A 72089-nucleotide genomic window follows, 5' to 3' on the forward strand; every position below is an offset into this window, starting at 1 on the left:
TTTTCTTGGCTCAGGGCATGAAATCTAGCCTTCTAAGGCCCCTGGCTAAGCACCTGTGGGGCTTCAATTAACTCCAGGGCCCGCAGGTTTTTCTCAACGTTTCCCTGTAGGACAAGGTGGGGAGAGAGAATAGAGTGACAGAATTTCACTCATGGAAGGGACCTTCTGGACCAACGTTTTTTGTGCCATGTGCACCCCTTTTGGGGGCCTAGGAACCCCTTCTCAACAGTAAGTACTTCCATTCATAATTAAAGGTAAGTGCTAAATTTTAGCTGGACGTTAAAGAAAATTAAGAGGTAATTATTTCCCATTCAAATTTGTGGACCCCTCAGGAGTCTGGGCACCTGGGGTTAAGAACCCCTGAACTAGAATTAAATGTTACAAGAGAGAACTGAGGAGGACTAACTTTCGGTCAGAGAACTAAGGAGCTGAAGAAGCTGTTGCCCAGACAGATAAGGGCTACGAACAGCTAAATGGTACCATGGAGAGAGCTCTGGGCCTAGAGTCAGGAAAGGGCCCCCTGGATGCTTGGTGGCTGTGTGATCCTGGACAATTCACTTAACCCTGTCTGCCCGTTTCCTCATCTCTAACACGGGGATGTTATAACTGTACCTCCCTCCCAGGGTTGCCATGAGGATCAAATGACATAATATTTGTAAAGCTCTTGTTCATTGGTTTGAATCCCGTTCAACTCTCCCCAACCCCATTTGGGGTTTTCATGGCAGAGATACTGAAATTGTTTGCCATTTCCTTCTGCAGCTCATTTTGCAGATGAGGAAACTGAGGCAAACAGAGTTTACCTCATTTTTACCCATTTACTCAGATTTACCCATTCATACAGCCAAATTTGAACTCTGGTGGTCCTGATTCTAAGCCCAGAGCTCTGTGCACTATGGCGCCACCTAGTGCTGGTAAAGTTCTTAGCTGAGTGATAACATAGATGCTTTTTATTATTAATTTTTTGTCATGTCCTGTGGCTTCTTCCATTTTCTACCATAATAAGTAGGCTGTCCCCGATCTCTCAGGGACATCTGCCCAAGCAGCCCCTTCCTCATGTCAGCGAGAGTTAAAGTTAAATACTGTTAAGAATCTCTCTCTCTGTGGTTATGTTGAGTATTTCTTTTGCCCTGGTAAAGGTTCATTGATTTTGGAAGAGTCTGGCACTATCTCTTTTGCAGATGTGGAAAGTGAGATAGAAGGGTAGATGTGATTTGAGAGGGGCCCGCTCACTATGTCAGCAAGGCTGGGGTACAGATCAGCCCTCAGGACTCCTCTTGCTCTGTGTTCTCTGTAATGTGCCCCACCTTTGCTCCTCGGGCTTTCTATGCAAGGGTCTCTGAGAGTGACCCTCTCTAGCCCACAAGTAGGCTAGGATTGAAAACTGAAAAGGGTCTAAGAACAGGATGTCAGATAATCTGAAGGACTTTACAAATTAACCCCTACCAGGCCTTCCAGAAAGGGAAGCTGAGGGTCAGAGAAAGGAAAGACTTCCCCAAAACTCCATAGCCAGTAAATGTCAGAGCCAGAACCCAAGCTCTGTGCTCCTGCCCCTCCCTCGACACAACACAGAATACACAGACTTGGCCGGCCGGGCCACATTCACAGTCTTCAGAACTTTATTGTGGTTTGCCAGCTTGTTCTCACTTGGCCATGGGCTTTTTTCTCTGGTGCTGCTTGGTGAGCGAGGTGTCCATCTCTCCAGCTGGACAGGGCATCGCGGGGTGGCCAGAATTGGCCTGGCGGGCAGGGGCAGGGGCACAGGGCAGGCAAGCAGGGCTGTAGGAAGCAGCAGCTGAGGTGGGCCTGGCAAACAGCCCTCTGGTGCTGACTCAGAAAAGCTGGACAGAGGGGGCGAGGTGACAGGAGGGGAGCCTGCTCAGGGGGTCATGTTCCACCACTTAAAGGAGAAGGGCTTCCTGCGGACGTTGGTGCCACAGTGCACCTCTCCTGAGAGGATGTGATAGGTGAAATAGTCATCAATGAAAGCGCACTTCAGGCCCAGGGGCTCCAGCAGGGCCCGGACCTTGGCCTCCAGGCAGCATTGTCCATTGATGATGGGCCCGAAAGGCTTGGGGATCCCCACGTGCTTCCCCAGCACGAGCATGTTCACCTGGGAGGAGGAAAGAAAAACCAACAGTCAATCAGCCCCTCATAGCCCCAGCCCCATGTGGTAAAGGGAAGGCTGGGTTTGGACACCAAGGACCTGGATTCCTGGGATCATGGACAGACATTCTTGGGTTTAGACCTGGAAGGGAACTCAGGTTCTCCAAGGCCAATCCCACTCCACCCCCATCTGACAGAGGAAGAAACTGAGGCCCAGAGAGGGGCAGTGACTTCCCATCCTCATACAGGTACTAAAGGGAAGAGGCAGAACTCAAACCAGGTCTTCTGATGTTGAACCCAGAGCTATCCCTCTTGTCCTTCAGTTCTTTTTTTTTTTTAGTGAGGCGATTAGGGTTAAGTGACTTGCCCAGGGTCACATAGCTAGTAAGTGTTAAGTGTCTGAGGCCGGATTTGAACTCAGGTACTCCCTACTCCAGGGCCAGTGCTCTATCTACTGCGCCACCTAGCTGCCCCTGCCCTTCAGTTCTGATGCTGCCTTAGGCACAACTTTCCCCTCTCCAGACTTCAGGTTTATGCTCTGTAAAATGGCAAAGTTGGGCTCCCTCACTTACCACACAAAATCCTCTAATGAGCAGGATCCTACCAGCTGACTCCCCTGCACCCAGACTGTTTTACTCCCAGCTAACCCTGAATGGCAGAGCTGGAAGAGGCCTTAAGGGCTGGTACATCTTGGAAACTAATCTGACTTTCTCATTTTACCAACATGGCAATCAAGACCCACATAATTGTTAAGTGTTGGAGGCAGGATTTGAACCCAAGACTCTTAGATCCATGTTCCATGTTCTTTCTTTCTTTCTTCCTTTCTTCCTTTCTTCCTTTCTTCCTTTCTTCCTTTCTTCCTTTCTTCCTTTCTTCCTTTCTTCCTTTCTTCCTTTCTTCCTTTCTTCCTTCCTTTCTTTCTTTCTTCCTTTCTTTCTTCCTTTCTTTCTTCCTTTCTTTCTTTCTTCCTTTCTTTCTTCCTTTCTTTCTTCCTTCCTTCCTTCCTTCCTTCCTTCCTTCCTTCCTTCCTTCCTTCCTTCCTTCCTTTCATAGGGCAATGAGGGTTGAGTGACTTGCCCAGGGTCACACAGGTAAGTGTCAAATGTCTGACATCAGATCTGAACTCAGGTCCTCCTGAATCCATGGCTGGCACTTTATCCACTGTGCCACCTAGCTGGCCCATCCATGCTCTTTCTTGCAAGCCCTCTAAAGGCCATCACGTTAAGTCAGGATGAATCTTGGAGAAGAGCCCTAGGTCTCCTATACTCTCTCCTAGCTTCCTCCACCCTGAGACCCCCCTCCACACCCCCCCCCTCCTCACCCTGAGAATGAGCCCCATGCCTGTAAGGACAGACATCCCGCCATCTTGGCCCCTTGGAGGCCGCTTTTGGTTCTCCAGGATCCTGAGCCACACACCCCTCAGCTGCGGACTTCTTACCATGTCTGGGAACAAAGCTTTGGCTTTCAGCTCATTTGCATAGGACAACATCTTGAGGCGGAAGAGCTGAGGGATGTCAATGATGTCCTGCTCAGTCAGGCCCAGCTCCTGCTTCAGGAGCTCCCGGTTCCAGTCAATGTAGCTCTAGGGGAGGGAGAGATGTTGGGAGGTGACTCCTTTATGTAAACCCAGCCTCACATCTCTTAAGTCACTAGTCACTGGAAAGGGTTCCAAAACACTAAGCTCACTCAGGTTGTGGTTAATCCAAGGTGAGAAAGTCCCAGGTTAGGAAAGCAAAACAGATCCCCTGCTCTGAATCTTAGATGCCCTCTGTGAACAGCTATGGCCAAAATAATGGAGAACAGACCCATAGGCCCTTACTGGGCCCACCTTCCAAGGTAGAGGCTCTTAACCAGGGGGTCCAGGAACTTGGAACTCATGAAAAGCACTTCTCAAACTTACCACACAAAAGATATGTCAGCTATTATAATTTAATTTATTTTTAAATTGAGGCAATTGGGGTTAAGTGACTTGCCAGCTTATTTCTGTCCCAAGATTGAGGAAAATTAGCTTGAATTCCTAATGTAGTGCTACTTATAAATTAGAGGCTACGGCACCAGTTTGGGGCATTAAGCTTTTATTTTTTTATTTTTTTTATTTTTTGCGGGGCAATGGGGGTTAAGTGACTTGCCCAGGGTCACACAGCTAGTAAGTGTTAAGTGTCTGAGGCCGGATTAGAACACTCGGGGACTCCTGACTCCAGGGCCAGTGCTTTATCCACTGAGCCCCTAGCTGCCCCAGAACAGTTCTAAGGAAGGGGTTCAAGTCACTGAGTTCTTGAACTTTTATGTGAAGGGACTTTAGAGGTTTATTAGGGCCAGCCCCTCATTTCACATAGGAGGAAACTGGAGCCCCAGAAGAGATCTACTACAAACTGAGGGCAAATAAATAGCAGAGCTAGGATTAAAACATGGCTGGTCATTCTCCAAGAGAAGCCACATAGCATTGTGGATAGGAAGCAGGACTGGGAATCAGGAAGTCCCTAGGTTCTGATCCCAATTCTGACACCTCAAATAAGTCTGAGCCTCAAGCAACTCTCTAAGATGGAAAGTTATCAATTGCAATCTGCATTGGTAGAAGGAGTTCCCACACTGAAGGAAAAAAAAAAATCAGAGGTCACTGATGTATACTGGCCCGAAATCAAGGTTTGTTTTTTTTTTTAATTCCCCATGTCTGAGCCATCACTAGGGTGAGGTGACTGAGGCTCTGTTCCAGGGTGCCAAATTTAGAGGGCACTAATGTCTCTGTATAGACCTTAATGCCTAGTTAGCAAGAATAATGAGTTAGAATAGGAAACAAAGTAGTGTGCGTGTTGGGGTGAGCTTTTTTTCTTCACTACCCTATTCACCAGACCTCACCTAATAGCCTCTATTTCTCTTCTTGTCCCATGGTATAGTCTGTTGCTACATGCCTTGGAGGTTGTGATGTTTGCCCTGGGTGCAAATATTCCTAATTATATCTCTGTCTTAGGCTCTGCTCCTTCACTAGGGGACTGTCAGGCTGAGTATATACTAAAGGAAATGCCAATTATGGTGATCCAAGCTGAATTGAGTTAGTAGGCTCTCCTATTCTCCCTTTTCCTTGCTATCCTTCTCTAATCTAACCCCTCCTCTCAATAACTAGTTTAAGTTAAAATTGTTATCTGGAGATCACTGGCTAAAAGAATAACTTCATTGACAAAATCTCTTGGTGGCCATGGTCACTAATAAAAGGATTTTAGGTAAAGAAGGTCAGATTGGAAGCCCAGACTCTTCCCTTCTGCACGACTTTTAGCATCAGCAGAGATCATCAAATCACATATCAGAATGTTGTGGATTTTTTATTTTGTAGGTATGGAAATTCCCTTCACCAATATAGGTTTACCACTCATTTATAACTTAGTGCTTTACATTTACAAAGTGCTTTACAAATATTGTCCTCACAACAACCCTGGCAGGAAGGTGCTATCATTATCCCCTTTTTACAGATGATGAAACTGAGGCAGACAGAGGTTAAGTGACATGCCCAGGGTCACAGAACTAATAAGTGTTGGAGGCAAGATTTGAACTTGGGTCTTCCTAACTCCAGGTCCAGCATTCTAGCCATTGTACCACCTAGCTGCTGTGATCACAAGAGTGCAGATTTATAGCTGGAAGGAATCATAGAAATCAGTCTCTGAGTGGCGATTCTCAATCTTTTTGGTGTCAGGACCCCTTACACTCTTACAAATTATTGAGGACCTCCCCCCAAGGAGCTTTTGTTTATGAGGGTTATATCAATTGATATTTGCCATATTAGACATTATTTTTTAGAGTGTTAGTATTTTTATTTAAAAAATTTTTTTTTTAGTGAGGCAATTAGGATTAAGTGACTTGCCCAGGGTCACACAGCTAGGAAGTGTTAAGTGTCTGAGGCTGTTTATAAAAAGAGGATCAAACTCTTGGACAGCCTGGAAGGGTCTGAGAGATGGTCAGGGGACCTTGGATCATACTTTGAGAACCCCTGTCTTTTAGAAAGTTGACTGAGGCTCCCAGAAGTTAATGACTTGCCTATGGTCACATAACTAGTCAATGTCTGAAAGGGGATTCCAATGGAGGTCATCCTGACTCATAGATTCAGACTCATAGAATGTCACCTAACCCAACCATCCCATTTCACAGGTGAAGAAACTGAAGCCAGAAATAGTGTGTCCCACTGAGGTACCATAAAGAGTAGGTTACAGAGACAGGATTTGAATCCTGTGGTGTTGGTTTTTTTTTTTTTTTTCTGAGATCTCACACCACCTCCCCCAGGGTCCCAGCTCCCCATACCTCAGCATACTGATTGTGCTCTCTCAAGGTTTTGTCAGATAGAATGTCTTTGATTGTCTTATTTCCTTTTTCTGTAGTGAAGATAAAAGGGAAAAATGAGAAGGGTTTGCAGCAGGTAAGCAATGCTTGAACTGAATTACTTCTGAAATAATTAAGGGATTCCTAGAGTTAGAGGGGAAGAGGCAGAGCCTTCAAGGCATGAGTGGGGGATGAACTCTTGAGTTACAGGGAAATGGAGCAAGTAGGAAAGTGTGGCTGAGAAATAGAATACAGGGAGGGGAGTAAAGGCAGAAAGATGGCATGTAGCAGTGATACCAAGGAAAATCTGCCAGGAGAAGGGAATCTGGATGCTCATTCTGAAGGTCTGAGGAACAGGGAGGGCTTGGAGCAGGGGTACATAACTTAGCTTCAAGACCCTGGTTTGGGGAGAGTAGCCATGGGTAGTTGTGCCATGTGGCTGTGTGGGCCAACAGAAGACAGTTGTCCAGGAACATGTTGGTATATGTTTAACAATCAGCTCTCCAAAATAATAATAATAATAATAATAATAATAATAATAATAATAATAATAATAATAATAATAATAATAAAATAACAACAATAAGAAGAATGTCCAGGACACACTTTTGAGCTTAGTTTGCTTTAAGAACATTTTCTCCATAACTTTTCTTAAGTCTAGACAATCAACAAAACAGCAAATCAAACCCTGATTTGCAGAGTTTGCCAATTTCTGGAGTATAAAGCTTAGGCTTAAAATTTAACAATAGGCTCTCCAGAAGCAATATGAGTTAGTTCCAGCATACCCCTGAAGTGCACCCTTCAGCACAATTGCCCCGTGCTACTTATAACTTTGATTATCATTATCTGTGTTTGTGTCTTTTTTTTTTTTTTTTTTTTTTTAGTGAGGCAATTGGGGTTAAGTGACTTGCCCAGGGTCACACAGCTAGTAAGTGTTAAGTGTCTGAGGCCGGATCTGAACTCAGGTACTCCTGACTCCAGGGCCGGTGCTCTATCCACTGTGCCATCTAGCTGCCCCTGTGTTTGTGTCTTAATCCCCTACTACTAGAGTGGGAACTCCATGAGGGCAGGCATCACTTGTTATCTGAACTTTGTGTCTTCTCAGCACTGAGTTCAGTGAATATATATTAGGGACTTAATAAATGTGCTTTTTTGGGGGGGGAGAGGGCAACTAAGTGGTGCAGTGGATAGTGTGCTGGGCCCAGAGTCAGGAAAACCTTGATTTCAAATCTGGCCTCAGACACTTACTAGCTGTGTGACCCTGGGTAAGTCACTTAACCCTGTTTTCCTCAGTTTCCTTATCTGTAAAATGAGCTGGAGAAAGAAATGGTAAACTTCTTCAGTATCTTAGCCAAGAAAATCCCAAATGGGATTGCAAAGAATCTATTGAACAACACTAACAACAACAAATGTTTTTAATTGAACTATGGGATCTTGGACAAGGTCTTTCCCCTATGTCTACATCAATTTCTTCATCAGTAAAATAAAGGGGTTGGGCTAGATAATCTCTAAGTTTCTTTCCAGCTCTGACATTCTGTGTTCTAAGCTGTCTTAGGTGTTCTAGGTTGATGTTCTAGGTTCAAGGTTCTCTCCCAGTTCTAACACTCTGTATCAGTCTGTGACAGTCCAATTTCAACTCTGAGGTCTGCCATTTTTCTCCTAGACTAAATCTCCAAAGAGATTTCACTTTTGAGAGAAGATCCAAGGCCATGTGTCACCTAATACACGATGCATCTTACACCAGAACCAGTCACTGAGTCACAGAGTGTGTAGTGACTGCCAGGGTCTCCTTGGGGGAAAAGTAGCTCCAGGAACCAAGTTCAAGGTTGGGGATGAGGAACACTGGACCAGAAACTCACTCTGAACCCCTTCGAGCATCTTGGCATCTCCATGTCCCTCCTTCTGTTTCTCCTCAAATAGCTTGTAGCAGGCTCTGGGGCTGGCCAGGAGAAGTCTGAATCCCTGGAAAAAGGAAGGAGACACTCAGGTCAAGAGATGATTCTTCCCAATTGATGCTCCACCTTAACTCCAGCCCAAAGGGATCTTCTAGTGATCCTCTAGTGACCAATCCCCACTCCATTTTATAGATGAGAAGACTGAGTCCCTGAGAAATTCAATGATTTACTCATACGGTACTCATACAGTAAGTGGTAGAGTCCATTCCAGCACTTATTCTCCTAAACCATATTGCTTCTCATCCAGGAACAAAATTGTACCATGGCTCAAGGAAACTGAGGCAGAGTCTTGGGGGAACAGCTCAGAAGGTGGAGGCCAGGGATTGAGTGTGTGTGGGGGGACTCTGAAAATAAGATGCTTCACTTTTCTCTAGAGTTTGCAGGTTGATGAATCACTACTGGGGGGTGGGGCAGAAAGAGATAGTTTGAGTATCTTTATCCATATATATTTTGCAGGGCAATGAGGGTTAAGTGACTTGCCCAGTGTCGCACAGCTAGTGTCAAGTGTCTGAGGCTAGATTTGAACTCAGGTCCTCCTGAGTCCAAGGCCAATGCTTTATCCACTGAGCCACCTAGCTGCCCCCTCTTTATCCCTATATTACAGATCAGGGTCACATAGCCAGTCAGGGTCAGAGAATCAGGGCCCACATCTCTTAACTCCAATGCCAGAAAATTCTGAGGCTCCTGGCAGGTCCCCTTCCTCTATGTACCCCTCTCCCCCCTCCCTGCCCCCAGGGCTGTACCTTCCCATCTTGGGCTGGGACAAAGCTGAGGAATTCATCTATGTGCCCGACAGACAGCCAATCAGAGAGGAGTTTCACAGGTGCCTGGACCTTTTGGGCAAAGAGGAAGTCCTGGAGCACCTTGAGCATCTCTCTGCTCTGGTCCCTGGAAACCACAGAAGTCAGTGAGGGTCTAAGAGAAAGTGCAGGTAAGTCAGTGGGATGAGCACCATTTTGGAAAGGGGAAAAGCTAAGGACCAGAGAGGTACCTGTTATTGGTTACTCAGAACAATGGAAACAGGATTCCAGAGGTCATCTGGTCCAACCCTCTGCCTGATCTCGGGAAATGAAAGAAGCAGCCAGCTCCTTCTTGACTACCTCCAGTGACAGGAGACTCACAGGAGAGAATTCAGAGTGAATGGGAGCTGAAAAGGGTCTTAAAACACAGGAGGTCAGAGCTGGGAGGGCCCTTAGAAGACAGGATGTCAGAGCTGGGAGGGCCCTTAGAACACGGGATGTCAGAGATGAGAGGGCCCTTAGAATATAGAATGTCAGAACTAGTAGAGGACATTAGAACCCAGAATGTCAGAGTCAGTGGGGGAAGCCTTAGAACAGAATTTTAAACTTTGAATGGCCCTTCCATTGTAGAATGACAGTTTGATGGACTATTAGAACAGAGAATTTTAGAGCTGAAAAGATTCTAGGGATCAAATGTTAAGCTGGAAAGAATGTGTTTCTGTGTCTGTCTGTATGGGAGAAGGGTAGGGGGATGGCATTAAACTGCTAATTCACACTCTAGCCACAACCCTTTCCCCATCCCTGTGCCCTCACCTGGGGTAGGGGCTGTTGCCAATGAGGATCCTTCCCAGAGGGTACTTTTTTCCTCCAACTATGACGGGTGGGCTGACCTCCAGGTTCCCAAAGGAGTCTAAGCCAGTGACCAAATCTTCATCTGCCTCTCTCGTTACATAGCCAAAATCTGGGCCCTGAGAGGTGAGGGGGTAGGTGGGAAGGAATGAAGTAACCCAGGACTCACTTGTTTCACCACTAGGTCACATTGTTGACTGACACTGAACATCCAGTTACCTAAGAACACCAGATCATTTTCATAGAAACTATTTTTTAAAAATTTAAATTTTTTTATTTTAAAATTTTCAATTAAAGTAAAAAAAAAAAACTTTTAAAAGTTGCATCACTACCATCCTTCCCTCTCATTCAGCAAGGAGACCCTGGGAGCTGTTCATCCTATTGATCACCCACATTCCAAACTCTTTCACTCATTTACTTTTTTTTTTTTTTTTGGCATGGGGCAATGAGGGTTAAGTGACTTGGCAAGGGTCACACAGCCAGTAAGTGTCAAGTGTCTGAGGCCGGATTTGAACTCAGGTCTTCCTGAAGCCAGGGCTGGTGCTCTATCCACTGCATCACTTAGCTATCCCCTCACTCATATTTTCAGTGGCTCCCTAAGGTAGTCTAGGAAAGGTCCAGAGATTTCACTGACATAGAGAACTTCCAGAGGAGGAAGTCCCTTCTGCCAGTGCAGACCAGCACTTTCTCCAAAACTTATGGCATTTGACTAGACTATTTATATAGTGGCCTAGAGCACTGAAAGGCTAAATGATCTTCCCAGCACCACAAAGTCAGTATTATCAAAGGTAAGACTCGAATTCGGGTCTTCCTTGCTCTTTTATTTTTTTTTTTCCAGGACAAGTAGCTCTCTGATCCACTGTCTCTGCTCTAGAGAAGCTTTCTCCTCCTGTCTGGTACCCCCCACCCCCCATCCTTCTCTGAAGTCCCCCCAACTGGAATTTTCCATGCTAAAAATCTCCATTTCCTATACCACTTTGTTGATTGGTGCCTACTTGCCTATGGCTTGGGGTGGGAGACCAGTAAGGAACAGCTGAGTGAGCTCCCCCTTCTCCCTATCCAACCCTGGGCCCTCTTCTGCATCAGTGAGGGTATCCGTTGTGTGGGATAGCCCAGGCGTCCAGCCTAGACCTGGAAGAGTGTTGGAGTGATTGAAATGATGCAGGTACCACAAGAGGAGGGTACCCTCCATCTGCATCACTGATCCCCTTCCTCCTCTTGTGGGGCCTGTGGCTCAATGCCACCAAGACCAGAAACTCTATATCTTGGACCCTCTGGAGATCTAGTTATAGCCTTGTTCTTCTGGGGACAGTGTCTAGCATGGGTGGGTCCTGGTACATCCCATTGTTGGTGCTCCATAAATGTTTATTGATTGACTGATGGTGTATCCTTGTCTCCTCTTGTTCTCTCTCCCTCATTCTCTTTCTTCCCTGTGGGTCAAACGTTATATTCTTCCTCTGTCTGTGGTAAAACGCCCCAGTGACTTGGGGAAGGCTTCTTGTCTTCAGCATTTTTAGCTGGTTGGTTTCTTTTATGGCAACCTCTAAGTCACCCAGCCTTCCCCTCCTAAATAGCTGCCAAGGGTTAGGCTGTAGGATTTGTATCTTCAGAAAGGTTCTCCCTGCCAGGCCTCTGCAGAGGTTGGAGGCCCTGGTGTGCTAGAATGATCCCAGCAGGGCATGTCGGAGTGAATCACAGCTGGGCACCTTCCCTTGTGTCCCTCCAGGCCCCAGCAAATGGAGGAAGATTAATGGGACATTTCTCTTGTTACTACCAAAAAAAATGACCCACTGGAAGGTTGGGAGATCTCACCCCTGGGAGGGAACAGGCCTGTGCGCTGCTCTGGCCCACCCTGGTGGAAAGGGGCCTGGATATTCCCCCATGGGTCCTTTAAATAGACAGACACACAAGACAAATCTGCCTTCCATCTCCCCCAGGGGCATAATCAGGAGTACACAATGAGCCAGGAGGAAAAAGACACTGGGCAAAATGGAGAACTGTGGAAATTGCTTTCAGCAATACTAATAATACCAGTAATGATGATGACGATAAGAACAATAATAATAACCATCACCACCTCATCACGGTGCAGAGCGGAGACTAGCTTCTAGAAGGTTATGCCAAGGAGCTCACACTCCATAAAGTCTTTGGAGTTTATAGTATATCCCCTTCAAAGGTTGCCTTGAATTTACCTTGTATGTTTCTCATATATATACATATATATATAACACATTTTATATCACATATATGATATTTATTTTATATATTATGTGTAAAGGGAAAATTTGATGCATACACATGTGGGGTACATATTATACCATATATAGGATATGTATTACATATCATATCTTATGTATACAGGTACATGTATGTATGTGTGTATATGATATGTCATTGGATTGATTGGTTGGCTGTGCGTGTCGCCCGAGGAGGATCCTCCTCTAGCTGCTCAGCTAGTAAATGGCAGAATTTGAAAACAGGTCCCTTGATTCTAGGATTCCTGACTCCACTCTGTCAAGCTGTAGTTTGTGCAACATGGAGTGACTGTTATCTTTGTTGCAGCCCTCTGCCTACAGGGATCTGAGATCTCTGTCACCTGGGAGCCATTCTCTACTAAGGATATAATAACATCCCATTTTTGTGGCCCTTTAAGGTTGATGTGTCTGTTTCTTTAAAAAGAGGAAGGTTACACATGAATATTATGCCCATTTTATAAATAAGGACATTGAGTCTTTGTGTGTGTGTGTGTGTGTGTGTTTTTTTGGGGGTGGCAATGAGGGTTAAGTGACTTGCCCAGGGTCACACAGCTAGTAAGTATCAAGTGTCTGAGGTCGGATTTGAACTCAGGTCCTCCTGAATCCAGGACTGGTGCTGTATCCACTGTGCCACCTAGCTGCTCCAAAAACACTGCATCTTAGAGAAGCTGAGTCCCACCCAGGATCACAGCTACTAAGTTTCAGAGGTGGGATACAAGCCTAGATCTATTGACTTCATCCATCTATCAATCTACCCATTATTTTTTTATTTTTATTTTTATTTTTTAGTGAGGCAATTGGGGTTAAGTGACTTGCCCAGGGTCACACAGCTAGTAACTGTTAAGTGTCTGAGGCCGGATTTGAACTCAGGTACTCCTGACTCCAGGGCCGGTGCTCTATCCACTGCGCCACCTAGCTGCCCCAATCTACCCATTATTAATTTACCCATCTATTCATTCAACAGAGACCATAAGCTCTTTCCCCAATATGACCCTGCTTCTCTAGACAATCAAATAGGAATAGTCCCGATAGAAGAAGGTCTCTACTTCAGAACCTAATTAGCTAATCAGTAGAAGATCAGGGAGAGCCATCTTCTTGAGTTCAAATCTAGGCTTCAGACACTTACTAGATGTGTGACCCTGGGCAAGTCACTTCACCCTGTTTGCCTCAGTTTGTTCATCTGTCAAACAACCTGGAGAAGGATACAGTAAATCATTCCAGTATCTCTGTCAAGAAAACCCCAAATGGCATCATGGGGAGTCAAACACAACTGAAAAATGACTAAACAACAACAAAACATACCAGAAGAGTTTTGATAGGGAAATCTTTCAATCCTCTGTTTCGGGGTGAGTCAAAGACAACAGGAAATATTTTGTGAGGGGCTTGGATGTAGCCAAACTCCATTTCATCCTATTGGGGAGCAGAAGGATAATTGACATAAATTCAAGAGCTGCCCTTTGGTAGGAACTACAGCATCATGTATGTACCCAACCTCCTCGTCCCACAGAAAGGACAATTATTTTCAGATTTCTTGAGGTGTGGGAGTCACACTAAGCTCCCCCACTTTCTTACTGATCCCCGATTGGGCTTAGGTACAGGTACAGTCTCTAGCTAGCATCACCTGCATCCATATGTCCTCCAGGCTTTCTTCTTCAGAACAGATGGTCAGCTTGCATTTGGCCTTCTTGGCTAGAGCTTTCACAGATTCCACAAATGTCTCATTTTTATAATTCCTGGAAAGAGCAAGCAAGAAGCCATTATCCCCACATCAGTGACTTGAGTTAGACCATTCCTTCAGTGCCCCAGGCACAGGAGTCCAGGGGCCTCTGGGAGAGGAATGCTGTCTTAAAAGCAAACTCCCTCCATAGTGGAGTAGGGAAGGAAGACTGGTAATGCCTCACTCTCTGTTTGGAAACACAGACTCCCTTCTTTTTTTTTTTAGTGAGGCAATTGGGGTTAAGTGACTTGCCCAGGGTCACACAGCTAGTAAGTGTTAAGTGTCTGAGACTGGATTTGAACTCAGGTACTCCTGACTCCAAGGCCAGTGCTCTATCCAGTGTGTCACCTAGCTGCCCCTTAAATGTTCTGTTTGACTTTTTTTTTTTTTGGGTGAGGCAATTGGGGTTAAGTGACTTGCCCAGGGTCACACAGCTAGTAAGTGTTAAGTGTCTGAGGCCGGATTTGAACTCAGGTCCTCCTGATTCCAGGGCCGGTGCTCTATGCACTGCGCCACCTAGCTGCCCTGACTCCCTACAAATCAGTCAGTCCTGGTGTATCCTCAGCAAACCCAAGGCAGAGGAGGAGGAAGGAGGCAGAGGTCTGGCCCAACCTTGGGATACAGAACCTTGGAGCATGGAAAATCAGCTCTGAGAGAGACCTCAGGACACATACTGTCAGAGCTGGAAGGGACCTTAGGACAAAGGGACTTGAAAATAGATCTGAGAATATAAACTGTTAGGACTGGCAGGGGGCTTGAGACATAGACTGATGGAGCTGGAGTGGACCTTTGAACATAAGATGTTAGAGAGACCAGAGATGGAAGAGCCCTCAGAACACAAAGTATCGGGACCTTACAGTCCATTTAGTCTAATCCCCTTATGTTACAGATAAGGAGACTGAGGCTGGGAGAATGGCAAGGACCTGTTCAGGGTCACACAGAGGAAAAAAATGGCAGAGCTGGGTCTAAAACCCATATTATCTGACGCTGAGTCCTTGGTTCTTTCCAGTTAAGCTTCTAGGGGGTTCAGTGCATAGAAGGTTGGACTTGGGGTCAAATCATGCACCAGACTCTTCCTAGCTGTGTGACTCTGAGTAAACCCTTCTGTGGCTCAGTTTCCCCATCTGTAGAATAGAGATAATTATAGCATCGACTTCTCAGGGTTATCATAAAGATCAGATGAGACAATATTTGTCAATTGCTTTTCAAACCATAAATTGTTATTTAAATGGTATCATTGTTATTTCAATTATTTCCACCACATATCTCTACCTTCTCATATACACATACCATACTCCCAAGAGGAGAGAGAGCTATTGACCACACCATGAGCAGATCCCATTCAAAGAGAGAAGTTCAAAGAATCCAAGACCATATTTGCTCCCTCTCTCTATATGGGAAATTCTCAGTAGGAGAGTTGGGCATAACTTCCTATTGACCTTCAGGGATGGTATTCAGTGCTGATGAGGACCTTCAGATTTGGGGTTACAGTCCAGGCTCCCCTACCATGACTTCAGTGTCCTTTTCTATAAAATGAATGAATTGGATTGCATGGTTTCTAATATCCCTCTCCTCTGACATTGGATGTTCTAAGGTTCCAGCATAGAGAGGTGGGAAAAGAGTGCTAGGTTTGAGATCAAAGGACCCAAGTTCAAATTCTAGGTCTGCCACTTACCTCTGTGGCAAATACTTTTCTACTCTAGACATCATAATCTATGAAATAAGGGGGTTAGAACAGATGATCTCTAAGGTTCCTCACAGCTCTAAATCTGTGATTCTATGGTCCCTTCCAGCTCTGACATTCTAGGTCCTAAAGTCTTTTCCTACTCTAACATTCTATGTTCTAGCATTGATTCCAGTTCTGTCATTGTCCTTCCCAACCCCAACATTCTGTGTTCTAAGGTCCCTTTCATCTCTTACGTTCTATGTTCTAAGGGCCCTCCCAACTCAAATTTTCTATATTCTAATAGTCTGTGTTCAAAGGTCCCTTCTAATGTTTAAACTTACAATATACTAGTATCTTCTTCATCCTCCATCCTGTGTCCTTTTCTCCCTCCTTCTCTCCTTCCCTCCCTTTCCCCTCCCTGGTGGCCCAAGACTAGAGCTGTGGGCATTGATCTGTCTCTCTCTGGGTTACAAGTTATTGAAGGGGCAGGTTAATTATCATTGTGATGGTCTCTTATCTGGAACCCTGAGTGAAGGGAAGAGACGTCCTGACAGTGATCACTATAGATCTCCAAGTCTGGGGCATTCTCCCTCCCCTGATCCCCAGGGTGAGGCAGCTTCTCTCTCACCTGCACACATATACCTCTTGGGGGGCCTGAGTATTTGGAGTCATGATCCAGGGAGCCACACGGAACACTACGGTGTCCTCAAAAAGTAGAGTCTCTGGGACGGGCTGGGAGAGGAAAGAGGAAGAGACATGGATGGCTCTTTGCCACCACTACACCAGCTGTGCTGGGGGTCACTCAGAGCTTTCCTTCATCTTATGGAGAAGTATCAGGCACATCTGTAACCTCCAGTTTCATCCATCCATCCATCCATCCATCCATCCATCCATCCATCCATCCATCCATCCATCCATCCATCCATCCATCCATCCATTTAATTCCTACTTGCACAGAGCACTGGGCCAGGCACTAAAGGAGACACAAAGCTTAGATATGGATGATCACAGCTTTCTTGGAGCTCACAGTCTCAGGGAGACGAGGTATAAACACAGATAACTCCAAAGCACAATTTTGCCTGAAAATTGAGGTAGGGATGTAGAAAACAAAGTCTGAGGGAGAAGGTTGTTACAGAGGGGGTGATAAGGATGGGTAGACATTCAACAGGTGAAGAAGGTGAGCAGTGGCATTTTGTCATGGGATCAGCTTGAGCAAAGAAAGGCATGGAGGTAAGAGTATAGGACATGTTGAGGGGATACATATGTAGAATATATAAATGTAGTATATATATGTATGTATAGTATATATGTGTGTATAGTATATATATATGTGTATGTGTAGCATATATGTGTGTGTGTAGTATATATAGATATGTCTATGTGTAGCATATATAGGTGTGTGTAGTATAAAAATGTATTATATATATGTGTGTATAATACATGTGTGTCTAGTATGTATATAGTGAATATATGTGTGTGTATAGTATAAGGAATATAGATACATATACATGCACACATATACGCACATGCACATATATGCATATGTATACACACATATGTAAGACTGCAAAGTTCAGGTGGCATCTAACTTGAAGACAAAACAAAGGAATCTGAATGTGTTCAGTGGGCAATAGGGATCCATTGAAGGTTTTGATTTGGTTTTGTTTTTAGCAGAGTATTATTGACAGATTTGTGCATAAGAAAAAACTATTCTAGCAGCAGGAGAAAGCAAGAAGAGAGAAAAAAGCCAGAGTTGTGTTAGGCGTCTGAGCTGTGCCTCTTCCCGGCTATGCCCCACTGCCCCAGAAAGCCAATGTTTCAAGCCTCCAGAGCTGGGATCTCCCCAGGGGCTGCTTTCTAGGCTGTACCCGATTAGAGATGTCTGTCAGTGAGACAGTGAAGGAAACAAGCCCGGAGAAGTCAACATCAGGGAAGGCGAGTGCTTCTACATAAAAAGTGTTCTCCTGGCGACCGTCAAGCACTGCTAGCACGTGAGATGGGGTCTTTGGCCCCAGGACCATCTTATATTTGGATGGCAGTTTCTTCCCTAGGAGACAGAAAAGGACACATGAAAGGTCCATGTTCCATGTGCTCTTACAACAGCAGGAAGGCAGGATATCTGAGCTGCGAGGGTGGGTGGACATACCTCACGTGGGTCCTAGCTCCTCTCCTACACTGAGTTTGTCTGTGGGCAGCTTATAAAGGCAGAGGTAGTGGAGATTTCTGGGCTGGGGGTCTGGAGCATGCTGGGAAATGTTTAGCCACTGAGTCTCAGGGGGTAACAAGGTACTCAGGACTTTTCTAAATTCAATCTGTGTTATTGACATATTTCTCCATCACTGTCTTAAGCCTAGATAATGAACAAAATAATAAATTCAAGGGAAAAGAGAGCTCTCATGTCAGCACAAGTAGACGCGGGGTCAGAAAGTGACAGCACATGCATGCCTGTGTCTGAGCCAGTGAGGCCTGGAAATAATGATTCAATGTCAGAAAGGTAGGGATGCTGTGTTAACAACAAGATCTTCTAAGCAGACTTTCGGGTAGGTGTGACAGTGGATAGAGCTGGGCTTGCAGGCAGGAGGACCCGAGTTCAAATCCTGTCTTAGACACTTAGTAGATGTGTGACCCTGGGCAAGTTCTTTTATCTCTCTGGGCCTCAGTTTCCCCATCTGAAAAGTGAGGGAATTAGGACAATTGCTGATCTTTTTTTCCTTCTGGTAGGTCTACTGCTGTAAGTTTTGGGATTCAGTGATAACGATAGGAAGGATTAAAAATGTTTGTCCTTCCTTCCTTCCTTCCTTCCTTCCTTCCTTCCTTCCTTCCTTCCTTCCTTCCTTCCTTCCTTCCTTCCTTCCTTCCTTCCTCCCTCCCCCCTCCCTTCCCTTCCTTCCACCCATCTATCATCTATCTGTCCATCCATCTGTCTATCTATCCTATCTCTCAATTCACCCACTGATCTAGCTATCTATTTTTATATTTATCCCTCAATTCACCTATCAATACCTCTATCCATTGCTCCATCCATCTATCTACCTATCTTTCTTTTTCCCATCTAATAATAATAATAATAATAGCCACCATTTATAAGGCACTTTAAGGTTTATAAAGCACTTTACATAATGTTAACTCATTTGATCCTCATGATAACCTTCTGAGATAGGTACTAATATTTTCCTCATTTTTATAGATAAGGAAACTGAGGTACAGAGATCTCAAGTGATTTGCCCAGGTCTACACAGCTTAGTAAATGGCTGAAGCAGGATTCAAATTCAGGTTTTCTAACTCCAAGTTCCTTGCCCTACCCACTGAACCACTATTTGAGCTACCTCAAATGTCTGATTGTCAGAGGTTGTGCTATCACTATTTAGCTATCACTGGCTCTTTGGTGGGCTTTGTTCTCATCAATCAGCCCCTATGAGTCTTCTTCCTCAGTCACCCTGGGCATACACTCCAAACTAGACATGGGGCATGACTTATTTCTGAGGAGGCTGGGCCAAGACTTGGCTTAATGACAAATAACTGAAAATATCATTGGATGTTAACCAAAAGAGACACTCATGATAACCAAAGGTCATGGGGGTACTTACGGTCAGCTTGAAAAACTCTCACTTTATCCATCTCAAATTTGGAAATGTGTAGAATTAGCTCATGCCGGGCAAAGAAATCCTTTGGGGTGTGTGTGCTCAGAATCATGAGGGACATGTCCTTCAGGTCTGCAAGGAAGGAAGAAGGAAAAAAACTCAAAGATTTCTTCACTTAAAATATTATCTCATTCAATCCTCTTAACCCTGCAGGAGAGGTTGCTATTATTATTATTATTATTATTACTAATTATCCCCATTTTACAGTCGAGGAAACTGAGGCAAGTAGAATAAGTGACTTGCCCAGGGTCATACAACTAGTTAGAGCCTGAGGCCAAATTCAAACTCAGATCTTCCTAATTCCAGGCCCTGTGCTCTATCCTCTGTGCCACCTAGGAAAAGGGATGTTGATGTGGGGGCCTCTGGTGTGAGTAATTTCACTGTTAGTGTAGTGTCAAAAGCACTGGACTGGGAGCCAGAGCACCTGGGTTCTCATCCCAGTTCTCTCCTGTGCAAACTCTGACACTGAGAGAGACTCTTCACTTCTCTGATCATTAATCTTCTCATTTTAGAAATGTGAATTACATTGCCCACACTACTGACCTCTCAGGATGTTAGTAAGGTTCAGATATTCTGTATTCTAAGCTGCCCCCCACCCCAGCTTTGACATCTTGTGTTCTAAGGGCCCTCCCAGCTCTGACACTTTGTGTTCTAAGGGCCCTCCCAGCTCTGACATCCTGGGTTCTAAGGGCTCTCCTACCTCTGACATCCTGTGTTCTAAGGACCTTTCCAGTTCTGACACTTTGTGTTCTAAGGGCCCTCCCAGATCTGACATCCTGAGTTATAAGGACCCTCCCAGCTCTGACATCCTGCGTTCTAAGGACCCTACTAGCTCTGACATACTGCGTTCTAAGGGCCCTCCCAGCTCTGACATCTTGTGTTCCAAGGGTTCTCCCAGCTCTGACATCTTGTGTTCCAAGGGTTCTCCCAGCTCTGACATCCTGTGTTCTAAGGGCCCTCCCAGCTCTGACATCCTGTGATTCTGTGAAGGCTCAATGACTGTGGGAGCCCTTGGTCTAGGCATACTCTCCCTTTTAAATGATTCCTCCCTCAGGCCTGGCCCACAAACAGGGCCCTGGACCAGTTTTTACCTTTGAAGTTAGCCACGTTCTCCAGCTCAGCATCCACTGTGGACGACCTGGGGCTATCCTTGTCACAGTTCACGAGCAGGATGGCACCTTTCCCTTGGGGGCCCCATGTCCAACTTCTCTGCAGACACCAAAGGGGAGCACAACTACCTTAGTGCCAGGAAACACAGAGCCGTGTTTCTGACATTTAGAAACCATTAATAAGTACTGAAAGGGACCTGGGACCATTAGGTGGCACCATGGTGCACAGAGCACCAGGCCTAAAGTCAGGAAGACTCATCTCCCTAAGTTCAAATCCAGCCTCAGACACTTACTAGCTAAGTGACCCTGGGAAAGTCACTTCACCCTGCTTGCCCCGGTTTCCTCATCTGCAGAATGAGCTAGAGAAGGAAATGGTGAACTGCTTCAACATCTCAGCCAAGAAAACTCCAAATGGGATCACGAAGAGTCAGACACAAGTGAAATGACAGAACAACAACAATGAAAGGGTTGGCCTGACACAGTTCTAAACTAATAAAGATCGGCTGCCACTCTTTAACAAGCTGCATCTTGAGCTTCTAATGTGATGAAACTGGAGACTCTTACTGACAAACCACTAGTATTACAGTTATTCACTGCAGAAAAGATTGTTGTAGAAAGGCAGTCCAGGGGCAGCTAGGTGGTGCAGTGGATAAAGCACCAGCCCTGGATTCAGGATGACATGGGTTCAAATCCAGCCTCGGACACTTGACACTAACTAGCTGTGTGACCCTGGGCAAGTCACTTAATCCGTACTGCCCCGTCAAAAAGAAAAAAAAAAAAAAGAAAGGTAGTCAAGAACGAAGGAAATGTGTCTGAATCTACCAACATAAAGAAGAAAGAAAGGAAGGAAAAAAGAAAGAGAAATAAAGGAAGGACAGAAGAGAGAGGAACAGATGGAAGAAGGAAGGAGGGAAGGAAAGAAGGGAGAATGAAAGAGAAAGTGAGGAAGAGAGAGGGAGGAGGAGAAGAGAAGAGACAGAGAGATATGAATAATGGAGGGAGGGAGAGAGAGAGAGAGAGATTGTGATTTAGTGTAGTGAAGTTTCCAGGAATACATAGGAAGGAGAGAGCCCCTCTGATCTCTGTCCTGCTCAGACCAAACCTGGAGGGCTCTGTTCATTCTGGCCCCCACCTCTGGAGAACATTGATAAGATGGACAGTGTCCAGAGGAGAGTGACCAGGAGAATGAAGAGCTTTGAGTTCATGGCCAATGAGGATCTGTTCTAGAAATTGAGGAGGTTGGGTCTGAAGAGAGAAGACTCAAGGGGGCCCTGAGGGCTGGGTTCAAGTATTCTTTTGTTGATTGCCTAGTCTTAAGTGATAGAGAACAAACTCATTAATGATGCAGATTAAGCTTAAAAGAGTGTGCACTGTACTTTTCTTAAATCTGGGGAGCTAATTGATGAATGTTTGCTAGCACTTCCCAGGATGTCAGGAAACATTTTCTAGTAATGGGAGCCTCCCTAAAGTACAATGGACTGTCTTGGGAGGCAGAAGGAGATTCTCCCTCACTGGTAGTCTGCAAACAGAGGCTGACTAGTCATTCCTTAGATATATTAGAGTGGATTCTTGTTCAGGTACCAGTTGGACTAGATGGATGGCCTTCAAAGTCCTTCCCAAACTCTGAGATTTTCTGATTCTCTCCTGAAGGATGCTTGTGGTGCTGTTTTGTTATTGCCACATAGTTGCTATGCTCATTATCATCTTCACCACCAACACCACCATCATCATCTTTCATCATCACCATCAACAATCAATCCATTACTTCATTGGGAATTTTAGAAGTGGAAGGGCCTTCAACAGTCATTTAATCCAATTCTCTCATTTTACCAATAAGGAAACTGAGGCTCAGTATGGTGAGGCAACTTGCCCAAGGTGCTCCATGCTTCACCCAACCCAAGATCCTTCTGCTGATGTACCATTTCTAGCTGATGCATCTTTTTTTGGCCTGTGAAGCAAGATCTATAAACCAATAGGATTCTGTACTTTGCATAGCCTCTTTAGAATGTTCAGGTACTGGATATGGTATCAAACCTTACAAAGATAAAGCTCTGGAAGAAGAAGGCATCTCAGCTCATGAGGAAGATCTGAGTTCCACTTCATTAGAGGGGACCATGGACTTTTTAATAAAGTTCCATAAGCTCAGAGCTCTCTGCCTCAGTCCCTTTTATTGTATGTTGGACAATTTTGTTTTTGTTTTTGCGGGGCAATTGGGGTTAAGTGACTTGCCCAGGGTCATACAGCTAGTAAGTGTCAAGTGTCTGAGGCCAGATTTGAACTCAGGTACTCTTGCATCGAGGGGTGGTGCTTTATCTACTGCACCACCTAGCTGTCCCCATGTTGGACGATTTTAATCCCTACAGAGATAGCCCAGAGGAGTAACGTGCTTGATTCAGCCCAAGAATGAACAGATCCCAAAGCCCAGACAACATGTCCTGAAGTAAGGGAATGGCTAATCCAGAGGCCAAGCCATTCCCAGAAGTGGGCTTGGTAGAAGAAGGGTTTATATAAAACCACTTTAAGATCAAGCCTCCTGTCCCTGGGGAGCAAGGTGATAGAGGAGAGCAGGATCCCTGTTTCAGAGGTGTTTATATGTTAACTCTTGCTATCTACTCTTTGAAAATATCCCTTTGGGAAAGTTAATTGATGGTAGTTGGTAATTGATACTAAGAAAGGGTTCATTGATAGATATATTTTCAATTGATATTTAGGAAGGTATTAACTAAAAATTGATATCAGGAGGGCACATTGGATGGGGGCTGATGAATTACTGTACTAGAGAACACCTTTCCTTCCCTCTAACCTCTCAGAGGTACCCCTAGAACCCAGGCTGACAGTTCAAATTGTCATTGGAAGGGTGAGCCCTGTAGCCTATGAACCACATTGGTATGATGTTTATTACAGCAATTTGGTTTTCACTTCCTCAAAATACCCCAGTCAGCATATGGGCCACCCTTCTGCAACATACTTTGAAGGCTGAAAATGAGAATGCTTCCCTTTGGCTAAACAAGTGATTTCATCTGTTCATAAAGGATGTATTGTTTTCTGTTGCTCTATGTGAATTCTTCCCTTGCCTGCACTGATATCAGCCTTTCCACACCTTAGAAAATAGTTTCATGAGTTCCTTTGTCCCCAAAAGCAATCCACTGCCTGGTGGCCCACCTACCTCCACACAGTGAACTCCCATGCACCAAAGAACATTGGTCATTAGACAGTAGAAATAGAATCCATCACTGGACCAGTCAGAACCTTTCTAGCCATAGGACTTTTAAGACTGGCTTGTGTTCATTGAATGTAACCACGGAAAAGCCAGAATTATCCCCACTCTACAGAGGGCTATTAATCACAGAACTCTCACATGAGAGCTTCCTCAGCATTCACATCTGCCTAGTTATAAAGCACCTTCCCCCCATTAGCTCATCTGCCCCTGGCCACAACCCTGCTAAAGGAGCGAAGGAGCCAAGGAGCCAGTAGCAGTTTTATAAAAAGCTTCCTGAAAGCACAGACATTGTCTCATGTAGCCTTTGTTTTCTCCACTCTCCTCCTCATTCTGACCAAACAGGTTTGCATGAAGTTAACAGATTCTCTGTTGGAATGTAAGCACCTTGAGGGCACGGAATGTTTCTGCTTGATTTTTTTTTTCATATTCCAGTACTAGATACATAGTAAACACTTACATGTTTGTTGGTTAATTTGCAGTCTATAGATATAGATACTTGTTATAAACACACATATGTTTATATATGTATACACATATATACACACATACACAAACATACTATGAACCAGTATAGAAGATATATGGTACATACACCATATATATTCTATATATGATATATTTGACATTTATAACATAGACTACATAATAAATACTCTACACATATAATATTCTGCACATATATTCTACATGTTCTATATACACATTCTACGTACAATATGTATTCTACAATATATTCTACATAAAATATGTATTCTACATCTATAATAGCTATTATATCTCTATAATAGAAATATAGTCTACATATGCACCTACCTACCTCACAAGATTGTCATGGGGCGGGGGACAGGATTGGTCTAGGTTTGTGATTTTATTGTCATAAACAGATCCCTTATGAGCAACTCCTTCCACCAATGCAGATCAGTTCCTTTCCTCCAACTCAAGTTTAGACTATCCCTTGGAATACTTGGCTAGAGTCCCACAGTCAGTGTGCCTCAGAGTCAGTGTGCATCATCTCTTCCTGACTCCAAGGGCAGGTCTTCATTCACTAGGTCATGCTGCCTCTCTTTCTTGTTATGTAGCTGTATAAATGTGTGAGAATATTAATAAATAAATGTGTGAGAATATTATTTAGCAGGGACCCCCTGCTGAGCAAGCATGGACCACCCTCAACCAATCAGCTTGAAGCAGTGTGTAAGGCAGTTGGTTTTGTCAGTTGGTGGTTGGAACCTCATGAGGTGTAGAGCTCTGATTTCTCCTTGAGGGTAGATTAGGTTTTCCTATTCTTTCAGAGACACTTGTTCTCTCTTTGTTAACCTCTAATATATTTTAATAAATGTTTAATACCTAAACTGTTAAACTGTTGTCCTAGTTAGCTTTCCCCCCACACAAGGGACAGGTAGGGTGATGACACACATTTAGTTTTACCCATCACAATTTTGGTGAGCCAGCCAGGAGAGATCTTCCTGTTGGGCAAGAAATTTTATCCTATTTCCATATGCCTGTCCCTTTAAGCTTTCAAATGGATTTCTTCAACCTCCTAAGTACTTTAGTCTGGTTAATCAGACAAGCAGAGGTTAAGATCATGTTAACACTTGGTCCATTTGAATTTGAATATTCTATTCCTATTTTTGTTTTTACCTTTTTTATTTTGTGGTAACGAAAGTTTTGAATATCAAGGAGAGGATTAGAAATAGCATACCCCATGAAATTTCCCAGGATGAGGTGACAGAAAAGCCCCAAATTCTTCCCCTTCAAGAGATCATCACCCATGACCGGAAGGGTACTGTAGTAAAGCTCAGATAATATATACCTTTTGGGCCCAAAGATTTGAGTTCATGGAAACAAAAAATTCCTAAATTTGATGAGGATCCCAAAGCAGTTATCAGCCTGTTTAGGGCAATTTTCAGAGGTATCAGCCCACTTGGGGTGATGTTACTGGTCTCATGGAAATGATATTATCCCCAGGGGAAAGAGCTGATATATTAGCTGTAGCAACCTCTTTAGAAACATCAGGAAAAGTTATTATTCAATGGCCTTTAGAAGACCCTAACTGGAACTCCAATATCCCTGAGCATTTTGATGAGCTGCAGGAAGCATGGGAAACATTGTTGAAGGCAATGGAATCCTGTGCTAGCAAGACTGATAACCGGCAAAAATTTATAGCTACAGTTCAGGAACCTAATGAAAGACCTAATAGATTCTATGATAGATTGTGCAAGAATGCCAAACAATATATTAGATTGGACCCATTAGATTCTAGAAATGCCCACTTTATCTCTAACTATTTTGTGCATCAATCCTTGCCAGAAATACAGAAATATTTTGAAAGGCAGTGTCCAGGTTGGAATGTACTGAGTACCGACAGAATTTTTTTTTTTTTTGGTGAGGCAATTGGGGTTAAGTGACTTGCCCAAGGTCACACAGCTAGTAATTGTTACGTGTCTGAGGCCGGATTCGAACTCAAGTTGTCCTAAATCCAGGGCTGGTGCTCTCTATCCACCGTGCCACCTAGCTGCCCCGAGTACTGACAGAATTAAAGAAATAGCAACATATATTTATGAAGGAAATGAGAGGGAAGAAAGGAACAGACAGAGCATTTTAGCTCCATTACAGGAAACCAAAAGGCAACTAGGTCAGGCATTTGAGAATCACTATCAACACCTGAATCATTATCAACCCCCTAGGTTTTGCTATTACTGCAATAGACAAGGACACATAATGTGGTACCATAGAATTAGGCAAAGGGAACTTAGACAGATGATGACTGGTGAATTTAGAAACCCATTCAGGGGGCAGAATCAAAACAGTTATGGATCCTTTCACAGAGGTACAGAGAGGAAGAATCAAAGCAGTTATAGACCCTCTCAGAGAGATGGAAAGGGGCAGAATCAAAACACTTATAGCTCTTTTCAGAGAGAAACAGAGGACTGATGGTGTAGGGGAGGGGAAAGGATGGTAGAATCTGATGACTTTACCTTTCCATACCCTGAGATCTTTAGCCCTCTTGTGCCAGTCCATTCACCTCCTCAGAATAATGAACCCCATGTTACCCTTAAGGTTGGGGACACTTACTATGATTGTTTATTAGATACAGTAGCCTCAAGATCATTCCTGGTGAGCAAACCTAACCCTGAATGTACATATATTGGATCTCTAAATGTAGTTGGAATCTCGGGGAAAACTCAAAACAGTTGCAAAATTAACCTGTCACATGGTATCTATGGGCCCATTAACAGTAGAACATTCATTTTTACTTATGCCTGACTCTCCTGCAAATCTATTAGGTCATGACCCCCTCTGTAAACTTAGAGCAACCATATCTTGTTCTCTAGATGGTGGCATCTCCCTGGAATTGCCAGAGGACACTGTCCACTTGCTACCAATTTTGACCTTAGACACTCAGGAAACAATGAGGGATACATTTGAAATCCCTTCTGATATTCCTGAGTTCCTGTGGGTTTCTTCCTCTTCTGATGTAGGTCTCCTTAAATCTGCTGTGCCTGTTACCATTAAGAACAAAGGCAGCCCATCACCATCCATTCCACAGTATCCCTTATCTAGGCAAGCCATTGAGGCTTTTGACACACCAAGGTATCATTATCCCACGCCATCATTCCCTGTGTAATACTCTCATTTTGCCAGTTAAGAAGCCCAAGCCTGGGCCAGATGGCAATCCTGTTTATCCTTTTGTACAAGATCTATGAGCAATTAACTCCAATAGTGCCTGACACTGCTACTATCATTTCCTCAATCCCATGTGAGGCAACATGCTTCACAGTGGTAGATCTCTCTTCTACTTTATTTTCTATACCAGTACATCAGGATTCCCAATACTTGTTTGCCTTCACCTAGAAAAACACACAATGGACTTGGACCAGACTCCCACAGGGGTTATTGAATCCCCATTTTACCCAGAAAGAAATTGGCTCAGAGAGGCTAAGGGACATGTGCATAGTGAGTTAAGTAATCCAAATGTACCTTTGATTCTAGGTCTAGAGGTCTTTCCACTCTGATTTCAATGATGCAGTCTGGGGCGGGGTAGTATATATGTTTGAGGGTTTTTTTTTTGGTCAGGGCAGGTGATGGAGCCCTGGACCATCCAGTCTTGTCCCTAATCACACCTACTTTCCTGTGCCTAAGATATTCTTCTGGCCTCCCCTAGAAGACCAATCAAAGGCTTTCAACATGTGATACAACATGGGACATGCTCTGTAGAGCTAGTGATCTATGGTAAATGTCCTTGTCCAAGACTGCCAAGTGGGAGTTCTTGCCCTCCACACTTTCCCACTACCAAGTGATACCCACCACCATGGGAGATCTAGAACAGACTGGGAATAGTATGTTAACAACATCACCCTCTTCTAGCTTCCTGGATGAGAAATGCCCCCTCACCCCATGTTTACCTTATCAGTTTTGCCGTTGCTAGGTTTTACTTTGCCATTTCGACAAGTGTCAACATCCAAGGAGATTTCTGAAAAAGGAACCAAAAGAAGGAGTTGCTAATGAAATAAAGAGACTATAGTGCCTATACACCTTTTTTTTTTTTTTTTTTTTTTGGTGAGGCAATTGGGGTTAAGTGACTTGCCCAGGGTCACACAGCTAGTAAGTGTCAAGTATCTGAGGCCGGATTTGAAGTCAGTTCCTCCGGACTTCAGGGCCAATGCTCTATCCACTGTGCCACCTAGCTGCCTCTGTGCCTATACACTTTGACCCAGAGATCCTATGGCTAGGTATATACCCCAAGGTAGTCACTGGCAAAAAGAAAGGGTTCACATGCACCACCAAAATATTTCTAGCAGACCTTTCTGTGGCAGCAAAACCCGGAAACAAAGTAGGTGCCCACTGATTGAGGAATAGCTAAGCAAGTTGGGATACATCAATGTAATGGAAAATCACTCTGCTATAAGAAAGGACAGACATGAGGAATACAGAGAAGCATGGAAAGACTTATTTGAACTGATGCAGAGAAAAATAAGCAGAGCAAGCAAAACAAGATGGTGACAACAATGTAAGTGGAAATATCAATGACTCCAAAATGGTCAAAACTGAAAGTTTAGAAATTATAAAGAACAAGTCTAAGTATGTTAGTAAGCTAAGTCCCAAAGAAAAGATATGGAAGAAAAAAAGCCCTTCCTTCCTAAGCTGCTTGGCAGAGGTAGAGGTCCATGGGTGGGGAACATTGTCTATATTATCAATTTTTTTCTGGTATGTTGATTGGCTTGGCTGACTTTTTCCTCTTCTTCTGTTTAAAAAATTCTTTATTATAAGAGATGGCTCTATGGTGGGGGCAGGGGTGGAGAAGAATGTTGGAAATAATGCAGGCAATTTAAAAATAAAATATATCAAATTTTTTTAATGTTTAAATTTAAAATTAAATTTTAGTTTTAATCTAGTGTTAAGAAGTTGCTAATAAAAGCAGTAACCACAACACAGACAAGATACAAGCTAGCCAATCAAATGTGATGGTGTTCACAAAATCTGAAGACATCAGCCACTAGATTAAGGATTTTCTATTTGCCAAGAACTGCTGGGAAAACTGGAAAGTAGCTGTCAGATGGGGCAGCTAGGTAGCACAGTGGATAGAGCACTGGCCCTGGATTTAGGAGGACCTGCATTCAAAGCCAACCTCAGACACTTAACATTTACTAGCTGTGTGACCCTGGGCATGTCACTTAACCCTCATTGCCCTGCCATAAAAACAAAAACAAAAACGGCATAATAAATAAATAAATAAATATAAGAAGTCACATAATTTTTTAAAATGAAAAGAGAATGGAAAAATGTACCTTATATAGCTATGGTTATGGGGATTAAAGAATAATGGATTGAAGGCTAAAAGCCACCTCAGAGACCATCTAGTCTGTAAAATTTATAGATGAGGAACTAAAGCCTAGGGAAGTAAAGTGATTTTCCAAGATCACATAGGTAGCAAATAGTGGAGGGAGAGAAGTGATCATAAAAGAGAAAACAGACAATTTCAAATTACATACTATTAACAAGTTTTTGCACAAACAAAATTAATGCAGCTAAAAGAAAAAAGTCAATTAAATGGGAAAAAAGTCTTTACAGCAAATCTCTCTCTCTTTTTTAAAATTTTTGTTTTTGGCGAGGCAGTTGGGGTTAAGTGACTTGCCCAGGGTCACACAGCTAGTAAATGTTAAGTGTCTGAGGTTGGATTTGAACTCAGGTCCTCCTGACTCCAGGGCCAGTGCTCTATCCACTGCGCCACCTAGCTGCCCCTAATTTATTTATTTTTAACATACATTTTAAAAAAATTTTGAGTTCCAAATTCTCTACTTCCCTCCTGCTCTTTCCCCACCCATTGAGAATGCAAACAATTTGATATCAATTATACATATGAAGTCATGCAAAATATATTTCCATATTAGTCATGTTGATGATGTAACTTTTAAAACCTAAGTCAGGTATCTATTTGGAGATAATCTTGGTATATGGTGTGAGGTCTTGGTGTAAATCTAATTGCAGCCAGACTGTTTTCCATTTTTAGTGGTAGTATTTACTAAATAGAGAAGTCTTGCTCCAGTCTTTTATGGAACACTAAGTTACTAGGTTTGTTTATAGCAAACAATGGTATGCTGTATATCTAATCTGTCCCTTTTATTTTGGGGGGGGGGAGCAATGAGCATTAAATAACTTGCCCAGGGTCACACAGCTAGTAAGTGTCAAGTATCTGAAGTGGATTTGAATTCAGGTCCTCCTGAATCCAGGCTGGTGCTTTATCTACTGCACCACCTAGCTGTCCCTGTCAAATAATTTTTGATGATTACTGCTTTGTAAAATAATTTGAGATCTGATACTGCTAAGCCCCTTCCTTCCCATTTTAAAAATAATTTTCCTTGAGATTCTTGACCTTTTGTCCATCCAGATGAATTTCATTATGATTTTTCTATTATTCTATAAAATAATCTTGCTTTATAAATAGAATATTGTTGCACTGTAAGAAATAATGAATATGAAGAATTTTGAGAAACTTGGGAAGTCTTGCAAAAGCTGATACAGAGTTAAGCAAGTAGAATAAAGTACATGGTGTCTACAGCAAGGTAAAAGAAATTACTTTCAAATTCTCATCAATTTATTGATCTTCTGTGACTTCAGTGAAGCCTGCCTCCCACCTTTTGCAGAGGTGGGGAATTGTAAGTGTAGAATTAAGCAAGGTCAATATGTACATGTGTGTGCGTGCATGTGACTGGGCTAGAGTGAGTGATGAATAGCTTGAAGAATTGTGAAGTTAGGGTATTTGTAAAATCGTTAATATGTATATTGAAGTCTTATAATAGGAGGGCATGGGGTGAGAAAGGAAGACAGGCACTAAAACTCATCAAGGGAAAAAGAAGAATGTCCTAGGGATCAATAGGTACCTGTTGGCAGGGTCTGGATCTTTTTTTTTTTTTTTGTGGGGCAGTGAGGGTTAAGTGACTTGCCCAGGGTCACACAGCTAGTAAGTGTCAAGTGTCTGAGGCCAGATTTGAGCTCAGGTCCTCCTGAATCCAGGGCCAGTGCTTTATCCACTATGCCACCAGCTGTCCCTAGGGTCTGTATCTTAAGCAAGTGGCAGTTTTGGGATTTGACCGGTCTTGTGACTCCAAATTCCTCATTCTTCCCACTGTACCACTCTGCCTAATTATATTGTCACTGACAGTCGCTCTACTTCCATACTTCAGTGATTTGTGATTTCATGGGTTCAAGGATTCCCTGCACCAAGAGAAGTAAAAGTCTTTCTGTATTTTGACAAATGGCACAATTGTTGTGTCTGAAAAATGAATTGCTACAGTGAAACTGGTAATGAGCCTCTCCAAATTTAGGCCAGTCAAATGGCACACAATTCATCAAGAGGCATGTTCTGTCTAGCTTAGGAAGACCTCATAGAACTAGAGAATTTCAGAGGTGGAGAGGCAATGTGGAGGAGTGAAAACAACATCAGACTTGCTGTCAGGGAGCCCTGGGTTCAAATCCTGCCTCCCACACTTAATAATAATAGCCAGCACTTATATGGTGCTTTATGGTTTGCAAAGCACCATGCCATTTGATCATCATAACAATCCTGTGGGGTATGCACTATTATTATTATTATTATTATTATCACCCCTATTTTACAGCTGGGGAAGCTGAGGCAGGTGGTTAAGTGCTTTGCTAAGGGTCATACAGCTAGTATGTATCTGAGGTAGAATTTGAACACAGGTCTTCCTGACTTCCAAGTGTGATACTGGGCGGGGGCGGGGGGCAGGGGGGGGGAGGTTTGGACAAGGTCTCTTCCAGCTCTAGGTCCATGATCCTGTGATGTCAGAAGCCACCTAGTCTGAATGAATAAATACCTCCCTGCCTCAATGTCCTGGAGCAGTCATCCAGCCTTTCTGCTTACAGACCTCCAGTGAAGGGGAGCCAACCACCTCCGGAGGCTGCCCATCCTTCTCAGGCTAACCAGAACCCAATCTGGTCATCTTTCCCTGAGATCCTAGCAGATGGTTCTCCTGTCTCCCTTCCCCTGTCTGTTCTGGGCTCAACAACATCAGGGTCCATAATTTGATCTTCCTGCGACACAGATTCTGGGTCCTTCCCCACCCCGATTGTCCTCTTCTGAATGCTCCACAATGTATCGATGTCCTCCCTAAAATGTGTTCAGACTGAGCCTAGCTCTCCAGCCAATGTTACCTTCCACAAGCACAGCCTTCTAGAAAACAGGTTTTCTAGAAAAGTCTTCCACAAGGATGTCAGCAGAGGAACAAGAATTAGACCCCACAAAATGGTCATTTTTCTAATATCTGGAGCCTCCTTCAACTCCACATATTTGCATCTCTCTAAGGGCATTAACTCAAAGGGAGGGGACCTTTTGAGCATTACCCCAGTAGAATCAGAAATGTTACTTACGGACACCAGTGAGGTAGAGCAAGGCCTGGACAGAGCTTGATTTGGATTCAAAATAAGAAATCTTGACCTGCAGAACAATGCAGAAAGGCACTTGTGATTTCAGCCAATGGCATATTATTATCTGCCGTCAGGGGGGAGGAGAGAGTCCAAGCACGTGGTAACCAAATATTCATGAAACCCAAGAACATTAGTTACTGAGCCAGTGAGGGGGTGTGGTGGATAGAGCCCTGGGCCTGAAGTTAGGAAGACCCTAACCTTAACCCAAAGCAAGCCATACGCAGGACAGATTGTTGTTGTTTGTCCTTTATTCTAGAATAGGACCATGTCATGACTTGTGCTGAATTGGATTTAAGTGAGGCAGGGCTGTGCAAGGTCACCAACCTCACTCTCTCTCCTCCAGAGCCATCTGGGTCCAGTGGCAAAATATACATCAGGATGACTAGAGATTGGCTCGGATGTTTAAAGCAATTGGGGTTAAGTGACTTGCCCAGGGTCACACAGCTAGTAAGTGTCTGAGGTGAGATTTGAACTCAGATCCTCCCAATTTCAGGGCCAGTGTTCTATCCACTAAATCACCTAGCTGCCCCTGCAGGGCAAATAGATAATCAACAGAGGGAGGGCTAGCTGTTATAATTAGTGAATGATAAAATTAAACAATACTTGTAAAGTTCTTTGCACACTTTAAAGCACTATATAAATGGTAGCTATTTTTTTTTTTTAGTGAGGCAATTGGGGTTAAGTGACTTGCCCAGGGTCACACAGCTAGTAAGTGTTAAGTGTCTGAGGCCGGATTTGAACTCAGGTCCTCCTGAATCCAGGGCTGGTGCTCTATCCACTGCGCCACCTAGCTGCCCCAATGGTAGCTATTATTAATATTATTTTTGTTGTTTTTCTTTTTCTTTTTTTTGGGGGGGGGGGTGAGGCAGTTGGAGTTAAGTGACTTGCCCAGGGTCACACAGCTAGTAAGCATTAAGTGTCTGAGGCTGGATTTGAACTCAGGTCCTTCTCACTCCCGGGCCAGTGCTCTATCTACTGCACCACTTAGCTGCCCCTATTATTAATATTATTGCTATTATTCTATACTCTAGGACCAAAGAAATGAATTGTAATCCCCCTTCTACATGACATTCCTTCAAATATTTGAAGACAACTATCTCATCCCCCTATTCCAAGTCTTCTTTTCACTAACCTAGACATCTCCATATCCTTGAATCAGTTCCCATATGGAAGAATGGAAAGGTCTTTCACTGTTCAGGTTGGTCTTCTTTGGACACTCTCCAGCTTGTTCTGTTCTTACTAAACGGAAGCACTCAGAACTGAGCATAATTCCAGATGTGATCTAACAAGGACCAAACAAAGCAGGACCAACAGCTCCCTACTGTTGGACACTGCCTTTTACCTTAGCCCAAGGTCACATGTGCTTTTCTTTTACTGACATCATATCATTCATATTGAACTTTCAGTACAGTAAATATACCAGATATTTTTCAAGTCAACAAGCTTTTATTAACCTCTGGGAATAAAAATATAAGCCAAAAAAGGGAGACCGCCTGTAATTCTGTTTCTCTCTTGCACTATCACACTCACCTTTTCATCATTAAGATAGGAGCTTGGGGCTTTCATCCCCACTGTCATCTCCATCCCAGGCTCCAGGAGCCATTTGGATGAGCCTGAAGGTGACCTCTTGATAGGATGGCTATTGATGTCAACAACTACTCCCGATGTGGCATAGATTTCAAAGAACTCACACTCTGCTGGGGCACATCTGGATCAGGGAGAGAAGCAGGGAGAGAGAGATATGTGAAGTCAAAGGACTGATTAATGTCACTGTCCCTAACTTTCCCACTCCAACCTAGCAGCAGCAGCTTCATCATTACCAAGAGTAAATGTAAGTTAATCATCTGGTTTGCATTTGACTGTCTACCATGCTAGACAAGAAGAAAGGGAGGGAGGGAGAAAGGAAGGAAGGAAGGAAGAAAAGAAAGAAGGAAGGGAGGGAAGGAGGAAGGAAGGAAGGGAGAGAGGGAGGGAGGGAGGAAGGAAATAGAAAGGGAGGAGTATGTAGTAAGCACTCACCATGTGCACTCTATTAAGAGCTGGTGATACCAGGCAGCTAGGTGGCACAGTAGATAGAGCACCGGCCCTGGATTCAGGAGGACCTGAGTTCAAATCCGACCTCAGATTTAACTAGCTGTGTGACCCTGGGCAAGTCACTTAACCCCAATTGCCTCGAAAATTAAAAATTAAAATTAAAAAAAAAAAGAGCTGGTGATAGAATCACAGACAGTCCCTGCCCTCAAGGAGCTTACAGTCTAATGGAAAAAGACTAGACAAAAAGGAGAACTGGGAAGGAAAAGGGAAAACAGAGACTGTGAACATGGTTTCAAAATGTTTGAGAAGTGTGATGAAATAATGGGATTTCGCAGATACTCAAAGACCCACCTGGAGATTAATCTAGACTGACTGAATCAAGTGAGAGTGATTGACTGCTGATTAGCCTACTTCAAGTTAACTGGATTGTAATGACACCTGGCTATCTCTTAAGAAGGTATTGTTCTCAGAAGCTAGACTGTGAACTTAACTTGAGAACATCTTCAGAACCAATGGATTTGGATGACGCCAACCAATCAGCTTGAAGCAGTGTGTAAGGACCACCTCTGTTCTAGACCTATAAAAAGCTTCCACAATCAGTTTGCTAGAGAGTTCGTGATTGAAGCAGGCTGGTGGCGGAGGACTTGAGGAAGAACCCGACCAGGCTGCAACTTTAAGCTAGATAGGACTTTTCTTAACTTTCTGAACTCCACATGAATACCTGGTATGCTTTAATAAATGCTTAATGCCCAAAGACTGGTGCTAAAGCTTCTAATTTAAGGGGACCACAATTTAGATTTTAAACATCACAGAAGGCAGGGAGAAGATGCAGAAGATAGAGCTCTGGGCCTGAAGCAGGAAGACCTGAGTTCAAATTCAGCCTCAGACACTGACTAACTGCTAGTTGTGTGACACAGGGCAAGTCCTTTGACCGTTGTTTGCCTCAGTTTCCTCAATTGTAAAATGGAGATAATAATATGACCTACTTCCCAGGGTTTTTGTGAGGATCAAATGAGATAATGATTATAAATCACAGTGACTGACACATAGTAAGTGATTTAGAAGTATTAGTTGTTGTTATTGATATTCTTATGTGACAGGGAGGCCTGCTTCTCGGCAAGTTAAGATCACTGATGAGATAACCCAGGGCCAGAGTCCAGGCTCTGGTCAAAGAGAACAGATGGTATAGTTTGGAAATGGCCTTGAAGGGACTTAGGAATTCCAAGAGGAGCAACTGAGGAAAGCAAGCATTGTGGGTATGGAGAACAAGAGCACAGAGAGGGAAGACTGAGCATCTTGGATAAAGAACATGAGGAGAAGTAGTAGCTCCATCTCCTGGCCTCAGGGGGCTTACACTCCATGTAGAAAAATAATGGAAGGGCACTTCTTAGAAAATGACGCATCCACTCCAGTGCCCCAGTATTCTGATGGCTCTGTGAGCTACCTCATTACCATGGACATTCCCACCAGTGGTGCAGAGAAGAGCCGTGCACATATACCTGTCTATCCTGGGCAACTCTTGTCCATGCACTCCCAGGATCCACCAGAAGGGGGCTTCCTCTTCTTTCCTTGGCATTGTATGGATACTTATAGAAATATGGGTACCATCTAGAAATTATCCCTTATGCTTGCTATGTGACCAGCTTGTCATCCCCCACCCCCCAGGCAAGTAATCCAGGATACAAAAAAAAGCAGTAGCAGGTATAAAGTCATATAGTTAAAAACCAACCAACCAAACAAACAAACCAAAAACCCTGACCAGTGATAGAGATTCCCTTTGTCTACTTATTCCAAGCCGAGAGGCAGTGGGGTAAAAGGAACGCTGGACCCAGAGTCAAAATAAATTAGCTTGTATGGAAGGTTTCTCTTGTTAGCATGAACTGATGCTGAGTAAAGTTCTTCATCTGCCCTCCCTTTCTTTAACATGTCATCAATCTATTAATTGATTCCTTCTTGTTTGCCTGCCATCCAATTGTTCAGTTCAGTAAGCATTTATTAATTTCATGCTAGTGAAAAGCCACTAGTGTTGAGTATGAGGAATACAAAGATAAAAAAATAAAAACAGACCTCGAAGAAAGAAATTAGCTTGAGTCTGAGCTCTGCTGTTCACTCTGTGTGTGTGTGTGTGTGTGTGTGTGTGTGTGTGTGTGTGTGTGTGGATGTGGGTGTGGATGTGGCAGGGTGCTCTTGGGCAAGTCACTTTCCTTCCTGAGCCTCAGTTTCCTTATTTGTAAAATAAGGGGGTTGGAGTCATTGGTCTCTAAGGATTCTTCCAGTGCTAACATTTTAAGAATCAAGTGCTACTTTCTCCATCTTCTTGTTGTCATTTTTCACTTGTGTTTGATTCTGCATGACCCTGTTTGGGATTTTCTTGGCAGAAATACTGGAGCAGTCTGCCATTTTCTTCTCCAGTTCATTTGACAGATGAGGAAACTGAAGCAAACAGGGTCAAGTGACTTGCCCAGGGTCACACAGCTAGTAAGTGTCCAGGGCTGGATTTGAACTCAGGTCCTCCTGATTCCCTGCTAGCACCACCTAGCTGGAGCTTACATTCTCCATAGTACCCAAGATATGACCTTCTCCCATGACCTCCATGGGTCACTTTGTTGTTGTTCTTGTTCCTGTCTCATGCATTGGAGATTCCATGTTGTTGGCATAATGAATAGAGAGCTGACCTCTAAGCCAGGAAAACCTGAGGTCAATTCCTGTCTTGGACATATATTGCTGATGTGGCCCCCCGCCCTCCCTCAGCAAGTTACTTAACTTTCAGGACTCATTTCTCCATCCACCCCCAGCAAGTCTCTAGGATGAAAAATTGTAGAGAAAGTGCTGACTTCCATTGCTGGGGGGGGGGTTCCTCATGTGGCTGTTCCCTATACTAATGAAATCCCAAGTCTAGACTTTATCCTGTAGCCTAACGCATTGAGGATATAATGTTGGGTATTTCAGTTATCTGTAGGCTTGGGAATTGTTCCCCAACCCCACTGGACAGTAAACTCCATGATGTCAGGAACTTTCTTATCTAAACTTTGAACCTCTCTCTGACCCAATATGGTACTCCACATATAACATGTGCTTAATAAATGAGTAGATGTCCAATGACTTCAATCAAGGCTAAAGCCACCATAAGGAAAAGTCTCAGTGCGTTTTCCGGAATTATGCATTTGTACAAAGCTTTATACTTTTCAAAGGGGTTTCAGATTGGCTCATCAAATCTTTCCCGAGGAGTAGGTAAGACAGGTAAAATTATCTCCATTTTACAGATCAAGAAACTGAGGTTCACAGAAGTTAAAGCGATTTGCCCAAAGTCCTATGACTAGCAAATGTTAGAACTAGAGCTGGATCCCAGGGTTACTAACTTGAAATCCAGGGCTCTTTCTATAATCCTGGGCAGCTTTTCAAAGGCTGCCCCAAGGAGGTGAGTTTATGAGCTGGGTTTTTGAGGGTGTGGACCCAGTAAAGTTTCTCCTGGCAAGTGAATGGCAGCTAGGTGTTCAAAAGTGCTTTGAGAAATAGAAAACACTGCAGATGTCAGACATGACTGACATTTGTTATCATTATTTTATTATTCTTCCACTGAGACCTTCTTCTCATGTTTCCTCACAACATTGTGACCCCAGGTTCCAGAAGGTCCTGCCAACCTGGAAAGACTTCCTGTGTGGGCCTGAGGAGAGCAACCTGGTTCAGAGGAAAGAGTGTTGGATTTAGAATCAGAAGACCTGGGTTCGTAATCCCAGCTCTGTCACTTATTATCTATATGATCTTGGCCAAGTCATTTCTCTCTGAGCCTCAATTTCCCCATCTAGAAAATCAAGATCTTAGTCCCTAGGCTTTGCTGTGTCCTCGATCCCTTTGTGTCCAGGGATCCCCTGGTTTCATGAAAGCCACGAAGCTTAGAAGAATGTTTTTAAGTGCATGAAATTAAATGCAAAGGATCATAAAAGAAACAGAGAATGGAGTCATTATAGAAATATCTTAAGAACCAAGTTAAAAAAATAAAATAAAATAAAATAAAAATTTTAAACCCCCAAAAAACCAAGTTCATAGACCTCCAGGTGAAGAACCTCTGGACTAGATGTTCTCGATGGGCACTTCTAATACTAAATCTGCTGACCCGATGATTTGCTCACATGGATACAGCGAATAAACTGCCTCTCTGGGATGCAAACCTTTGTTTCCTATTTCTAAGCCCAACATTCTCTGCAACACAACACACCACCTTGGACAACACAGTTCTCCCTAGGAAGCCATCTCTTAAAACAAATAATGAGAGGGGAAAAGAGAGACAGAGAGAGACAGAGAGACAGAGACAGAGAGAGACAGAGAAAGACAGAGAGATAGAGACACAGAGAGAGACAGACACAGACACAGAAACACACACAGAGACAGAGGCAGAGACAAGAGACACACACAGAGAAAGAGAGAGAGAGATGGGGAGAAAGAGACAGAGAGACACACACACAGACACTGTTCAGCAAAACTCAGCAACTAAAAGTAATCAAGTCTGACAGGAAATGTAATATTCTACACCCATAGTCCCCCACTTCTGCAAAGAAGGGAGGGAGGTGCATTTTTTCCATTTCTAGCTATTATTAACCCCATTTTACAGATGAGGTTGAGTGCGGTTGAATGACTTGCCCAGATTCCCACAGCTAATCAGTGTCTGAGGCAGAATTTGAACTCACATTTTCCTGAATCCAAGGCTAGCCCTCTCTCCACCTCTTGTTGAGTAGAATTGAATCGAGTTGGAGAGGAGGGGAGATGAGGGGGACACAGTGGCTGTATTCAGGTATATGAAGGGCTATTACCTGAGAAGGAAGATTAGATTTGTTCTCCTTGGCCACAGGGAACATAAGTAGGGGTCGTTGTTGTCCTAAAGAGGACCATGACATCAGGATGATGTCAAGACTTGCATTGAATTGGATTGAAGTGAGGGAGGGCTGTGCAAAATCATCAGCCTCACTCTCTCCTCCAGAGGCATCTGGGTCCATGGCAAGATATACATCAGGACGAGTGGAGATGGCCCTGGATCTTTGAAGCAACTGGGGTTAAGTGACTGGTCCAGGGTTACACAGCTAGTAAGTAAGTGTTAAGTGTCTGAGGCCAGATTTGAACTCAGGTCCTCCTGACTCCAGTGAATCCAGAGCCAGTGTTCTATCAACTAAGCCACCTAGCTGCCCCTTCCTTGTCACTCTTACAGGGGTTGTTTATTCCCCCAGGGATGGATTGAACTGAATTCTGTCTAGACTGTCTAGACTAATAATCTGGAATTTCCCAGAGACTGTTCAGGGACCCTGAGAGTCCCAACATGGATTTTCTGCCAGGACTGGCACACTGAAAAGAACAGTGATTCTACATTTAGAGGTCCTGGGTTCAAGTGAGTTTTGGGGAAACTCACTTTGCCACCCGGGGCCTCAGTTTCCTCATCTGTAAAATAGGCAGGTTGGACTAGATGACCTCTGAAGAGTCCTTCCAGCTCTAGGCCCGTGACAGGCCATTTCTCCATTACCTGCTCACAAGAGAGCCTTGAGAAACAGCAGTGGAGGAGGATTTTTCAGACTGGTATCTTGAGATGGAAGAGACACTAAAGGTATCTTTCCAACCCCACTTTTCAGGGATGAACTCCTTCCCATGCTTTAAAGTCCAGCTCAATCGCCCCTTCCTCCAGGAAGCCTTCCCTGATCTCCTTGGCGTCCCCCCTCTAACCTCATCTAGCACCTTTTGGGGAAATTCCCTGAGGCCCTTGTTTGGGGGTAGGTGCCATTCCTCTCCATTGATGAGGAGCACCCTAATATGTTTAGATGTGGCAGTGATAATGGCCTCCCAAAGACTACACCAGCAAAGGACAAACTCATTCAGGTTCCACCAAGTCAGAAAAGTGTCAAGGAAAATATCCTGGGCTCCTGTATTTAGCCCAACCCACAGATTTCACAGATAAGGAAACTGAGGCACAGAGGAACTCACAGGCTGGAAAGACCTTAGAAGCCATCGTGTCTCACCCACATATTTCATCAATGATGAAACGGAGGCCCAGAGAGGCAGAGTGATTGCCCCTATCATCAAGTGTGGGATTTAAACTCGCATCTCCATCCCCAAAGGACCAGCCCAGCGTGGTTCAGCTCGCCACCAGGTTGGCAACAAGTGGTTGAATATTTCATTTATAGAAGTTCTCCAAGAGCTTCTACTAAGTGGTGGAAGGCATTGAGGAAAGTAGGAGGACCCCCTGCTGAGGACCCTCTTTAGAAGGGGCTCTTGTTCAGGTTCCAGTTGGATGAGATGGCATCTGAGATCTCATCCAGGTCTGAGATTCTGGGACCCTGGGGCACCACAGTGCACAGAACACTGGGCCTGGAGTTGAAAAGACCTGAGTTCAAATCCAACCTCAGACACTTAACTATCTGTGTGACTCTGGGTGAGTCACTTAATCGCTGTCTGCCTCAGTTTCTTCATCTGAAAAAGGAGGAGATTGGACTCAATGATATCTCTGGTCCCTTCCAACTCCAAGTCTATGATGCTAAGATTCCATAATCCTTTTTTTTTTTTTTTGGAGGGGCAATGAGGGTTAAGTGACTTGCACAGGGTCACACAGCTAGTAAGTGTCAAGTGTCTGAGGCCGGATTTGAACTCAGGTACTCCTGACTCCATGCCACCATGGGGGGCAGTGGATAAAGCACTGGCCCTGGATTCAGGAGTACCTGAGTTCAAATCCGGCCTCAGACACTTGACACTTACTAGCTGTGTGACCCTGGGCAAGTCACTTAACCCCAATTGCCTCACCAAAAACATAAAAAAAAATAATGATAATAATCATTGCTACATGGGCTGGCACCTTACCCTAGTTTCTAGACCAGTGAGTCTATGAGGACAAGGCCTGCATCTTATGTAAGCATCCTCTCCTCCCCTAGGGCTGAGCACAAGTCTCTATTCCCAGCAAGCACTCAAGTATTTCTTATTCAATCCTCTCATTTTCCAGAGGAGGCCCAGATGACTTGGCCAAGATCACAGAGATGGTTAATAGCATCCCTGGATGGAGAAGGCAGATCTTCTGACCCAGAGTCCCATGCTGGTCCCAGGACAGCTCCCTATAAGTGGATGCCTGCCTGGGTCTCATAAACATCTGCTCTCTTCTGTGGCTCTGCCCCATCTCCCCGGGCTCCTGAGAAGCCGCCTAACTGGCTTGGTGTGACGGTGTGTAATGTTTGGATTGGGCAATCACAGACAGCCTGCCCCAGCAGCCCCGGCCAAGCACCCAAATGGAACTCCAAAGCAGAACGCCGCTGCCCGTGGGTATGTTCTTAAGAACGCCTTACCGAACCTTCTGTGGCCCACGCAGCCCAGCCACGGGCTTGAGGGGAGTCACACCCAGCCTCCTCCTCTAGCCCTGTCTAGCTACTCAACTAACACCCTGCTGGCTCACTCACTTTCTGAGTGGCATACTTACTGTACCTCAGCTCAGTCTGCTTTGGGGAACTTCTGAGGTTCAGCTCCATCAGGGATTCTTAACCTAGGGTTCATGGACTTGTGCTTTCCCCCCAATATTTTTTAAAATTATTATTATTACTATTTTTTATTTTAGTGAGGCAATTGGGGTTAAGTGACTTGCCCAGGGTCACACAGCTAGTAAGTGTTAAGTGTCTGAGGCCAGATTTGAACTCAGGTACTCCTGACTCTAGGGCTGGGGCTCTATCCACTGCGCCACCTGGCTGCCCCTCCCCCCAATATTTTAACCACTGTATTTCTTTTTTCTGGGGAGGGGCAATCAGGATTAAGTGACTTGCCCAGGGTCACACAGCTAGTAAGTGTGTGAGGCCAGATTTGAACTCAGATCTTCCTGATTCCAGGGCTGGTGCTCTATCCATTGAGCCACCTAGCTGCCCCTGACCACTGTATTTTAATAGATTTTTGCAATCTTTTGTATTTTATTTTATATATTTAAAAACATTCTTCTAAGAAGAGATCTCTAGATCTCCCCAGACTTCCAAAGGGCTCCAGGACACAAAAACAGTTAAGAATGTATGATCTGGATTAAGGAGAGTTAAAGGAAAGGCTAGGGTGGGGCGGAGGAAGTGTCAGTGGAATTAAATAAAGCCAGTGATTAATGTTTAATAACCAACTCTGAGAGGTGGGGTGGGGGATGTATTCCTGAAATACTTTAAAAAAAAATTTGGGTTCTAATTTTTTTTAGGGGGGGGTGAGGCAATTGGGGTTAAGTGACTTGCCCAGGGTCACACAGCTAGTGTCAAGTGTCTGAGGCTGGATTTGAACTCAGGTCCTCCTGACTCCAGAGCCAGTACTCTATCCACTGTACCACCTACCTGTCCCAAACACTTTTAAGTTTAATTTGAGTTATTAACATTTTCTCCATCACTTTCTTAGGTTTAGATAATCAACAAATCAATAAATCAAGCCCTATTTATAGTGTTTGCCAATTTCTGAGGTGTAAATAAATGCTCACACTGAAAATTTAACAATCAGCTCACCATGCCTCTGGCCTGAGCCCAGAAGCCAACAAGATGAGATGTAAAAAAAGAAGGCAAAGTTGGAGAAGTTAGAAATAGGGACTGGAGAGATTAAAGAGAAGGAGCCCAGTGAGCTATAATAACATTAATATCTGAGAGGTTAAGTTGTTTAGTCATTTTCAGTTGTGCCCCACTCTTCATGATCTTATTGGGGATTTTCTTGGCAAAGATACTGAAATAGTTTGCCATTTCCTCTTCTACCTCATTTTACAGATGAGGAAACTGAGGCAAACAGGCTGCAGTGACTTGGCCAGGGTCACTGAGCTAGTAAGTGTCTGAGGCAGAATTTGTAGAAGATGAGTCTTCCTAACTCAAGACGTGGCACTCTATGCACTGCACCACCTAGTAAGGTTAAGACTTTGGGTTAAATCTAATAAGATGAAATTCCATCAGGATAAATATAAAATCTTCCACTTGGGCTCAAACAATCATCTGCAGGAGCTGAGGATGGAGGAGGGGCAGTCAGGGATGTTGCTCTCCTAAGAAGTCTGTGAAGCTCTTTCATGATGCCCCAGGAAGGCAGGTGCTCCTCGTTTTGACAGAGAAGGAAACCGTGACTCAGAGAAATTAGAAGATTTTTCCCCGAGTCACCCAGCTCGTGAATGTCTGTGGAGAGACTGGCATCCTAACCTCTGCTGATTGCAAAGTCAGAACTCTTTCTGTCACTCGTCACTGACAACCCGTCAGTCTTTGTAAGGGGTGAGAGTTCATTGTGTTCTCTAAGCCCTACTAGATGGGTTTGTCAACCTGAGCAACATCTGGAAGGTGTGTGTGTATGTATGGTGTGTGTGTGTGTGTGTGTGTGTGTGTGTGTATGTGTGCCCTGAACCAGCTGGGTCACTTTGGGGTTCTATCAACAGTTCAACTGGGGTTGCATGTCTGCACTGCCTGCGTGAAATCTCACATGGACTTATAACACAGAGCAAGCAGGCCAAAATCCAGAGGCCTCATTCAGTAAGTCCAGAGGAGAGACTATGGAGTCAGAAGACTCAGTGGGACCAAATCCTAGCTTTGCCACTTTCTTCTACCTGTGTAATTTGGACAAATTACTAAACCTCTCGGGGCTTCAGTTGCCTTATCTGTCATATAAAGGTAACTTCGAAGTTCTCTTCTAGCTCTAATTCAAATGAGTTAACACTCTTAGCACAGCGCCTGGCACATAGTAGGTATTATAAAAATGCTCAGTCCCTCCCCCTTCCCCTCCCTCCCTAAGTCATTGAACTTGTTAATAATAAGTTCACACACACACACACACACACACACATACACACACACACACAAAATACTTAAAGGCTTACAAATTACCTTATATCCATGATCTTACTTGATCATCAAGTATTTATTAAGTGCTGACTGTGTGTCAGGCACTATGCTAAACCCTGAAGATTAAAACAAAAGTTCTTTCACTAAGTTTATATTCCAATAGGGAGATGACATGTACATGAGTAAGTATATATAAGATAAATACTGAATAAATTCAACTTATACAGAGCGGCTGCATGGAATAGTCTATAGTCTATTAAAACAGTCTCTTCTATAGTCCATCGATAAACACTTCCTATGTGTCAGGCCCTGGGCTAAGTCCTGGAGATACAAATAAAGACAAAAGACAGTCCTTGCCCTCAAGGACCTTACAGTCTTAAGAGGGAGACAAGAAGTGAGCAAATATATACAAAGCCAGCTCTGTACAGAATAAACAGGAAATAATGAAGGGAGGAAAGGCACTAGAATTAAAAGGGGTTGGGGAAAGCTTCCTGTAAAAGATGGAATTTTAGATGCAACTTAAAGGAAGCCATAGAAGGCAATAGGTAAAGATAAGGAGGGAGAGCAGTCCACGGATGGGGGACAGCCAGAGATAATATCTAGTCAAGAGATAGAGTATCTATTTTTGTTTTGGGGAAGCAATTGGGGTTAAGTGACTTGCCTGAGGTCACACAACTGATAAACTATCTGAGGCTAGATTTGAACTCAGGTCCTTCTGATTCCAGGGCAAGTGCTCTATCCACTGTGTCACCTAGCTGCCCCCCTTTTTTGTTTTATAGATGAGGAAATAGTACCCTAGAAAGGGGCAGCGACTCGTCCAATGTCACAATGATAGGAGGGAGCTGAGTGGGTATTTGAACCACAGTCTTCAGATTTTATACCCAAGGTCCCTTCCTCTGGAATGTACTGGCTCCTCAGCTCAGCCCAGGCCACCCTATTCCCAGCGTTACTGCCTTGTGTATCCTCAGCCAACATCCCACCAGCAAGACCATTACTGGGCACATGGGGCACGGAAGGGTCTTGTTGAGGGAGCCACGAGTCGGTTTTAATGTGGTTGTTAAGCTGAGAGACAAATGTACAGTAGGAGCCCTTAATGAAAAGCAAGGCCTTCCATCTGCCCCACGTGTGACTCATCTTCATGAGTTCAAATCTGACCTCAGACACTCTCTAGCTGTGTTATCCAGGGCAAGTCACTTCACCCTGTTTGCTTCAGTTTCCCCAATCTGTAAAATGAGCTGCAGAAGGAAATGGCAAACCGTTCTTTGCCAAGAAAAACCCAAATGAGGTCACAAAGAGTCAGACATGACTGAAAAGGACTGAATGACAAATTTACGTAGGCTCCTTGAATGCAGGCATTACTCCATTTGTGTGTGTGTGTGTTGTTGGTTTTTGTGGGGCAATGGGGGTCAAGTGACTTGCCCAGGGTCACACAGCTAGTAAGTGTCAGCATCACTTCATTTTTGTCTTTGGATCTCTTATCATTTCAAACAGTGCCTGATACTTAGTAAGTCCTTGATAAATGCTCGTTGATTGATGGTTTGATTGATTGGAAAGAAAGGTTTGGTGTCCCCAAAGCATAAGTATACATATCATTTGATTCTTTCTTCACTATATATCTACCTTGCACATATTCTGTCTATAGTTTTATGTGTAGATTAGTGTCCTCAGATGGGATTATAAACTCCTCGAAGATAGGGATTTTTTTTTTTTTTATTTTTTTTTTAGGCAATGGGGGTTAAGTGACTTGCCCAGAGTCACACAGCTAGTAAGTGTCAAGTGTCTGAGGCCGGATTTGAACTCAGGTACTCCTGAATCCAGGGCCGGTGTTTTAACCACTGCGCCATCTAGCTGCCCCCCGGGGTTGTTTTTTGTTTTGCTTGTCTTTATACTTCTGGAGCCTACTGCAGTGCCTGGCATATGCTAGGCACTTAATAAATGCTTGCTGTGGATTAATCCATCTACCATGTCACTGGAGAGCCTCTCTCCAACAGCCAACAGCCCATCTATGCCATCCATGCCTAATCACTGCCCATTCAGAGGACAGAAGATAAAGAATTCCTTCCCAAATCACCAAAGGGGTGGTGGACCATCGGTTTAGACTAGGCACATGTGTTTGGAGATGGCCAGTGTATGGATCTGTTTCTGTTTGAATTCACTTATTTGTTACAAGGGAGGGTCCTATTGAATGTGAGGAGTTATTGGGAAATAACAATGACTTTTTTTTTTTAAGAAAAGAAAAGAACATCAATTTTTTTTTAAAGAAAAAATGCATAAATGGTTCAGTGGACTGGACAGAAAAAAGAACTGAAGGTGACACTTTCCTCTAATATCTAATATCTTCTTTCTGTTTATAGGCTCATAGATTTAGCGCTTGAAGGGACATGAGGGCTTATTGGATCTATTTAGCAGATAGGAAAACTGAGGCCAAGGGAGAAATTAATTGCCTGAGGTAAACAAAGATAGTAAGGAACAGAGCCAGGGTTTAAAGCCAGGTCCTCTAATTCTAAATATCACTCTGTTCTCCACTGTACCAAGATTATGCCTTAAATGCTATTTATTTGTAAGTCTGTCTGAAAACATTTATTAAGCACCAACTGGATACTGGGCACTGTGCTAAGCACTGAGGATAAAGAAAGACAAAAGACAGTTCTTGCTAGTCTTAACCGGGGAAACAATACTCAAACAACCACATACAAATTATAGAAAAAATTGGAAATAATCAACAAAGGGAAAGCACTAGAGTTAAGGGGGGTTGGGAAAGGTGAGATTTTAACCAAGACTAAGGAATAGGGCTATAAGTTCCTTGAAGGCACAAACAGGTTGGACTTGATGTTCACTAAGTTCCCTTCCATCTTTAAGACTAAGCTCTTATAATCCGATGAAGCCCCTTTTCATTTTTGCATCCCTAGGGGTGGAGCCCAAACTAGATGATAGAGGAATAAACAACAGGTACTTAATAAATGCTAGTTTACTTATCAGGCCCATCCCTACCAAAGGAAGGAAATCTTGAAGCTAGAAAGGACAGGCCACCATGGATGATGGCTTCAGCCTATTGACTGATCATCATTCATTCCATTTCCATTCAATAGGCATCTATTACATGCCGACTGAGTGAAGAGTATTATTCTTAGATAATATTTTTTTTTTGTGGGGCAACGGGGGTTAAGTGACTTGCCCAGGGTCACACATCTGGTAAGTGTCAAGTGTCTGAGGTCAGATTTGAACTCAGGTCTTCCTGAATCCAGGGCCGGTGCTTTATCCACTGTGCCACCTAGCTGCTCCCTAGATAATATTTGTTTTTTTAAAAAAGCATTTAGCCCACTGTCTAGCACTACACTGCTAGTACTACATAGTAGGTACTATATAAATGCTTATTCCCTTCCCTTCCCCCCTACATTTCTGACCATGTTTCTGTCTTACTCAGGAATTTTCAGTGGCTCCCTATCACTTCAAGGAGAAGACAGAGACTCCCCAGATTGGCATTGAAAGCTCTTCATGATTTGGTTCCAGATCCCTTGCATAAACTCTGCATTTCAGCCAAATCAGCCTCTTTATTTCTTCCCAAACTTGCTATTCTATCTCCTTCCTCCATGCCTTTGTCCATACCATGCTCTATTCACATGCTGCCTTCTCATCACGATCTCAAAGAACCTTGGGCCTCTCCCATCTGAGCCCACATAGGAAGTCTCTCCTGATTCCACTGATTGTCAGTGCATCGACACTGTTCCTCAAATGATCCTGTCTGTACTTACCTGTTTATGGTGAAAAGCACATTGACTTGGGAATCAAAGGACCTGGGTTCAAATCCTGCCCATGGTGCTTATGCCCTGGATGAAGGGCAGACCACTTCATTTCCCTGGGCCTCAGTTTCCTCGTCAGTCCCGGGTCACGTAGTAAGGGCTGGAGATGGATGGCACCTCACAGTAATAGCAGCTGGCACTTTACTGTCCCCAGAGAGCATCCAGGCAGTTTCTCATGGCCATTTGGTGCTCTGGGGACTGGGCTGTACCTGGGACAGGGAGTCCCAGCAAACTGGGCCATGGACATCAAAGGTGACCTCCTACCTTGGAGTCTCACCTCTGGGGAGAAGCTCTGTGGGCAACCATTACCCTTGAGCTTCCAGTGCCAAAAAGAAAGACGATGGAACCATGGCACGGTCCTGTGCTGAGGTTGCTCCTCCCAGCACTGGCTATTAGATACAATTAATATCATTCATGTTAATTAAGAGAACCCAGGAGCACTACTTAGGGCAGCTGGGTGGCTCAGTGGATAAAGCACCAGCCCTGGAGTCAGGAGGACCTGAGTCCAAATCTGGCCTCAGATACTTCCTAACTGTGTGGCCCTGGCCAAGTCACTTAACCCTGGTTGCCTCAATTTCCTCATCTGTAAAATGAGCTAGAGAAGGAAATGGCGACTCCAGTATCTTTGCCAAGAAAACCCCAAATAGGGTCACGGAGATTTGGTCATGACTGAAACAACCAAACAACATGAACAACAAAATTAGCTCCACCTGGAGCCCAGGTAAGCCCTAGAGCACTCCCCCACCCAATTTCTTCTCACTCATGGAAGCTCAGTTCCAAAACTCCATCTCCTCCAGGAGGTTTCACCAAAGGCTCCCGGTTGGGAGGGAACTCTCTCAGGGGATCTCACTGCACTCTTCTCCCTCATGCATTTATCATTGGCATGTTTAAAGAGCTCTATTAATAGACTCAATTCCTGCTAGCCCTGCTGCTGCTGCTCCCACTACCATCAGACTGTGAGCTCCTTGAGCGCAGGAACCATGACTGATTTCTTTTTTATCCACTGGCAACAAGTCCAAGATTTTTAGGCAATGGATCGTTTTTCGATGTTTGTTGGATGAATGAATGAGTTGCTAGCCAGGTTCTACTCAAAATCATTATCTAGTCCTAGAGGATCTTCTTTCTAATTGTTTTCTTCTCCTTCCTTCCTTCCTTCCTTTGTTTTTGGAGGCAATTAGGGTTAAGTGACTTGCCCAGGGTCACACAGCTAGTCAGTGTCTGAGGCCAGATTTGAACTCAGATCCTCCTGACTTCAGGGCTGGTGCTCTAACTACTGAGCCTCCTAGCTACCCCATTTTATTTGATTTTCAAAGGAATTAATGTGTCATATAAGATAGAGAGCTGGCCTTGGAGCCAGGAAGACATGAATTCAGGTCCTGCCTTTGACACCTTATATCTATGTGACCCTGGACAAAGGAGGTCACCTCTCAGTGATCACTTTGCAAAGAAGGGACTGACCCACATTGGTAGAAATTTCTTTACCCTTGAGGTCTCTGTGTTTACAAAATCACAGGTTCTATCCCTTGCCCTTCTCACTTCACTCTTCCCCTTCATCTTCCTGGGTCTGTAGCCTCATGGGGATCATTTTCCTTTTATGGGCTACACACCATTTTCAAAGTTAGGAAGACTCAAGGAGATTGTAAGCAACTATCTGAGAAATCTGGCATCTCAGGTGAGGCTTGGGACTTGGAAGAGTGTTTGTGTGGGTTGCGGGGTAGGGAAGCCTGGTCCTCAGTCCAGTACCAGCTTCCAGCCACAGATATTAAAGCTAGAGAGATTTCAGCTTTATTGAAAGAATCACGTTAGTTGGGGTTGTCCCAAACTGCAATAGGCTGGCACATGTAAGACAGTGAGCTACTTGTCACTGGCAGTATGCAAGAAGAGGCTGAAATATCACTTGCTGGGTATGGGAGAGAGGACATTTCTAGATCACCCAGGGGGTCGGAACGAATGAACTCCAAGATTCTAGGATTCTCTTTAACTGGAAATCAGCAAAAGTAAGTACAACATGCAAGGTCTTGTGTTCAGCCGTGGGATTAAAAAGGATCTTATAATTTAACAGCAAGGAGAAGGGCACAGATAACTGATACAGGGAAGAGTGGTATGAACGCAAAGGAGAGGTCTGGGCCAAGGGCCAGGAGAGTCCTATACAGGAGGCAGTGTGGCCTAAAGTGTCCACAATTTCCTTATCTATGAAATGGGAGGCTTGGATTAGTTACTACTATGGTACCTCCCAGCTTGGACATTCTGTATTCTAAGGGCCCTCCCAGCTTGGACGTTCCATGTTCTAAGGGCCCTCCCAGCTCTAACATACTGTGTTCTAAGGCCCCTCCCAACTCTGACATTCTGTTTTCTAAGGGACCTCCCTGATCTGACATTCCATGTTCTAAGGTCTTTCCCAGCTCTGACATTCTATGTTCTAAGGGCCCTCCCAGCTCTGACATTCTGTGTTCTATGGGCCCTCCCAGCCCTGACATTCTGTGTTCTAAGGCCCCTCCCAGCTCTGACATTCTAGGTTCTAAGGGCCCTCCCAGCTCTGACATTCTAGGTTCTAAGGGCCCTCCCAGCTCTGACCTTCTGTGTTCTAAGGGCCCTCCCAGCTCTGACATTCTAGGTTCTAAGGGCCCTTCCAGCTCTGACAGTCTGCGCTCCAGGATCCTCTCTCACCCCTTTCCCCAGCTCTGGCTTAATATGATCCATGTTCTGTGATTCTGCTTTTCTCTGTGGAGTAATTCTGCCCTTCCCCGCACTACTCAGGGATTATTAGCTTCATTGACTGCTAAGCTGACAGCATTCACTGGAAGAAAGCTTCTGCCAAATTTATCAGATAGAGTTTGAGGCACACACCCACCCCAAGGCACCAGGAGAGCTTCCTTACCCCTGAAAGTCCACCACAGTCTCGGAGCCCAGCACACATACAGCATGGGTAGGTCGATTCAGCGACACCCGGACGAGTCTCTTCTGTGCCATTTTCTGGGGTGTGTCAGCCTGCGGCCTTCAGCACTGCCCGTGGGCTGCTCCCTTTATACTGGGTAAATGAGTCAGCAGATGTGGTTTGGAGGTCACCACTGCTTTGCCCCTCCCTGTTCCCTAAAGCTTCTTGGAGCCTTTCTCAGGCTCCCAGCCCATGGCCAGGTGAGTTGTCCTTCAGCCTCCTCAAGTGGACGAAAGTTTCATGTTAGCCAAAGATGTCCCAGGTTTACTAAACAGAAAGAGATGAGTCTCAGCTGCCCAGTGGTATCTAAAGTTGTCGTTCTCAGCAGCCCTTCTGTGGAGTTTGGAGAACCAGGACTGAAGCCCATTTCAGCACTTACTAGCCATATTAATCATTTGGCAAATATTTAAGTGCCCACAATGTCCAGGCACAGAGCTAGGCCCTGGAAATGCAGGGACGAAAATGAAACAGGTCCTGTCTTCAGGGAGCGTATATTCTTCCAGGGGAGGCAGCATGTACTTACATTTTCCCCCTATATGTAAGTTTATTTCTATTTCCATTTCCATCTAAGGTTGTCTGGCAAGGAAGCACTAGTACTGGGCCGACTGTGAAAGGCTAGAAGTGGAAGGTGGTGCTTGAAACAACATATTTGAAGAGGTAGAGACAAGGAAGGAGAGGGTACTCTGGGCAGGGGGGATAGCCAGAGTAAAGACACAGAAACAGGTACAGAATTGTGGGTGAGGAAAAGCAAGAAGACAAGCTTGGCAGGATGGCAGAGTGTGGGAAGGGGAATAGTAAATAGTGAGGTTGGAAAGGGGCCAGCTTGTGGAGGATAGAAATGCCAGAAAGATGTGTTCGATCCTAGGGATAATAGGGAGTCACTGGCGTTTAGGGAGTAGGGGAGTGACATGGTCAGAATTACATTCACTTTCACAGTCAAGCAGAGGATGGCTTTGGGAGGGGAGAGTCCTAAGGATGAAGGACTGAACTAGGTAAGGTTTTATGAATTGAAGCTGGATATTGTTTGGCCCCAGGGGCAGCTAGGGGGATCCATAGTGCATAGACCACTCGCCCTGGAGTTGGGAAGACTCATCTTCCTAAATTCAAATCTGGCTTCAGACACTTACTAGTTGTGTGTGACCCTGGGCAAGTCACTTAGCCCTGTTTGCCTCAGTTTCCTCATCTGTAAAATGACTTGGCAGAGGAAATGGAAAACCACCCCAGTGTCTCTGCCAAGAAAACCCCAAATGGAGTCACAAAGAGTTGGACATGACTGAATAACAACCATCACCCTCTATTCTCCTTGCTCTCCAACTGGGTCTCCCAGATGAGCTTCTCCCCAACCCAATCCTGCCCCATTCAGCCCACTAGGAGCAACTTACCTAACAATGGGTTAATGATATTCTTGAGTCTCTTTCTCTTCAGTAAGAGGCTCTGGAGCATCTCCGGTGACAGAACCTTGCGTCGCCCCTCAACCCCCAATTGCCAAATGCAGTTGCAAGGGAGAGCTTCCTCAATCTCATGATGAAAGGAGAGTTAGACTCAGAGTTAGAAGAGACCTAGGACAAAAGAAAACAAAATACAAAAAGCGGGGGCAGCTCGGTGGTGCTGCAGTGGATAAAGCACCAGCCCTGGATTCAGCAGGACCTGAGGTCAAATCCAGCCTCAGACACTGACACTTACTAGCTGTGTGACCCTGGACAAGTCACTTAACCCTCATTGCCCCACAAAACTTACACACACACACACACACACACACACACACACACACACACAAACAAAACAAGACAAAACAAAACAAAAGAGATCTAGGCTGAAGTCCCAATTCTTTACTATGTGATGTGATTCGCTGTCTTTCTCCAAGCCTCAATGACTTCATATCTAAAATGGGGCTAATAAAATATACTATCTGACCCACCTCATAGGGCTGTCGTGAAGATGTACTTTGCAAACCTAAAGTGTTCTCTCCATATGTATATGTGTATATACACATACATGTTGTAGGTCACACACTGTATGTATGTATGTATGCTTGCACGTGTGTGTGTAGGTAGAGAGGTGGCCTTGGAGCCTGGAAGACCTGGATTCATCTTCTTCTGACACACACTGGCTGTGTGACCCTGGACCTGTCACCACTCTCAGTAGCTCCCTAAGATTTTTAGCTTTAATTTTCAGCAAAGGCACAGGTATGAATGGGTAGGGGAAATTTCCTCATCTAGGAGTTTCCTTTATCAAAGAAATCATTGGTTCGGCCTCTATTCCCTTATGAGCGAATTTGGGTGCAGCATGGAGGGCTCTTATGTTAGCTTCTCCTGGACCCAGCAAAGAGCATCCAGAGGTGGAGATGAAAAACTCTACCAGCTGGGACACTGGACCCAAGTAAACCACCCATAGGTTAGCCAATATTAACCCAGAGGCTCAGGAGGAACTCTGCTGAGGGTCTAAAAAAAAAACTAAAGGGAGGAAAAGTGATCATTAAATTTGCATGATCAAAAGTATAATAAAGATCTCTGCTTGAATAAATGTGTTTATTTTTTTAATTAATTAATTAATTTTTTTTTTGTGAGGCAATTGGGGTTAAGTGACTTGCCCAGGGTCACACAGCTAGGAAGTGTTAAGTGTCTGAGGCCAGATTTGACTCCAGGGCCGGTGCTCTATCCACTGCGCCACCTAGCTGCCCCTTGAATAAATGTGTTTATATAGCAGAGATGGGAATAGGATACACCTGAAGAGCCAGTCATGTTGATTTCCCTGGTGACTAAGAAACAAAAGTACCTTGGGCCCTTCAAGGGTCTTATTTCTGCTTTTTACTCCAGGGCTCCCTGGCAGCAGTGAAGAGAGCCTGGTTATCATTGACACTCACACCCACCTCCAGCTTTCACAGATCTCAAACTGAGACTTTGGGGGTGGGGGAGTGGGGGGAATATCAGAATTTGGTTCCATTTGATGAGCCTTGATTGGGCCCCTCCTATATATAGTAAAGACCTGTCCCTTTTCTCAGCAATGGAGATACAAAGGTGGAAGACAGCACAGTGTCTGGGGCAGCTAGGTGGCGCAGTGGATAGAGCACTGGCCCTGGATTCAGGAGGACCTGAGTTCAAATCTGGCCTCAGACACTTAACAATTACTAGCTGTGTGACCCTGGGCAAGTCACTTAACCCCAATTGCCTCACCGGAAAAAAAAAGAAAAAAAAAGAAAGACAGCACAGTGTCTGCCTTTAAGAAGCTCAGATCATATAAATAGGAAGAAAGATAAACCAGAGACTCATAAAAGTGTGTTGTAATTCTATTCAATGGCCATTTGTTGAGGGGATTACAAAGATCGCAAAACAATTCTTGCCTCCAAGGACCATATATTCCACTGGGTAATAGCCAGCTTTGGATTTGGAGTAGGAGGTGCTGGGTTTGAATGTCAGGTCGTTATCTGGTTGACACTGGAAAAGTTCACCTTTCCAGTCCTCAGTTTCCTCATCTGTGAAATGAAGTGATCAGACCAGATGCTCCCTGCAACCTCTGAATGCTGTGACCTTCCACGATTTTTATGACCCAGGAAAAGTCAACTAACCTCTTTAGCCCTCAGTTTCCTCATTTGCAAAACAAAGGCATCAGAGACCTAAGGTCCTTTCTCCCCCTGACAGTGTATGATCCCATGAACAAACTATAATTCAGCCTTGAATGCAAAGGAGAATGCATAGGAGATGTTCCAAAAGGAAAGAAAAAAATTTTTAGGACAAAAGGATCATTTCTAGCTGAGAAGACAATGTTTGATCTTGCAGACAAATAGACTGTTGGTTCACTTACCATTTTTCCTTATTTGCTGGTCAGTCACTAGCCCTGGCTTCATTTTCTTTGTTTGTTTGTTTGTTTCTTCCTTCCTTCCTCCCTCCCTCCCTCCCTCTCTCTCTCTCTCTCTCTCTCTCTCTCTCTCTTTCTTTCTTTCTTTTTTTCTTGTACATGGCTTCATTTTCAAATGGACACACTGCCTTTGCGCTGGCCTTTGTACATTTCATTTCATGGTTTGTGACTTCTAGGTGCCTTGCAAGACAGGACCAGACAAGAAGCTGGCAAGGAGCAGTTCACACAATAACACAGCTTCGAGGAACTCATAAAAGTCAGGCTTGCCTACACACGTACAAGTATAGGTTCAGAGAATATACCTTTGAATAGAGAAGGTCAGAGCTGGAAGGGACCTTAGAACATAGTATGTAAGATCTGGAAGGGACTTTAGGACAGAGTGTTTGAATTGCAAAGGGCCTTAGAACACAGAATGTCAGGGCTGGGGGGGGGCCTTAAAACATAGGATGTCAGAGCTAGGAGGATCCTTAGAACACAGGATGTCAGGGCAGGGATCAGATCTGGAAGGGATCTTAGAACATAGAATGTTAGATCTGGAAGGACACAGTGTTTGAATTGGGAAGGACGTTGGAACACAGGATGTCAGAGCTGAGAGGGCCCTTAGAACACAGGATGTCAGAGTTGGGAGGGCCCTTAGAACACAAGATGTCAGAGCTGGGAGGACCTTTAGAACATAGGATGTCAGAGATGGGAGGACCCTTAGAATACAGAATATTGGACTTGGATGGGGTCTTAGAACAAAGAATGTCAGAGCTAGTAGCATCCTTAGAACATAGAATGTCAGGGCAGGGATCAGATCTGGAAGGGATCTTAGAACATAGAATGTTAGATCTGGAAGGACACAGTGTTTGAATTAGAAAGAACCTTAGAACATGGAATGTCAGATCTGGAAGGGACCTTAGAACAAAGGACGTAAGAGCTAGAAGGCACTTTGGCATGTAGAATATTGGAAATGAAAGGGACATTAGGACATAGAGAATCAGAAATGAGAACGCCTTTAGGACAGATTCGCAGAACTAGGAGGGCCCTTAAAATACAGACTATTGGAAATAGAGAAGAGCGCTTGGAAACCCAGAAAGTCTAAGGGTCTACACATTTATATATGAATCCACAATTGGATTAATAATAGATTGCCTCCAGAGGTATTACTATTTCTCAAATGTCTATTAATGATGTTGTGATTAATAAAATACAAATTCATTTAAGTGTTATATTGTAGCCTTTTGTTAGTGTACATTTTTTTTCTATATCAGCAGATGCTAATGGTACAATTGCAATCAGGGCCGGGTAAGGTACATGAAATTTTTCCTCCAATTACATGTTTAAACAGTTTTTAACATTTAAAAAATTTTTTGAGTTCCAAATTCTCCCTTGCTCCCCCCTTCCTGCTCCCTGATACAGTAAGCAATCCCATATAGGTTATACATTTGTAACCATGTAAAACATTTCCATAAAAGAAATTTTTAATGTTAAAAAAGGAGCTGACAGCATTATTTGATTGACCTTTTCTGCCATCTGTAGAAATGAGACAAGACTGTCCTTTGGCAGGTGGCTAAATTCAGCCAGCAAAGGCAGGGAGGAGAGAGACTCCAAAGACTAGAAAAGCAGTGGGCTTATTTGAAACCCACAGCCAGATGGGGACCCCTCAAAGTCAGGTTCTTCTTTTTTTGAGGGGGGGGCAGGGCAATGAGGGTTAAGTGACTTGCCCAGGGTCATACAGCTAGTAAGTGTCAAGTGTCTGAGGCTGGATTTAAACTCAGGTCTTCCTGAATCCAGGGCCAGTGCTCTATCCACTGTGCTACCTAGCTGCCCCCAAAGTCAGGTTCTTCTTGTAGAGACATCCAGTGATGTGACCAGAGCTGAGTAAAGACAGGTTTCTCTTCTGGACCCCTCTCCCCTCACCCCAGGTGACTTCAAGGGTCTTCAAAGAAGACACAGCATACGATACTGCGTTTAGAGTCAAAAGGTCCAAGTTTGACTCCTGGTTTTGCTCCTTTTTTTTTTTTCCTGGGGTAATGGGGGTTAAGTGACTTGCCCAGGGTCACACAGCTAGTAAGTGTCAAGTGTCAGAGGCTGGATTTGAACTCAGGTACTCCTGAATCCAGGGTCGGTGCTTTATCCACTGCCTAGCTACCCCCCCCCCCCATTGCTCTTGATTAGCTATGTGACCTTGGGCAAATCTCTTGACCTCTCTGAGCTTCAATTTCCTCAGGTGTAAAACGGGCCTAACAGGTGCCAGTATTGGTACCCAAAGGATATTGTTGGTAGCAAAAACTAAAACCCTTTGGTATAAAGATATTCCTAACAACATGATTCAGAATCCCAGGATCCCAGAGGAAGAATGGACTTTGGTGTCTATCTGGACCAACCCCCACCCCAAATGAGCATCACCACCCTACCTGCCAAGCAGCCAGGCGGCTTTTGTTTGAGGACCTTTGATCAGCCGCTCTCTCAGGAGTTTCTTCCTAGCCTATGTTGGCCTTTTCCCAGCTTCCATCTTTGGCTGAGTTCTGGGGAACAGGCGAAAGACTTCTAGAACTTCTTCAACTGGACAAGCCTGGAAATGCTGAAACCCAGCATCAGTCTTTTGTGTTCCGGGCTAACCAGTCCTCATTTCTCCAGCGTCTTCCTCATGTGACATTGTCTCCGGTATCCTCCATCCTGATCACCATCTTCCCAATGCCGCCTGCTTTGTCCCTCTCAGACCACAACCTCAGCACTCCAGATGGGATGTGACCAGGGCTGCAGACAGCAGGGCTCTGTCGGCCATGCCCTGGGCGCCCTGCCTCTCTTGAGGGAACCTCAGATCACATCGGAGCTCATGAACAAATAGATCAGCCCGTTAGCTCAGCTTACAGACCCAGCTCTCCTTTCACGTGGGCTGTTTGCTGTTCATGAAGCCGGGTCTAATGGAAACAGAGGCCACATGACTTGGTGGCTTTCAGGAGAGCTGGATTTGAAGCCAGATCCACAGTGTGCACTTAGAATGTAAATTCCCTGAGGGCTCTCCAGGAGAACCACCCCTTAAACAAGGGTGTGCTGGATCCCCCCAGCTGCTCCTGCCAACTCCCCCAAATTAACTTCCATCTCCTTGGTAAACATGCTTTCATGTCATGTTCTCCTCAAGGCAGGGGCTACTTTGTATTCTGTTTTTGTATCCCTTGTGTGTGGTGCATAGTAGGTGCTTAGTCATTGCTACAATTCTAAGGAATTAGTGCTTTAGAAAAACCTTTTCTAGGGGGCAGCTAGGTGGCACAGTGGATTAAGCACAGGCCCTGGATTCAGGAGGACCTGAGTTCAAATGTGGCCTCAGACACTTGACACTAGCTGTGTGACCCTGGGCAAGTCACTTAACCCCCATTGCCCTGCCAAAAAAAAAAGAAAAAAGAAAAGCCTTTTCTAGCCAGAGGAAGTCACATTCTTATTTTAAAGCCAGGAGGGAACTTATGGTTCATGTTGTCCAATAGAATTTTACAGTGAACTGAGACCCAGAGAGGGAAAGGGACTTGCTCAAAGTGACATAGGTGGGTATAGGTAAAGTGAGGTTTCAGACCCAAGCCTTTTGCCTGCAATCCAGGGCTCTTTCCTCTCAGATCCAGGGATCCCAGAGGAAGAGAATGTTCTTGGTGCTGACAGACAAAGGGGTAAAAGACGGGGACCTTGTTAGCAGGAAGTGAGTTTTTCTTAGGCCATGACCTCTCTTTTGTTTGGTTTATATTTCCAGGTGCATCAGAGCTGATGCTACAATGAAAAATCCCAGTTCTCTTTACCCAGTAATTGCAACTGACTTCATCCAGTAGATTTTTAGGAAGTCAGCCCACAAAGCTGGGCTAGGCCTGTCCCAAGGGCCTCATGAGCCGGCATCCAGGACCTGAGGGCTGAAGGAGCGCAGAAGAATGGGCTTTGCAAGCTTGGGCAAGGAAGGTGGAGAGTGGGACCGATCACAGTGCCATTCGTCCAAGGTTGCTTAACTCTTACTGAAATGGTGAAGTTTGTCTTTGGAATCATCCCCTCTTGTGCTAGATTTAGAGATGAAAGGGACTTATTAAATGTCAGAACATGGAGGGCTCTTAGAGGACAGAACGTCAGATCTGGGAGGGCCCTTAGAACACAGCATGTCAGAGCCGGGAGAGAATTTAGAACACAAGATGTCACAGCTGGGAGGGCCCTTAGAACACAGGATGTCACAGCTGGGAGGGCCTTTAGAACACAGGATGTCAGAGCTGGGAGGGCCCTTAGAACACAGGATGTCACAGCTGGGAGGGCCCTTAGAACACAGGATGTCACAGCTGGGAGGGCCCTTAGAACACAGGATGTCACAGCTGGGAGGGCCCTTAGAACACAGGATGTCACAGCTGGGAGGGCCTTTAGAACACAGGATGTCACAGCTGGGAGAGCCCTTTGAACACAGGATGTCACAGCTGGGAGGGCCTTTAGAACACAGAAAGTCAGAGTTGGGAGGGCCCTTAGGACACAGGATGTCAAAGCTGGGAAGGTCCCTTAGCACACAGAAGGCCAAAGATGGAAGGGATCTTAGAACAAGGGAGGTAAGTGCTGCTAGGATTGATCTTAGAAAATGGACTCTAGAATATGTCAGAACTGGAAAGAATCTTAAAACATGGAGTATGAGAAATGGGAGGGAACTTAGAGAAAAGCTAGTTGGATTTCCTGAAACGTTAAGGAAATCCAAGCCCAGAAAGGGAAGTGAGTTGCAGAGCCAGGGGCAGAGCTGGGGCAAGCACCTGGCTCTCCCCAGCCCCAGCCCCAGCCCCAGCCCCATAGGTCTTTACACTTGCCTTGCCTTTGTCTCTATTCTCCTTCCAATGCTTTTGTGGTGTCCCCCAGCTACCTCTGGCTCCCATCCCTGAGCCTTTCACTGTGGACCTTTCCCTCTGCCTCCCCTACTACTTTAAGCAAGTTTTCACTATAATAACACATGACAAAGCAGAAGGTTTTAACTCTTTGTGTCACGGTGCCCTCTGGCAGTCTGGTGAAGCTTAGGGGTCCCTTCTCAGAACATTTTTTAAATACATAAAATAAAATCCAGAGGATTTCAAAGGAAATCAATTCTACTGAGTTATAATTACGAAAATCTTTTTTTTTCACAGACCCTATTTTAAGAGCCCATTGATAAAAGAAAGTGATTTGCCCAAGGGCACAAAAGTACCAAGTGGCAAGAGACAGGATTTGAACCCAGCTCCTGTGACTTTAAGGTCAGTACTCTCTTTTTTTTTTTCCTTTCCAAGAGTGATTTTTAGGGGAAATCCCTCAATCTATACTCATGTTTTGGGGCAGATAGCTGTGCAAGAAGAAGGTTGTTCCAGCATTGCATCAATTTCCCTACTTGGCTTATTGCCTCTGCCCAGCTAGAAGTCCAGTCCTGGATTCAAGAGAAAGTAGACTTCTCCCTGAGTCCTTGACCTAATCAAAACTGACTGTCTAATTGCTCAATTTAGCCGTGGGGAAAGACCCACATAAGTAGTCCAGTGTGTCAATGTCTGCCCACTACCTGTGGTGCCTCACAGTTTCCTCATCCACAAGCAGTTTCCCCATCACACCCAGCTGGGCCTCACTGCTAGCTGCCCTACCAGAAAAGGAATGAGCTTAGTCCTTGACATGGGCTTAGGATAACTCAAAGAAGTTTGTCCTTTCAGAAGCAAAACCAAAGGGGACCAGATAACAGAACAGACATATCAAGGAACTAAGGGACTATTAAAGTTTAGCTTGGCCAACTAGATATCAGGATGGACATACCTAAGAAGTAACGGGTGTTAAAATTCTATAGCAGGGGGGAAGCTAGGTAGCACAGTGGATAAAGCACTAGCCTTAGATTCAGGAGGACCTGAGTTCAAATCCGGCCTCAGACACTTGACACTTACTAGCTGTGTGACCCTGGGCAAGTCACTTAACTCCAATTGCCTCACCAAAAAAAAAAAAAAAAATTCTATAGCAGGAAAGTCAGGTAGGCCTGGCTACTACCTAACTGGAGCTAGGAGACAGAGATAACTCAAGAGGTTGGGAACATCCTTCCTAAAAAATAATCCCCCTCAACTCTCAGGAATGATAAGCACCCAAGCTTTCCCCACCCCACCTGCAAAAAGAACTTTCCGTTGTCAGGTGGTCACCCCATCTATCCTCTATAAAAGCTTCTGACTTCTGTTCAGGGAGGAGAATGTTTGAAGCCCTCCTCCCCAGGGCTAGTCTTTGATTTACCCCTAGGTCACTTTCTCTAGTGCCAAATTTTTTAAAAGAGCATTTTAATCCTAATTAGACTGTGTGTGAGAGTATTATTCTTTTTTTTTTTTTTTAGTGAGGCAATTGGGGTTAAGTGACTTGCCCAGGGTCACACAGCTAGTAAGTGTTAAGTGTCTGAGGCCGGATTTGAACTCAGGTACTCCTGACTCCAGGGCTGGTGCTCTATCCACTGCGCCATCTAGCTGCCCGGAGAGTATTATTCTTTCCAGAGGAATACCTAAGGACCCCTACACCTTTTCCCCTATGACAGTCCTCCTACAACCAGGGACATTGGGAAGCAAACCAAGGAATAATGAGTACTCTAGACCTAAAGGCTGATGGCTGATGGTCATGGATGGCTGTAGAAAGCCCAGAGGCAGCTAGAAATGGTCATCAGTGAGGGATAGGCAATGACAAGGACACTCACAAATCCTGGAAGGTTTACATACTCTTCCCTCATAGAGTCATCCACTCACTAAATTTGAGGGTTAGAAGGGACTTCAGTGGCCAACTAGTCCCACTCCCAATAAAGTGGTGATCTAGAGTCTGTTTGAAGACCTTCAAGGAAGGGGTGCTCACCACCCTTTGGAACAGCTCACTCCACTGTGGGATAGCTCCAGTTGTTGAGAAGGGCTTGCTGCCATCAAGCCTAAATATGCCTCTTTATGACTTCTACTCATTGTTCTTGTCTCTTCTCTCCAATACCAAAGAGTAATTGCGAGGAAAAGTGGGCTCCCCTCAAAAGTTGATTGGAGCTGTCTGGGGAACAATTACAGGTGACAATGTCTGAGAAGTGAATTCAGGTTCAGCTGGGGAATTGATCAGAATAGAAGTGGGTACTCAAATCGCTAATATCCACAAATTGGGGTTGAGCCCCTCCTAGTCCGGGAAAGGTCTGCCTCTCCTCTCCCCCCACCCCATCCCAGAACAAAATCACATGATTAGGGAAACCCTAGGCTGGTCATGTGGGGGAGGAGTTTGAAGGGCTGTCCCTGTGTCACCTTCCCCTTTGGCTACACTGCGTTCTGACTGGCTAGTTTTTGGTGCAAAGATTGTAACTGGGAAAGAAGGGGAGGGGCCAGTCGAGTTAAAGGATTAAAAGGCTCCCGAGACTCCATTTTGTGCCCATTCCACTAAGGGGAAGGGCCCATTCTTGCAAGAATGAAAATAAAGATTTTTGACACATCTCCAACAGGGAGTTCCAAAAACTTTTAAGTGCTATTTCTCACAGTAATCAATCAATAAGCATTTATTGAGCCCCTACTATGTGCATTACTGTTTTAGGTGCTACAGATACGAAGACAAAAAATGAAGCAGTCCCTGCTCAGAAAGGAATTACATTATATCTACTTATTTATTTATTTACCCATCCACTCATTTATTTTTTTTTCATTTATTTATTTTTATACCCATTATTTATTTATTTGTTCTTTCATTCATTCATTCGATTATTTATTTGCTCATCAATCAATCCATTCATTCATTCATTTATTTATTCATTTATCTATTTATTTATTTAGCCATTCATTCATCTATTCATTTATCTATCTATTTATTTAGAATTTTCCCCACCTTAAACGTAAAAACAAATTGTAACATTGATTTTTAAAACTTTGTGTTCCGGGGCAGCTAGGTGGTGCAGTAGATAAAGCACTGGCCCTGGATTCAGGAGGACCTGAGTTCAAATGTGGCCTCAGACACTTGACACTTACTAGCTGTGTGACCCTGGGCAAGTCACTTGACCCCAATTGCCTCACCAAAAAAAAAAACAAAAAAACCCAAAACTTTGTGTTCCAAATTCTCATCCTTCCTCCCTCCCCCTCCGCTGCCAAGAACTCAAGCAATTCAATATAAATTATAAGGAACTTACATTGTATCAAGGGAGATAATATGCACATCATTAGGCATGAACAGCCTACAAAGGAAAGAAGTCCAAGGTAGCTGGGGAGGCTCTGAAGGAAGGCACCAGTAGCTTTAGGGGGCAGGAGAAGGTTAATATAGAAGGAGACACTTGAGTTGTCTTAAAGGAAACTAGGGATTCCAGGGGACACAATTGAGAAGGAAAAGCATCAAGGGTGGGGGAAGAGCCCATGCAAAGACACAGAGGAAGGGGATGCCATTACTCCCCCCACAACACACGCTTTATAAATGAAATTGAAACTCAGAAAAGTTAAGTGATTTGCCCAAGGTCAGACAGCTAGTAATTATCTGTATCTGATGCAATATCTGAACCCATATCTTCCTAATGTCTAATCCAGCATATTTTTCTAGAGGTCCAGAGGAGGCACTGACCTCTCTGGCTTCCTTTTTTTTTGGGGGGGGGTGAGGCAATTGGTGTTAAGTGACTTGCCCAGGATCACACAGCTGGTAAGTTGTCAAGTGTCTGAGGTCGGATTTGAACTCAGGTCCTCCTGACTTCAGGGCCAGTGCTCTATCCACTGTGCCACCTAGCTGCCCCTCTGGCTTCCTTTAAGTCCCAAGGAAAATCCCACCTTCTACAGTGTAAGAAAAACGACTCCTGCTCAATAATTCTCTGAGAATTCAGCATCAATGTGACAAAAGCTTGTTTATTGTCATTTTCGCGAGAATGGGCAACTCAGTGTGCAGCTGGTGGGTGTCAAAAATGGGGGCTAGAAGAATCCGTTTTATCCCCTAGTCCCTAACACGAATGGCCCCGCCCCCTTTTCATCACTGCTCTGATTACTCAAGGATTACAATCTATGGGCAAAAACTAGCTAATTGGACCTCAGGATTCCCAACCCTTTGCCTCTGCTTTCCCAGGGGAAGTCTCTATAGCCTCTGAATTAACCCCTCATTGGGGGGAGAGAATTTCCTCACATACAGGAAGCCTTCTTTAATTCTGAAGACTGGAGTTCAAATCCAGCCTTATACACTTGATAGGCTGTGTTACCCTGGGCACTTAACTGCTGCCTCAATTTCCTCATCTACAAAATAGGGATGATGATAGCACTTACCTCCCAGGGTTGTTTTGAGGATCAGATGAGATAATAATTATTGTAAAGCTCTTATAATAGTACCTGGCTATAAATGTAAAGTAAGCACTATATAAATTTATTATTATTATTTATCCTGTACATAGCTTGCTTAGTATATATTTGTTTAAAGTTGTCTCCTTCATTAGATTGTAAACTCCTTGAGGACCGTCCTTTGCCTCTTTTTGTATCCCCAGAGTTTAGCACAGTGCCTAGCACATAGCAGGTGCTTAATAAATGTCGATTGATTTGATTGATTGATTGATGGGTGGAATAGATAGAGTTTTGGACCTAAAGTCAGGAAGAGACCTGCATCTGAATCCTCCTTCATATACTTAATAGCTATATGATCCTAAGTTGCTCAGCCTCTGTAAAATGGGGATAATGAGAGCACCTACCTTATATAGGGTCGTTGTGAGGATGGAATAAGATGACATGTAAAATGCTTTGCCAATGTTAAAATGCTATAGAAATGCAAGCTATTGATGTTATCATTAACATCTACTGGGTGTAGAAGCCTATACTAGGAATTCCAATTGAGTTCAACACAAATTTATTAAACATCTACAGATATAAAATTACAGGCTACCCTACCCCAACAAATCAGGGGTGGGAAGGACACAGAGATGGAGACACAGAGAGATCAAAGATTGAGCCAGAGGCAGAGAAAGACAATGTGGTACAGTAGTGGGGAAGAGTGCTGGACTTTGTGTCAACAATATTGTTTGGTCATTTCTATCGTGTCTGACTCTCCGTGACCCCATTTGGGGTTTTCTTGGGGATCAAAGATCCTGGATTGTGTTTGCCATTTCCTTCTCCAGCTCATTTTACAGATGAGGAACTGAGGCAAAGAGGTGTGATTTTTAAAAGGTTAAGAGACATAGTTTCTGGGCAATTAGTTATTTTATTAATAATACTAGCATTTTAAGGGCAGCTAGGTGGTGCAGTGGATAGAGCACTGGCCCTGAATTCAGGAGTACCTGAGTTCAAATCCGGCCTCAGACACTTAACACTTACTAGCTGTGTGACCCTGGGCAAGTCACTTAACCCCAATTGCCCCACCAAAAAACCAAACAAAAAACCAAAAACAAACAAAAAATAATACTAGCATTTTAAATAAAAAGATTGTCATTTGGCCATCTCTCTCAGTACCCCTCACAGTAGTGGGCTCACAGTTTGTATGCCCTTAGAAGAGCAGGTGTTCCCGAGGGTGGCAATCAACTCTGATTGGTTAACAGTTAATGAGAAAATGGGGGCAGCTAGATGGCACAGTGGTTAAAGCGCTGGCCCTGGATTCAGGACTACCTGAGTTCAAATCCAGCCTCAGACACTTAACACTTACTAGCTGTGTGACCCTGGACAAGTCACTTAACTCCCATTGCCCCGCAAAAAAAACAAAAAACAAAAAAAAAACAATTAATGAGAAAATGAATGTTACAATGACAGGCTGGATTATATTAAAATGAGATTGGATCACCCAAATACTGGGTCAAAGAGACATCAATTTCCATATCCCTTGCCCAACAAAAAAAGAGAATCCATATTTCCCCAGATCTGTCTTGTAAGGGGCTAAAATTCTAGCTAGTCGATCTAAAATATCTAATGAGTGGTCACCATTAAATTATAAACTTTAGCAAGAGTTAGATTTTTAAGCATTTATTAAGTAGAATAAGAATTTGGTAAAGAGAGAGAGAAAGGCCTAGATTCATCTATCTATTAAAGGGAGAACACTTTTCTAGTTCCCTTCTCCACCAGAGTCCTGATTCAAGAGAGTGAGAGAGCAAGCCTTGCCCCCTCTTCCTCCCACAAGCAAACGTCACTTCCTGACACCAAAGAAAAGCCGCATGGCCTTGCCCTCAGAGGCCTTCTCCTCATGGTGGAATTTTCCTACAGTAAGTCTCCAACAGGTGGCGTTATTCCAATTGTTACAGTCTGAACAAACACAATGAGCAGGAAGGCACCCATTAGCCTAAATTAAAATTTTTTTACTATCTTTGATTAGATCTCAACCATCCTGGCTGGGTAACTCTTTGAGAGAGATTTCCCACACTGGTTGATATCTGAATGAGGAAGTAGAAAAGGAACCTGGGTCCTAATTCAACAGTTACTTTTTTTTTTCTTTTTTTTTGTGGGGCAATGGGGGTTAAGTGACTTGCCCAGGGTCACACAGCTAGTGTCAAGTGTCTGACGATGGATTTGAACTCAGGTACTCCTGAATCCAGGGCCAGTGCTTTATCCACTGCGCCACCTAGCTGCCCCCAACAGTTACTTATTAATAGAAGAGAAAATTGATCATTTCTCTCAGAGAACTAAGTGACTTGCCCAGGGCCACACAACTAGTAAATGTCTGAGGCTGGATTGCAGCTCAGGTCTTCCTGACTCCAGGCCAGCAGCACTCTATCTATTGTGCCACTTAGCTGCTTGTATCAACAGAGACCTGGGTTCAGATTTTGCCTCTGGAAATTATGAGTTGTGTGACACACACTTCCCCCTAGAGGCCGGTCACTTTCTCATCTGTAAAATGGGGCTTCTATTACTTGTAACACTTCCCTCTCTTAAGGATTAAATTAGGCAAAGTATGTAAAGCGCTTTGTAAACCCTAGAGGTTGTCCTAGACACACGGAATCCACAGCCTTCATGTCACTCCTTCTCATTATTTTAAAAGCAAAACTGAAAACAATAAAAAACACAATGAAAAATTTAAAATTCTTTCCAACCAAAAGTGACCTGCACTCCCAGAGTCTCCTTCAGCCTCTTAGTGCACTTCACTGATATTAGAGTCAGGTCTGTCTACCTCTTATCCCTCCTGAGCTGCTGGAGGGTGGAGCCTGAGCCATCTTATGTACACTAGGTGCTTAATAAATAGTTGTTTTCGTGAAAGAATATTAGCTCATCTGAAAAAGCAAATCAAGCTCATGGGTTAATGGCTGATAATGACAACATCTTTTCCCAGATTGTGTTTATATTTTTAATAAGGTCCTTCACTTTAGACCCGAGGAGTGACTAACGTGGGAATTTCAGTCTGAGTGCATAGATATCTCTCAGGCACTCAAGGAGATCCCAGTCCAAGTGGAGCCATCAGTCAAGAGAGCAAAGACAAGACCTCTGCTCAGTATAACTCATACATGAAATGGGCAGATTGCAGATAGCCGGGGCGGGGGTGGAGAGTTGGGGGAGGGGTTCAGAGGAGAGAGGTCTTCTGCCTTTTCACAAATATTGACACCTCAAATTATAGGCATGTGCTGTTTGCCAAGTCAGCTACTGTGGAAAGAGGAGAAGAGATAACCGAAGAAGGAATAATGAAAGTCTATGGTACAGGGATGACTACAAGTACTTCTCTCTCTCTCTCTTTTTTTTTGGTGGGACAATGAGGGTTAAGTGATGCGCCCAGGGTCACACAACTAGTAAGTGTCAAGTGTCTGAGGCCAGATTTGAACTCAGGTCCTCCTGAATCCAGGGCCAGTGCTTTATCCATGGGTCATCTAGCTGCCCCAAGTACTTCTCTTTGAAGCGCCATTTCCTCAACTGTGATATGAAGGGGGTATACGGTTGGTTTTTTTGTTTTTGTATTTTTGCAGAGCAATGAGGGTTAAGTGACTTGCTCAGGGTCATACAGCTAGTGTCAAATGTCTGAGGCCAGATTTGAACTCAGGTCCTCCTGAATCCACTGCTCTACCTAGCTGCCCCCAGGGGCTATACTATTAATAGAAAAAGGTTGCCCCTAGCTTAGGTAGTCTCTTCTTTAAGGTGTTTTCTCATTCTAGCAATCTATGTTCTCAGGTGCAACCCAGGTCTGACATCCTGTGTTCTAAGGCCCCTTCCAGCTCTGACATGCTAAGCTCTTTCTATTTATTTATTTATTATTTGTTTGTTTGTTTTTGACATGTTAAGTTCTAAGGGCCATCCCATCTCTGACATTCTAGGTTGTAAGGACCTTCCCAACTCTACATCCTATGGTCCTAAGAAATCTCCACTCTCACCTAGGGCAAGTCCAAAAGATCAACAGTTTTGACAACCAGGGGGAGAATTCAGGAAGAAAAAGGAAAAGGCCAACTCTTTCAGTGGGACGCCTCCTTGGCTATGTATGGGAGCCCCAAAGGTTGACATGTTATAATCCCTTTTCTTATCTGGACCTACCCTGTCCAAGAATTCTCCAAGAACAAGGTTCTTCCTCTGTTCATTCCTGAGGGGAAATACCATGATCAGTCAGGTAACTGAAACAGTGGAATCTGGAAACTGCATTTCTGCCTTAGCAAAAGTCTAGGGAGGAGCCCTGAATCCTGGTTACTAGGGTAACACGTGATAATCAACCATCCTTTCTTTCCTCCATAGTAATGATGACGACACATCTGCCTGACATGTTTCCAAACAAGATCAATGGGACTGACTTGGATTTCATTTGGAAACTTGATTCTTCAAAATATCAGATTTACAGAAAGAGAAAGGAGAGACCCCAAAAAAGGGGAAGGAGCTGATGGGACTTACTTTAATCCTTTGAAAGTTAACAAGTTAGCTTCCAGGAACACCAGCTCAGCAGAGTCCATGATTCCTCATTCTTCTCTCAAGTGAGTCAGTAAGACAATAAGCATTTATTAAGTATCTACTACATGCCAAGCATTGTGCTAAACTCTGGGGATACAAAGAATGGCAAAAGACAGTCTCAAGTTTACTGGAGGAGACAATATGCAAACAATTACATATAAACAAACTATATGCAAGATAAATAGGGAATAATTGACAGCAAAAAGTCACTAGAGAGGACGGCTAGGTGGCGCAGTTGAGAAAGCACCAGCTCTGGATTCAGAAGGACCTGAGTTCATCCAGCTTCAGGCACTTGACACTTACTAGCTGTGTGACCCTGGGCAAGTCACTTAACTCTCATTGCCCTGCAAAAAAAAAAAAGGCACTAGAATGAAGAGGGATTAGAAAAGGCTCCCTGTAGAAGCTGGGATTTCAGCTGTGACTTGAAAAAAGCCAGGGTAGCCAAGAGGCAGAAATAAGGAAGGAGAACATTGCAGGCTTGAGGGACAGCCAGATAAAATGCCCAGAGTCAGGAGATGCAGTATCTCAACTAAGGAACAGCAAGGAAGCCAGTGACACTGGACCAAAGGGTACCAGGGAGAATATAAGGTGTAAGAATATTGGAAATATGGGGCAGGGTAAGGGGGAGGCAGCTAAGTAATAAAGAACTTTGAATGACAAACATTTGATTCTGGAGGTGATAAGGAGCCACTAGAGGTTTGTTTGTTTGTTTTGTTTTGTTTTGTTTTGTTTTGTTTTGTTTTGTTTTGTTTTACTCCAGTGGCTCACTTCTAGAAATGGGGGAGAAGTGTTGATGCTATGGTCTGACATGCACTTTAGGAAAGTTACTTTGGTGGATGAATGGGGGATAGACTAGAGTGGGGAGAGGTATGAGGCAGGCAGCCCCACCAGCAGCTATTACAATAGTTCAGTTGTGAGGAGATAAGAGCCTATTACTGGATGGGGACAGTATTAAGGTTTTTTTGTTTTGTTTTTGTTTTTGTTTTTGTTTTTGTTTTTGTGGGGCAATCGGGGTTAAGTGACTTGCCCAGGGTCACACAGCTAGTAATTGTTAAGTGTCAGGCCAGATTTGAACTCAGGTCCTCCTGAATTCAGGGCCGGTGCTTTATCCACTGTGCCACCTAGCTGCCCCCAGTATTAAGGTTTTATGCCACTTACATTTACCCAATCCTTAACAATTTCTAGGAAATACAAGTATGACTCTTCTCCTACCAGGTCGTCAAAACAGCAGTGACTTCAGACATTACAACTCGTCATCAAAATTTAAAACTCTCCTCCCACCCCAAATTTTAAAAATCACATCATTGGGCAGCTAGGGGGCATAGTGGATAAAGCACCAGCCCTGGATTCAGGAGGACCTAAGTTCAAATCTGGCCTCAGACACTTGACACATAGCTATGTGACCCTGGGCAAGTCACTTAACCCTCATTGCCCTACCAAAAAAAAATCACGTCATCGGCAGTCAGAAAGCCTCCATTCTAATCCCCTGCTCAGCTGTTGTGTAGATGTCACAGTGCCCTGACTCCAGTGTGGATAACTGGGAGCCAGCCAAACCTCAACTGGAATGAAGCCTAATAAAAATCTGATGACTTTTTGTTTCATCCTCCCATTGTGCAAGAATGAATGACAGTGCTTAGAGATCATCATGGGAAAGAAGGGAAATGCAAACATTTTATCAAGTAGTTATTATGTTCTGGGCACTGGGCTAAACCCTGGGGACTACAAAGAAGGGCAAAAAACATAGTCCCTGCCTTCAAAGAGCTCACAATCGAATGGGGGAGACAACTTGTAAATAACTAACTTTTATAAGATATATACAGAGGAGACAGAAAGTAATTTCAAAGGGGAAGGCTCTAGAAGGGGGTGGAGAGTGAAGAATGGAAATGGCCTCCTGCAAGAGGTCTTGTTTGAGCTGTCCTTTTCTAATTCAATATTTATTTTATTTGTGGTTCAAACTTCACACATTCCTTCCTCCCACTCCTTCATCCATTGAAAAGGCAAGAAAAACAAAACCCATTTCAAATTTGTGTAGTTACACAACATAAATTCCTACATTAGTCATGTCCCCCCCAAAAAAAAAAAGAAAGGAAAAGAAGGAAAGAAGAAAGGAAAAAGGAAGGAAGGAAAGAAAGAAAGAAGAAAATATGCTTCAGTCTATATACCATCTATTCTTTATCTGGTTTCATCATGAGTCTTCAGAATTGTGGCTGGTCATTGTGTTCATTAGAGCTGCAAAGTCTTTCAGAGTTGCTCATTGTTACAATATTTCTGTTACTGTGTACAGTGTTCTCCTGGTTCTGCTCACTTCACTTTGTATCAGTTCATATAGGTCTTCACAGTTTTCTCTGAAATCATTCCCTTTATCATTTCTTACAGTAAATTTCCCCTCATATTCATATGTTATAACTTGCTCAGCCATTCCTCAATTCATGATCATCTCTACAATGTCAGGAATCCAGAGAAGCCAGGAGGCAGAGGTGTGGAAGGAAAAGATGCCAAGTATAGGAAACATCCAGAGCAAAGACAAGGAGTCAGGAGATGGAGCATAATATGTGAGGACTAGCCAGGAGGCTAGCTAGATCATAGCATATATGGAGGGGAGTCAAGTGTAAGAAGACTGGAAACTTGTTAGAGCAAATGGATGCCACATACAAGTGTGTCTCACATTGTTTCCTCTGGAGGGAAGCAATTTTTAACAATCTACAGTGGATATACAGGGTGACCTCAAAGTCTTAAGATTTGGGGGTCTCCCTGTATATTGAGAAGCTCTCTGTTTACCAAAAAGATTCACCACAGGGGTCCTTTACTTTTTTTTTTTTTTTGCAGGGCAATGGAGGTTAAGTGACTTGCCCAGGGTCACACAGCTAGTAAGTGTCAAGTGTCTGACACCGGATTTGAACTCAGGTACTCCTGAATCGAGGGCCAGTCCTTTATTCACTGCACCACCTAGCTGCCCCCACCATAGGGGTCCTTTAAATTAAAGACTCCTTTTCTTATGAGAGGAATCAATCCTAATTTACTTGCTGCATAAAATTAAGATCCTCATGATTTGGTATAGACCTGTGATTTCATTGTTTTAGGGAATTCTAGGTAAAGAAACTCCCTCTACCAATTCAGATCATCAACACATTTTTTAATATACCATCAAATCCGGGGGGTGGAGCCAAGATGGCAGAGGAAAGACATTAAACGCACAGAGCTCCTGATACAATCACCCCAAAAACAGCAATAAAAGAACCCCTGGAGCAGAAAAACATACAAAAATATGGGCTGAGATTATTCTCCAGCTATAGATAGATTTTAGGGGGCTGTGCTAGACCACTAGTAAAGTCTAAGTTCGCGATCATGCTGACAGACACACCAGACACGCCGCCAGAGGAATTTACCCCGGAACCTCTGAATCGGCTACAC

At 44.1% G+C, this 72089-nt stretch overlaps 1 protein-coding gene across 1 annotated transcript; it reads right to left on the minus strand.

Moving 5' to 3' along the window:
* Positions 1-1606: 1606 nt before the first annotated feature.
* On the minus strand, positions 1607-52483 carry LOC122749310 (protein-arginine deiminase type-4-like). Its single transcript, XM_043995616.1, has 17 exons — positions 52437-52483; positions 50998-51147; positions 34034-34211; positions 32447-32513; positions 27964-28031; positions 20323-20440; positions 19178-19303; positions 17459-17637; positions 16219-16322; positions 13829-13940; positions 13510-13617; positions 9917-10071; positions 9107-9251; positions 8268-8370; positions 6391-6461; positions 3542-3685; positions 1607-2110 (listed from the first exon to the last, which is right to left on the minus strand). The coding sequence occupies exons 2-17, from the start codon at positions 51087-51089 to the stop codon at positions 1877-1879; spliced, it is 2004 nt and encodes a 667-aa protein (XP_043851551.1). The 5' UTR covers positions 51090-51147; positions 52437-52483; the 3' UTR covers positions 1607-1876.
* Positions 52484-72089: the final 19606 nt, after the last annotated feature.

This window comes from Dromiciops gliroides, chromosome 3 (assembly GCF_019393635.1).
Source record: "Dromiciops gliroides isolate mDroGli1 chromosome 3, mDroGli1.pri, whole genome shotgun sequence".
Classification (NCBI taxonomy): Eukaryota; Metazoa; Chordata; class Mammalia; order Microbiotheria; family Microbiotheriidae; genus Dromiciops; species Dromiciops gliroides.

What these genes read in the sequence shown, in the direction of transcription:
- LOC122749310 (XM_043995616.1), bottom strand. Translation starts at nt 51,089, where the DNA reads ATGGCACAGAAGAGACTCGTCCGGGTGTCGCTGAATCGACCTACCCAT. An exon ending in GAACGTGGCTAACTTCAAAG is followed by an intron (nt 19,304 to 20,322) that starts GTAAAAACTGGT and finishes CCTTCCTTGCAG; the next exon opens with ACCTGAAGGACATGTCCCTC. An exon ending in GAGAGTTTTTCAAGCTGACC is followed by an intron (nt 17,638 to 19,177) that starts GTAAGTACCCCC and finishes TCTGTCTCCTAG; the next exon opens with GGAAGAAACTGCCATCCAAA.